The sequence below is a fragment of the Numida meleagris genome, chromosome 2 (assembly GCF_002078875.1).
Source record: "Numida meleagris isolate 19003 breed g44 Domestic line chromosome 2, NumMel1.0, whole genome shotgun sequence".
Taxonomy (NCBI): Eukaryota; Metazoa; Chordata; class Aves; order Galliformes; family Numididae; genus Numida; species Numida meleagris.
Window position 1 is genome coordinate 128016561 of NC_034410.1, and position 70603 is coordinate 128087163.

Sequence of the window (70603 nt, forward strand, 5' to 3'; positions counted from 1 at the left end):
GCAGAGATGAGTCAGGATCTAGACGCCTGCCTGACAGCACTGGGCTACAGAGAAGCTCATAAACGTGGTTTACCTAGCAAATAACCCCCACACCTTTTGTTTTCACATTATCACAATCAAGTAGTTAAAGCTGCAAATAAGTAATTCATACTAAAGGCTGCTTCTTAAACAGGAAGAATAATATTTACTGGAACATCTCCACCCTTCAATCAACTCTGGATATCTTCTGACAGATGTACAGTGACTCCAAGCAGTGCCGTTTTACCAATGTAAAGCGTTGGCACAGCTGCTGCCAGTGTCATTCCCTGCCTGCGTCTGCAGGGAGCTGAGTCTGAGGGTACTGGCAGCTCCTCAAAGTGTGCGTGCTCAATGCTCTCTTGCCTCTCTCCTTTCTCTTAATGGATCTGCAACAAATCACTTCAAATCGTGCATTACACCCTGTTTTCAGTCCCAAGGTAAATGTAATGTACTGAATCATGTTTGATTCGTGATGTGAACTGTGCCTGAAGTTACCAACATGGTAACTTTGCTAGGTTTTGTGCATCCTCTATTTTAGTGCCCTGTTTTGCTAATCTTTGTGAAAGCTGGGATAAAGCTTAGAGTACAAAATGAAGCAATAAGCAGACTTGTTTGTGAACAAAATGGTTGCAATGCATAAACCTGAGCTAGGGTATGGCCGTGGTGGTTGTTGCTGCACTTTTATTTGTAACATTAGAGCTGTGGTAACAAGAAACCTTCTGTAGTATTTCATCTCTCTTAAAATCCTTTTCACCTGCTAAACCTGAAAACCAAGAAACCCAGTTCATGTATGGAGCCCTAAGGAATTAATCCTGCTTTGACAATTGCTCAGCTGAGTTACAGAGAGTTTTTTCTTTATTGCATGCACTTGCTTTAAAGGCAGTCAGATGTAACTGAGTTTCAGAAGCGAAAAATGGAGTATATTTAATAAAAATAAGTCTCATGTTCTACAAAGCGCTGACCAAAACGCAGTGGCTGCGTGGGATAAGGAGCCGCGTTCCCCCTTGCAGTCCGAGCACCCAGCTCAGCGTGCGGTCCCGGGATGCTGCATGGAAGGAATCCCTGCTCTGGCAGTACCTGACCACAGAGGTCTCTGCCAATGTAACCTTGGTGTTTGCAGGAAGTCAGACAGCTGGCACCAGAGATATTTTAGAGTCTCATGGGTATAAACGTTATTTCCTGCATTTTGCCTTTTTTTTGTGCTTTTTTTTTTGGGGGGGGGGGGGAGTTGAGGAGGGCTTACGGTACTTACTCTTTTCTTTAACAGACAGAAGTTTAATTTTTAAAAAAGCCCTGAAGAGTTTGGGCAAGCTCTACCACACCTCTGTGAGCTGCCTGCTTTGTGCCTCTGCAAGCTGAGCTGGATCTGCCTCTCTGATGTACATCTGTCAAACCCGCTTCTGTGTAACAGCCGGATTTTGCTTCCTATTGAAAGTATTTGAAATGCAAAGTGTAATTAAAAGATTAAATACATGCCAAGACATTTATATTTGAATTCTTTATTAATGCTTATTCCTACATTTCAACTTTGTTCATCAAAAGGAAATATAAAACAAAAGTTTGCTTTGTGTCAGGTCTTGCTGGTTGAACTAATGGCAAATGTGAGCCATCGTGGCCCCCATGACGGTTCGCCTTCATCAGGTGGCTCAGAGATGGTTAGGAAATACTTCTCCAAGAGAGCGGTCAGGTGTTGGAACGGACTGCCAGGGAGGTGGTGGAGTCACTGTCCTTGGAGGTGTTCAAGAAACGTTTAGATGTGGTACTGAGGGACATGGTTTAGTGGGGAAATATTGGTGGTAGGTGCACAGTTGGACTGGATGATCCTAGAGGTCTTTCCCAGCCTTGGTGATTCTGTGACTCTTTGGTGTCTCAGCACAAGCCGGAGCTGGAAAGGAAGGGCTGGCTGAGGAGTTCCTGCCAGACGAGCTGTATGGAAGAGGGGCTCTGTGGAAGCACTCAGTGGGCACAGATGAGTCAGAGGGACAGGGCTCTCCAGCCCAGAGCAGGCTCTCACGTACAGCAGTGTTGTCAGGTCAGAACACTGGGGGGCAGTTTGTGTTACAGAGGAATAAAATGATATTTTAGGACTCTGTCTGGACATGTGAGGTAGAAAAAAAGAAAACAAAAACAAACAAAAAAAAAACAAGAAGAAATTAAACTTCTATTAAGCAAATGTATAAGTAACAGATGATGGCGATGATGGTGGGGTCATTAGCTATGGCCACCAACGGGATCTTAACAGGAGAAACTCGGTTCCAAGTTGGCCATGTATGCAGGGTGAGCAAAGTATTCTTGTCTTTATTAAGATGATGGGCATCCCGCTCTGCTTTGCCTGACCGTGGAAAACTGCCAGATGATGTCCCTGAGGCAATGAGTAGTGAGCTGTCTAAGTAGTTGGTACCTTAAGCTAGTCAGGAGGCCGCATTCTCCCTAGACATGGCCAATTGCATCGTACCTACTGTCAGAGTACCTGCAAGTCCTGAGTGGCCCAGCCAAAGGTGGAGGGTGTGGGGATGCTGAAGAGGGTGGAAAGGTTCCTTGGCACTGGTTTGGGTCACTGGGGTTGCCCCCAGGACACTGGCTCTCCTGCGGGCAGGGCTGTGACCCAGCCTTCAGCTGAGGAACTCTGGCTGCAGAGCAACCCAGACCAAAAGGGCATCGTTCCTGAAACATGAGGAGATGTCACAGATGGGCTCCTGCAATGTCGGGCAGTGGATATGATGTAAATGTGTTGGGCTAGGTCAAGTCAGGACTCAGCTCAGAAACTATTTTTCCTAAAATGTGACACAAGATCATCCTAAGAATGGGTATGGAGAGAAGCTGCTCATCAGGAAGAAGTTCCCCAGGGAGAGAAGGAACTTATACCCATGAGACTCTAAAATATCTTGCCGAACCAGTAGGAAAAAACAAGGACAGACAATAAAAAAATAAGGAAAGACTTCACCTTTCAAAACAGCATTAAATATATTGATGATGGGAAATTGTGAACTCATTTGTGAGATGTAGCTTTTTAATCAGCTGAGAGGTGCTGTAACTACAGCAAAATGACAAGGACAGAAGCACACAAACCACACTAGAAACCATTTTGTCACGGAAAAGCAGTTAGGTGGGCACACACTGTCAAAAAATATAAACCAAGGAAGGTCTCAAGAAGACTTTTTATTCATAGGAATGTGAACTGTTCTGGTCAGAACGCAATGTTATCTCCATGTGGGACAGTGCTGGATTTGACCATTTCCATTGCCACTGCATTAGTGACGTTAAGATGCAAGTCAAATATGTTTTGTAATTTAGCATATGTAATCATTTTAATGCCAGGGTTTATCTGTTGGCATATCCTTGGGCTAGCTTTATGCAGATGATCTATGTAACTGTTGTAGCTGCATTTCAAAGCTTTTTTAATGTTAGGACTATCACTGATTTGAGTTACCATTTTCCAGAACTGGAAGGGCAGACCTGTGGCTGTGCACAAGATGAACAGTGTAGAAAGAACAAGAGCATTCCCTTCATTGAAGAAGCCTTTCTGTCTGAATAGAGCACAGTATTTCACATTCTAGTAACTGTTTACCAGCGCAGGACCCGAGAAAAGTCAGCTTTTCCATTCCAGAAAAGGCTTTGCTATTCATTAACGATTCAGACAGCCAAATAATTTTCTTTCCATCGGTTAATTCACAACCACTCTAATGAACAAACACTTCTGCCAGGCCTCAGCTCCCACCTTACTCGTGCTGATTCCCTGGGGGCCCATCTGCACGTTTCTTCTGCTCTCTGCAATCCCCATCCTTGTCAAGAATTTGAGTGAGGACCTCTCACGAGGTCAGGGCATAAGTCCTGAGCAGCCCGACCCCGCTGGCTCTGCTTTGACAGAAAGGCTGCAGACATCCCTCAAAGGGCAGCCAGGATTCTGTCTGACAGAGCATGAGCTGTATGCAGTTTAACACATTCAAGGATTAAATGATTACTGCAAGCATAGTACCTAGAGGGAAATGGAACCATAGGTCAGCTGGCTACCGGACAGAAGATCTGCGAGCAGCTCCAGCAGCTTACAAAGGAGCTGTTTCTACAGGATGAGCTTGTTGGTGTCTGACCTGCATCCTGTTCTTGTTGGTAAAAACATTAAAGGCTTATTTTGATAGAAAACTTAATGAATACGAGTAGCAAAGAATGTGAATCCCTTCTGTAGCATTTCCATTGTGCAAAAATAGAGTGTCCTATAATAATGGTATGAGAAACTGCCAGGTGGTGGTTCAGCTGTCCTGAGGGATGGGCAGACACCCACCAACTGCATGACCTGCATCTCACGCACACAGAGCGCCGTCCCCTGTGCAGGGACACAGGGTTTCTGTCAGCACCGAGCTGAGGTGTCAGCGTGGGACAGCTGTGTACCCCCGGCCCTGAGCACGCTGTTGTTCCACTCCTAGCTCTCCCCAGCCCCACTGGCTGCCATTCAGACAATCAGCTCTTTTCCATAGCTCGCACAGTGGCCCGTCAGCATGCCCCAACCTTCATTTGGAGGTCAGGAGTCTCAGAAAGTAAAATACTGAAATAATTTACACTTCTATGCTTTTTTTGAAAGGCTGAGATAGGACATTACTGAGCGTTATAATCCCATAAACAAACCTTCCTCAAACGAGTTCTTCAGATTCCAATGTTAAGTCATGGTTCTGCTGTGGCTACACCACCATGGTGTTTATGTACAAGCTGGGGGAAGATTTTTTACAGAGGTACATCTGTGCTAGCAAAGCAACAAGCCAGACGGAGAGGAGTTTGGGATTAGGATAAAATATCAAACGTGTGAGGCAAATAAAATATGTAAGTTAAGGAGTGTTAAAAAGGCATCGGTCCCCTTGATTTCATGCAGCTCCTTTTGGTGGTGGAAGAAGCGAGGTCTCTGTTCCTGAAGGCGAGCTCCCACTGCCCCCTCTGCACACAGAGCCCCTTGTGCTCCGCCAGCCCTGAGTGAACAGGAGCTGAATTATGAGCTGCACCGCTGAAGGAAGGCACCAAGGGCGGCTCAGCGAGGAGGCCGAGCGCCGCAAGGCTGGGCCCACTACGTCAGCCTGTGACATGCTCGGGACTCCCAAGGGCCGCAGGGCAGTGCCGGGACCGCTGACAGCAGTGGAACAGGGGCTCGTGAGGAGTTACAGCAGACGGGAGGTGCGGGACTTGGGTCCTCCCCAAGCAGGCCTGCTGCAGCTCATGCTTCTGAACCGCTGCAGTATTCAGGCACCTAGGCCTGGCTTTGCTGGCTCTGGAAAGCCAGCAGTGATGCAGTCTCTATCTGAGGAGAAACTCTCACCAAGAGGTGCAGCCTCCCCTCCCACATAAAGAGGGGCAGGGAGCTGAGCCGTGCTGCCAGGCTCTGCTGCCGGCTGTGGGGCCATTCTAGCCGGGCCTGGGCTGAGGCCCCAGGCTTTGAGTCCTGGGCTGCACACCAACCACAGGCAATGGGCTTCCATTGGAGAAGGCTGCTCATCCTTCCTACTGCGGTTGTTTCAGAAGACCAACAATACCGATTATTTACTGGTCCGATTCAAAACACGACCCTAATGAACAGCACACTGTAGGAGGTTGCTGAAGAAAGGCAGAACCCATGTGACCCCATGGGCAGAGAACTGAATTTAAATTAAACTTTTAATACTTGAGCTGAATGGAAACACCGGGGTATGTGAGCACAGAATCCTCCGAGTTTACGGTCATCTGGTCCAACTTCCAAGCAATGAACAGGAACACTGGCAGCTTGATCAGGTTGCCCAAAGCCCCGTCCAGACTGACCTTGAATATCTCCAGGGACAGGGCATCCACCTCTTCCCTGGGCATCCTGTACCACATCTCCCCGCTGGGACTTTGCAGCTGGTTTTGGGGTGCAGGCAAGGCTCTGGAGCTGCTGGGAGCACTGCAACGAGCAGGCAGCTGCAGGGCTGCAGTGAGCAGGGCTGTGGTGGGAGGTTTGGTGACATATAAATGGTGGGCACATGGGCCTCATCATCTTCCTGGTAAGGGTGTAAAGCTGTGTTTAAGTTCTGGATCATATGGCTGCACAGGTAAGATGAAGGAACTGCTGGTTGACATGAGATGGACCATCATTTGAAGATATTCAGGCAAGTTTATTACAACAGCCCTTGGAAGTGTGAACTTCAATTAAAGGAGCTGGACGCACAGGGCATAGGTCTGGCTGATGGCAACGCTTGCTCAGGCTGGACCAAGCTGGAGAGAGTGCTGGTATTTCTGCTTACACAGAAGCACATATAACCACAAAATTGTAGTGGTTGGAAGGGACCTCTGGGGATCACCCAGCCCAACCCCCTGCTCCAGCAGCACCCTGCAGCAGGTGGCACAGGAAAGTGTCCAGATGGGCTGTGAGCATCTCCAGAGAAGGAGAGTCCACAGCCTCTGTGTGCAGCCTGTTCCAGTGCTCTGTCACCCTCACAGTAAAGAAGTTCTTCCTCATGATTGTATGGAACTTCTCGTGTTCCAGGCACATCACTGAAAAGAGCCTAGCCCCATCCACTCCACTCCCGCCCTTGTAAGTATTTAAAGCATTGATGGGATCCTCTCTCAGCCTTCCCTTCTGCATGCTGAACAGCCCCAGATCTCTCAGCCCTTCCTCATACAGGAGATGCTCCACATCCCTCATCATCTTTGTAGCCCCCTCACCCTCTTTGTTTCCAGGCGGTAACACCCCACAAGCTGAGGAACTCAGAGCAGACGTCCCGCCGCTCTTTGTAGGACCTTCCTTTAAAAGAAAAGTCGGGATCTGGGATTTGAAAGCGTCTAGTCCGGGCCCAAACTCTCACGGTTATCAAACCCAGGTGGGGAAATGTGTAGAGATGGGCGTCACAGCCGCCGTAACGGGGCATTTACCACCCCACGCTGGTCCCCATGGGCTCAGGGCAGCGCGGCCGCGTTACGGACAAGCTGTCGGAGAAACAGGGCGGACGTGGGGAGGAGAGGCTGTGCGAGCCGGGTACCCGCTCCCAGCGCCGGGGGGGCGGGAGCCCCCGGCCCGTGCCAATGGCTATCGGGGCCGGCACCGCCCCCGCTCGGCTGCGGGTGGAACGGGCCGGCCCCGGGGGAGGGAGCGGGGCTCGGGGCCGTGAAAGCCTCATTCATCGCCGGCGGCGGAGACGCACGGCCGGGCCCCGCTATGCGCCGCGCTCCGCTGCTGCTCCTGGCGCTGCTGCTGGGCTCGGGCCCCGCGCCGGGCCGCGCCGACAGCCCGCGGGGCAAACAGCGAGCGGCGCGGCCGCGGGAGGTGCTGGAGGCGGTGAGCGGAGCGGAGCGGAGCGGAGCGGGGCGGGGCGGGGGCGGCGGGCGCGGGGATCGGCGGTAACAACCCCAGACCCCGCGGGAGGCGGCCGCGGGGCTCCTCGCTCGGCCGGCGGCTGTTCGGGCAGAGCCGGGGCTCCGGGAGCCGGGGGGCGTAAGGGGTACCTCTGCCGCTCCGTTACTCGAGGGCTGGAGCGCTGAATCCGTAGCGAGCTGCAAACGGAGAAAGGAACGGCGGGCTGCCCGGCATTGCCGCATCCCCCCGGCTCCGCCGTCTGCTTCCGACCGCACCGCAGCTCCACTGCAACCGGACACCTGAGCGCCGGGCCCGCCCCGCCTCGGGGGCAGAAGGGAGGAGGGGGATTTTCCGGCCCTCGGAATGTGGAAAGCAGACGTGGGGCCGCAGCCGGGAGCCGCGGAGCTGTCGCCGACGTCCCGCAGGAACCGCGATCCGCGCGGACCCCTGGGGCGGTGCTGGGCAGCGCGGGGAGCACCGCCGTCCTACCCCCCGCACAGCGCTTCGTTTTCTCTGCGGGAGCGGAAGGGCGCGAGGAGCGGGGCCGCCGCAGAGCGCTGAGCGCTGCGCCGAGCGGCGGCAGGGTCCCGCAGGCGGAGCGGCGCGGCTCCGGCAGGGGAGCGAGGCACCGCGCTGACAGCTCCTGCCGCGGCCCGCGCCCGGCCCGGCCCTGACCCCTGGCGGCCTCACGGCGCAGCTCGGCCCGGCGCTGCGGCGCGTTGGCGGCTCTCCGTGCCTCGTGCTCTACACGAGCCCCCCCGTGGGGCTGCGGGCAGATGCGCGTACGGAAACTGCAGCAACGCAGCCAGGCCGTGCTGTGAGATGAGGGAATGCCTTCGCGGCGTTTTGATCCGCAAGTAATGCCTCCACAACGTCAGAGGTGGATGTTGTGGTATGGCAGTAGAGGCTGAGCCTTCCTGCCAATGTTCAGTTACATGTTGTTAGTGTGAGACAGATGGCAGCAGAGGGGCAGCTGGACAAATGGGGTCTGACGTGGAAGTGTGTTTGAAGCAAAGGTGCAGCGCTGAGCTCCTCCGTGCAGAAAAATGGCATCCACTGGCATTCATCAGCACTTGCTGAATGTTTCTGGGCAACAAACAGTGGATGTGAGCACTGTGAGGCCGTGGCAATGTGTTTCAGCACTGGTGAAAGTGACGGGGTCACCTCCACTGGTGCAAATGTTCATGAGCACAGCATGCAGGCTCTTCTTTATCGCTGGTGAAAATGCACAGGGAATGATAGCAACTGTGTTGAAAAGTAGCTGAGAATTTGCTTTGTCAAATAGTGATGTTATGCTCTTTGTATCTGTTATAGTTTCCATGGAAATAAATAAGAGGCATTACTTTTGCAGGAACCCACATAAGATATTCTATTATATATTCATACATATTCCAAGGCTCATCTTACTCCAGCCTCCCAGTAGCTACTGACTGTATTTACAGAGGGGCTGCAGCCAGGCCCTCAGTGGCCGTGCTGGGTTTTGCACCAGAGCACGGGACAAAATCAACAGCCCCTAAACAAAGAGGTTTCCAGAGAGCCATGGGGACAGCTGGGAGTCATCAGCGCAGGGCTGGGTGGTGACACGAGCACTGCTTTTGGAACAGGTGGGGCCAGGGGTTGCAAAGGGATGGACTGGAATCAGTGACAGCACAGCACCATTTCGTGCAGGTCTGTTTCCTTTACTGGAACCATTTTCTTGATCATCCAGGAATAACTCATTAGCTGTTCCCACGCTGCTCTGCGTGGCCTCACCTTGAGCACTGTGTGCAGGTTTGGGCACCAACTGCACTAAAAAGCTATCAGAGAGCGTCCAAAGGTGGGCTACAGAGATGGGGATGGGTCTGGGGGGCGAAGTGTATGAGGAGCGCTGAGGCCCAGAGCAGAGGAGCTGAGGGGAGGCCTCATGGCAGCTGCAGCTCCTCACAGGGAGCAGAGGGGCAGCGCTGAGCTCTGCTCTCTGTGACAGCGACAGGGCCCGAGGGAACGGCATGGAGCTGTGTCAGGGGAGGGGCGGGTGGGGGTTAGGGACAGGTTCTCCTCCAGAGGGCGGTGGGCATGGAACAGGCTGCCCAGGGCAGTGGGCACGGTCCCAAGTGCCAGAGTTCAGGGAGTGTATGGTCAGCGCTCTCAGACATTGGGTTTGAATTTTGGGTGGTCCTGTGCGGAGCCAGGAGTTGGACTCAGTGATCCCTCTGTGTCCCTGCCTGCTTGGGATACTCTGTGATTCTATCACAGCAGGTTTCCTTTGTACTTTTGTTGTTTGTTTAGCTTAGCTGCTCGGCAAGCTCTGCTCTCTCTTTCAGTACAACGGTGTCTGCCTGCAAGGCCCCAGCGGCGTCCCTGGACGGGACGGGAACCCCGGAACCAACGGGATCCCGGGGACGCCGGGAATCCCAGGACGGGACGGGCCCAAGGGGGAAAAGGGCGAGTGCTTACGGGAGAGCATTGAGGAGTCCTGGACACCCAACTTCAAGCAGTGCTCATGGAGCGCACTGAACTACGGCATAGACCTGGGGAAAATAGCAGTAAGTCAGCAGTACCGCGGTGCCGCCAGTTCCAGCAGTGCCACAACGGCTTTAAGATCTAACATTAGGGGCAGAGTAGCACAAATGCTATACAGCTCCTGCTGCATTTCCTGTCGCAGCCTTTTTTGAAATGTGAGGGTGGACTCCTCAGGGGTTCTTTGCGTCAGGTCCGTCTCAGACATGTTTATCAGTGATGTGCCCACCTGTCAGTTTCTGTAATTGCATTCCAATAGAACAGTGGGGCTGTGGTGTCTGAGTACAGTTAGGTCTGTGACCACAGTGCTGAGAGGCACCCTGTCAGGCACCTCTGTCTGCCCAAAGGAGGGCAAGGTTTTCACCTCTTCAGTCATAAAGGAGATTCAGCATTTTGAAGACAGACTAGCACCCTCTTAAAAACCTGAAAATATTTCTTTGAGTTTTAATCAGGCTTTAAGTAATTCCTGTAGTCCTTTTTCATTTTTTTTGACCAAGACAAATCTTGCAAGCATTATGAAATCCAGGAGTTGTGGTATCAGAGACAGAAACTGTACTGTCCACTCATACAAGAACTTGAGCGTAGCTTTCAGACAGCTCATATCCCCTTACCTAAGCCCCCAGAAAGTGACATGGTCACTGCAGGTATTATCGCAATAAAATTAAGAATTCTCATAATCCCTCTTCTCCATTATCAGCTCTGGGGTACGGTTTCTGACTTGCATCGTTGCATCATAGAGTATTTTTCAGACTCTTTATATTTTTCCCCCAGAGGGAATAAAAATATTGACCAAAACATTCTGAAAGCAATTCTAGGAAGTAGGTTCAAAATCAGAGTTTGCTACCAAAATGTTTTTGTCCCTCCTAGGAATGTACCTTCACAAAGATGCGCTCCAACAGTGCTCTCAGAGTCCTTTTCAGTGGATCACTCCGGCTGAAGTGCAGAAGTGCCTGTTGTCAGCGCTGGTACTTCACTTTCAATGGAGCAGAATGTGCCGGGCCACTTCCCATCGAAGCCATAATATATTTAGATCAAGGCAGTCCGGAACTGAATTCTACTATCAACATACACCGAACCTCCTCAGGTATGTGTGCCGATGCTGCATGAACAGAACGGGTTAGAGGCCAGCAGCAGATCCAGGTACTGAATGCACAGAGCATGTCTGCTGTTGGAAGCCGAACGATGCCAAGAAGGGCAGAAGGGTGGCCAGATAACACCAGCTTCTCTTACTCTGCTTTTCACAACTATCAAGAGTTGATACTGGTTGATACTTACACTCCGAGAAGTATTTGTAAAACTAAGTGTTGTATTACTTTAGCAGGCTTACGGTTATGAATACTTTCCACCATCACATCAGTGGTTTAAGCTGTACTTTGCTCTCAGAACATAGCTAAGGTATTGTGAAGCCAGCGCACAGCTGCAAAAAGCCATTTTCCTCCCTGTAATATATCATGACTGCACGAAATCTAATTTTCTAGAACTTTTTTCTTCAAAAAATATTATTTAGATCTAACTAAATAGCATGAGCTTGCAGTGAACTTTTGGGAAGGACTTGTGTCCAAAATACCAAATGTTTGTGTCTGCTGTGATGACGTGGCTTCTGTCTCTCACCAGTGGAAGGTCTGTGTGAAGGGATCAACGCCGGCTTGGTGGACATCGCCATCTGGGTCGGGACTTGCTCTGACTACCCCAGGGGAGATGCTTCTACTGGATGGAATTCAGTTTCCCGTATCATCATTGAAGAACTGCCAAAATAAGTCTCCCTCCCTTTTTATAATCCCAATCTTTATTTTGTACAATTTTCTATAAAAGTTATTTAGAGTTGGATGCAAGTTTTTGTCTAAAAGGCACCGAACTCCGCATCTGTAGTGTTCATCTAACCTTTTTTTTGCACATTGCAGAGGCTTTTTATAATAATCATTTTAGAATATAAATATAAAAAACAACTTACATTTACTTTTCATATCCCTTTTTGATATATGAAAATATACCACCACCATTTTTAGGAGTTAAGTGTAATTTTTTGTATCAAATAAAGAAGACTTTTTCCAAAAAAATAACATTCAGGATATTTTATTGGTCAGCAAACTTTAAGGTATTTGACATGGCATCCTGGTACACACTTGTTTTAGAAGACTTCAGACTTGTAAGTAAGTACAGACCTCGGCATTAGTTTTTGAAATGTATACCTGTAACATCTGCTTCTTTGAAAGAATGTGGAATTGCATACTCTGCTGTTAGAAGTCTTATGTCTCCCAGCGACCTCCTGTGATTTAACTGGCACCTTGATGATGACTGGTAAGCGTTAAATATGTTCTGAACAACTAAGTAAAAGCAGACTATCCAACCTTTCCTTCCCTCCTCCACTTGAGAGACCAGATTTCAGTGCAAACATCTATTATTCATCTATGCAAAAACTGAGTATTTTTACAGTTCCAAAACTTAGGTTTCATTTCTCCAACAAATAGTTCTCCTGAATTTAGCCTGTCAGATATATACAATCACTTTGGTATTAAAGCTGGATATGTGAAGTGGTTTGGAAGATACAAAAGTAAGGCAGGCTGAAATGCCTTGGCTTTCCTAAAGTGGACTGCTCAGCTGAAAGAATGATGTTGCAGATATTTGACTGCAGCCTCCAGAGTGGAGAAGAAATAACGAGGAGTGACAGCACTGACCATGGCGTGTCTTGTAGCTAGTGCAGCATTAGCAGCAGTGCTTTAAGGATTCTCTTCCCAATACAATAAGCGATAAATCATAAAGAAGCGCAGATTCTAAAGGGAAAATCTAATCATGTTTACATTCCAAAATCAATTTTACATGAACGAAATAATAAAAAAACAAAAAAGCATGTATAACATGCAGAAATACACCCTGTCCAGAAACTGAAAGGAAAAGCAATAAATCTGAGATGATGAATTTATTTTAGCTATCCGATACTAAATCCTAGCTTTTCTTCTGAACAGGTTATAAAATTTTCCCCAGGCATCTCTTAAATTGCTAGCTCATCTGCACCTTTAAAATGCTAGAGGAACGCACCTGCAGGTAAGAGAGCATTCAGGCTTTCCTCTCTGCGAGCTTGTATGTGATGCTGCTGCAAGCCAGCACCTTGCATAGCTGCTCCTTGACTCTGGAGAACTGTCACTGTTTCAATGGCTGGGAAGATAGTTTTCAAGGTATCTATCTAAACACAGACACTATGAGCTAAGCCATGGTGTGAATTTACAGCACGTTAGTCAGCAGACAGTAGCCAATTGTGTATGTGCTTGTGGCCTGTCTTTACATTTATCCTGGATCTCAAGTCCCGTTTAGGTCTGGAACACACAGATCCAGGGAAGTAAGTACAGGACTTTTATTACTTTTTAATGGTTTATTCAAATCTTCACTATAAATTTTGGACCCTGCGTACTAGAAAGCAGAGAAACCCAGGTAAAAACTTCCAGAAAGTAGTAGCTATTAAGACTCTGTATGTTAATTTGCACAGTAAACTTCTGATAAATTTCATTTTCATCTAAATGTCAATAGAAGCTTTTATAATAATAATTTAAAAAAAAAGCCAGTCACATGCCTTTTCAGACAAGATAACAATGTATTATCAACTGTAACAGCAGAGAGGATGGAACTGGGGAGGAGGAGGTGTAGGTTATTAAAAAAAGTCAAGCCCACACAAAGCGTGGCAATAGCATCAACAGAAACAAGCAACCAGGTTGCTGAATTGAGATTCAAAATACTGAGCAGTTTTGGAGACTTTCAAATTTATCTTAAGTAAAACCAACTCTTCTTAATTAGAAACAAAAGTTAAAAATAAATAGCCTCATTTCTGCTCTTGGTTAGTCTTCTGTTAAACAAACAGGAACTTCTCTAAGTGGTTATTCGGATGTTTTGCTAGATGACAGCGTTCTCTGCGCCTTATAAAACTCATTATTTCCCCACACCTGTTGAAAATCTTTATTAGCTTCTTTCCTCCTCAGCTGATAATTTCTGATTCTCCTTCATACTAACAGTAGAAGGCAGATGTTATGCTCAGTAAATTATTTCCTTATTGAAGAACTACAACAATTAAACCCAAGTCTCTAAAAAGCACCTATCTTTGTCAGCAATTACTGGCATAAAAATAAACATTATTATTCAAATGTACTGAAATGCACTGTAATTCAGCTTACTGTTGTGTCAGCAATAGTCTTAGGCACTTCCTGAGACTAAATCAGAAGTCACTGCTTTTTAAGAAAGCCCTATGCACACAGTTTTTAGAAAACCTATGGGTTTTTTGTTCTAAGACCAGTCTCTGTTAAAGCTGCTTTAATACTGCATCGCTAATGGATTATTTGGATTATTTTTTTAAAGTAAGCCTTCTTTCAAATAAGCAGTATTTAGTCAGATGTACCAGTAATGGAGCTGTGGCCGGGGAGGGTGGGGTGGTGAGAAATCAAATGAAGTAAGCTGCCAACAATGTGCACAACAGACTTTGGTCTGGTGTTAAAAACAAGCCAAAAACCACACTGCAAGTCTGTCTTGGTATGAGACAAGAAGTGGATTTCAATTTGCAATTACTCAAAATCAAGAATGGACAGCTGACTGGTTTACAAAACAATCTGAGTTTCCAAATTGCACCCCACTGAGGCTGCATGGACCAACGGAATATGGAGCATTCCATAACCTAAAATCTGACAAATAACAGAAATGGATTCCAAAGACATTGCTGTAAGCAACTACATACATATTTTCTTCATGAGACTCAGATAAAGACTTAAGAAAGTTCAGACACTTCAGACACCGGAATTGCTTTTCTATGAAGTTTTCTGTACAACAATCTGAACAATTGTTATCTTGAGACCTATCAAACAGATTAGTCCATTATTCCAGGCAGGCCAGGATGAGCTGAAATGCTGCACAGCTGCCTTCACCCAGTCACAATGCTGCTTCACAGTCGCAGACATCTGTTTTGAGCAGACACTGCTGATTCAGAGGGAGAGGAACGCAGCAACACAAGCACCCTCAGCACAAGAGATGTAGGCAGGGTTTCGCTATCTCAGAGTTCTTTCCTCAAAATACCAGATCAATTCACAGCGTCAAAATAGGCTGCTGAAGTAACTACCTTCCAGATCATAAATATTAAAAAAATAAAGGATATATTTTTTATCAATACAAACTTTTACCTTTAATTATTTTCTTTTCTAAAACTAAGTAGAAAACCCGACACATTTTCATAAACTACAAAGGTAATGCAGCACGCAGGAGTCACTCTGATCACATTGGGGACAATTCCTTTGTAAAATCCATGAATTCCTTCTTTCCTTTAAAGACAGAGAAAAACATTTACTTTAATAGATTTTAAATGAAAATCAGACATAAAACAAAGCCTGGTATTTTTCTCTCGCTCTTTCACTCAGGATACTTGATGTACTTCGGGTTAAGAATAATAATTTCAGAACAATTTTTTACTGAAGTGTTTAAAGGTTCATGATATATCAAATCACACTTTCTCTTCTGAACATACAATAGTATTCTGTAAATGAGTTGTTCAGCTTGGGGTTAAGGCGGTGGTTTTGTTGTTGTCTTTTTTTTTTTAATTAATTCTTTATAATAGGAGGCTATACTATCTTTCTTCATACCACAAGAAGTGGTTAAAATAACTTTAAATTTCTGCAGCCCATTCCAAAAAACTTTTACAGATTTAAGCTCACTGAAGCCAACAAGGCTGAATGGCTTTATGGTTTTGAGTCATGTAACAGCAAGGGAGCTGAGGGAGAACACAACTAAGTTAAGTCGGCTGCTGAAGTCAGCACTTATTTTTAGAGAACTGAAGCACCTCATCTAGAATTTTGAATCCACTGGCCAATACATGAGAATCCAACTTCTCCCAGTTTGAACCACAGTATTCATTGTTAGGGCTGTTAGAATATTTCAAAGACTTCTCATTTCAGCTCACTGCTTTCCAGTATCACAGGGCTCTGTGAATTCAGAATGAGGAGCATCAAAGGAGATCCTGGAAAATGCTCGGGTATGCATTATACTACCCTTCTTGGTGCCCTAGACTGCATTTGTTAATTTCATAACGAGTACAGTAGGGGGCATAAAATGCTTGCATACAGCCATGCTTTATGAGAATTAATAAGCTTTCCTATAGACTGCAACACTGAAGGGCACAGCACTGAGACCTAAGAGCTATTTTTACTTAGAATTGCCTTCAGACAAAATGGCTGCACTGCATCTGAGCCAGAGACGGTTCTGGAACCACACGGCCTCACTCAAGTGGCACCACGACACCCCAGGAGTTAGCTGACCCCATTAGCATCGCTCTAGCAGTACACTGCAACCCAGGAATACCATCCAGAGCAAAATGAACACCGGCTGCATACTGTGAAGGTGACCGCTCCTAGTAACTACAGAGCTGTGTTAAATCTCTTAACATGCCTTGTGGAGCTGAGTTTGTTAGAAGATATACACAGGTGTGAGGTACAGTTCTCTAATGATCTCTCGGGAAGTCAGGCCCATAGGTAACCCAGGGACATAGTACAGAAAGCCCTGGCTAGCTCATTTCCTCCTTCTAGGGATCAGCCACACCCCCTAACAGCACACCTCTCTTGCTGTATATTATAATCTTAAGCAGTTGAAGTGAGACTTACTAGTTCACAAGCCCCAAAGCAGCCAACTCAATGTTGGTTTTTTAACCTTGCTACTCTCTAAGCAAACTTTGTTGGGAAACATGGTGATTCTGTAAGGCTCATTGTTCCAGATGCAAACATACAATTCTGTATGCCTACCTCCATGTCCTGCAGATCACATCTAACACACCAGAATATCTATTATGCTGATCTTGAAGACGAGCTCGTACAACCTGATAGGGATACGTTGCTGACACAGCAAATATTTTGGATACAGCTGCCATCATTATGTATTCTGCAGTGTTCTAAAAACAACAAAAATGAACAAGCTTACCTTAACCATGGCTTAAAATAGACAATTTCCCAACTGATTTTTAAATATTGTAACTAAACAATATTTTTTCCCCTTTACAATAAACTCATTTAAGAACTTGACAATGTTTACTATATAGAGTGCTTCAGGTAAACAACTGTAAAATACATGTTTTGCCCTCTCACTCCTATCAAGCAAAACGCTTCTAGAGAAGAGTGTCAGGTGTTCCAAAGCAGCAATATCTCTGCCCAATTTGCTCTTGACAAGCCCTATGGGCAAGTGTTTAAGAAGACTACCTACAATTCCACTGTTTTCCAAAACCATTCTTCTTCCCAAAATTCTCAAGATACTTGCCAAAATAAGGTGATTTCACTACAAAAAAGCAGAACTAACCAGTTGCTTGTTCCCAAAGTGACAAATTATTATTTCCTTATATATTCGATATTTCAATTAATCTATTAATACTTTGTAAACTTGGTTCTATGACCTAAATGAATGGAATAAATCTCTACCTGTTCCCATGCCACAACATATTTTTATTATTAATAATTTTACCAATTTTGTATCTGACATTCTGTTTCTGTACTTGTTGTATCTCAATTTCAAATCCTCATATGCCATGAACTGAAGCGCTCCATGTGAAGTTCCAAACAGACCAGGAACAAATCCCTAAAAAAACCAAAACAAAACCAAGGTTGAATAGCAATCCAAAAGAAGTATACAACATGACAGACAGAGTTCAATTTATGCACACACAAATGTCTGCCATTCCATTAAAAATGGGCCGCACAACTGTTGCTATACTCAGTTGGTATTCCTGAAGGCAGTCATCATAAGGACAATAAATGTCACTTTTCTCCTGGTGACATGCAAGGTAAGTTACTTAATGAGCGAGCAAGAGAAAATAACTGGGCTAGGAACTCTACCTAACATAGCACGAGCACAAGTCTTAAAAGAAAGCTGGTAATGTGGACTAGGAAAGCAAAAATACAACCAAGCTGTCTTTTAGCTAATGTGCTGCAGAGTTCCTGCTTCCCCTTTCAGGAGTGGCAGTAAGCTGTTTACTTCCCACTTGAGATTTATCAGGCAATTACAGAAGCTGGTGTCTCAGTGAGGAAGGCTATCAGGAGCAGAGGTACAAAAACACTTGTGATCAAGTCCTGGAGATAGATATGTACTTGTGTTGATAATATATATACATTGACATTTATATATATATAAATCTATAATATACGTAACGCAGCAGAAAGCTGAAGGGCACAGATGGAAAGTTAACTCATACAAGGTTTTATGGATGATTTACATTAAAAAATAAACCTATGATTCAAGTCATCAGTTTGAATGCATCCCTCACCCTGCTCAGAGCATATCCCGAGGCAATCCAGCAGAACAAAGTGCAAGAACAAATCACAGAACCACAGAATATCCAGTGTTGGCAGAGACCCACAAAGATCATCAAATCCAACTCCCAGCTCCACAAAGGACCACCCAAAATCCAAACCCAATGTTTGAGAGCACTGTCCAAACACTCGCTGAACTCCGGCACTTGGGGCCATGCCCACTGCCCTGGGCAGCCTGTTCCATGCCCACCGCCCTCTGGAGCAGAACCTGTCCCTAACCCCCACCCGCCCCTCCCCTGACACAGCTCCATGCTGTTCCCTCGGGCCCTGTCGCTATCACAGAGAGCAGAGCTCAGCACAGCCTCCCTGCTCCCTGTGAGGAGCTGCAGCCACCATGAGGCCTCCCCTCAGCTCCTTCTCCCTTGGCCCACTTCTAAGGGGCAGTAATGGACGGTAAGAGTATAGCATGGAAATTTACAGAAACCTTTGCCTTCAAAAAAGTTGAAGTGAAAGTGCAAAACAGGTATTGTTGGAAGTTTCTCTACAAGTAGAAGGCATGAGTTTCTTCAGGAGCAGGCGGAGCTCAGTTGAAAATGAGCTGACAGCTGCATGGCTTCTCAGAAGAATTCTCTTTTTGGAAAGTTGGTCCTTACACTAGAAAAATGCAAATAAATAGGGAATTAATAATCTTGACTGGAAATGATTTATACAAGCCAAAAGCTTGCTGATAACTGTTGCAAAGAGAAAATTTATAATGGGATGAATGATCAAAACGTGGGTAAAAAGACTAAAAGAACCAAAACTTCTCAAAAAAAGCTTGTGTTGAGCAGTTTTATTTTCCATGATCCATTTAGAAAAGATAGAGGAATACAAAAGATATGTCCAGAGACAAAACTCTGTATTAGATTAAACTGGAAGCACAGAATGCTGAATGCAGACGGATGTATTACGTATTACTAAGAACTTGGAGGAAGAGAAGGGAAGTGGTCCTGGTAGGAGTCCACTGTGGACTCCTGGAATGTCCACTGTGTATCAGGACAAAAAGATAAATTCATCGTAAGCCCCTAACTTAAAAAATAAAACAAAACCCACCAAAAAAAACAGCAGGCATAAAAATCATACAGAGCCTCTATCACTTCAGATATTAGCTCTCTGGAAGCTAGAGATTTCTTCAAGATATTGTAGACCTTCAGGTACTGATGTTTAGGGCTTTCATTTAATAGATGAGGAGTAATTTCTTCTCACAGTAGAAAACAGTGGTCATAAATTGTCACTAAGCGCAAACCACTGAAGTGAATTAAGGGCTAATGAAAGTCTCATACCACAATCTAAAGAAATTGGAAAAAAAAATAGTTCCCCAAATGTGAACATGTGGAATTGAACCAAAAATCTATATTTTGTCAATTGTGAGCATAATCATAGAATTTTGTGAAGCTTATTGCTAAAAGGCCACAACAGATGAGAAAGGACAATTTCGGTTTTCAGAAAACCTGGATCAAAAACAAAATTCACTTTTAATAAATAAAAGAAAAAGGTAATTGGAGGAACAGACAAAGAACAAAATTATTGGAAGTACCAGAGAAAAATTTATCTGGGTCAGCAGAACCACGAACAGTATGAAACGCTGTAGTGATAGCAGAGAAAATCTTCATAACCATATGCCCATGATTAGACAGTAAAAATGTTGTAAGACAGAGGAAATAATTGCTTTGTACTTGGAAAGAATGAGAATGATGTATTTATATCATAGGAGAATTAGGTAAAGTTTTCCCCACTAACAAGAGAAAAATGTTAAACAACACTTAAGAGTGCTCAACTCTTAAATTTAAGCCAGCAAATCTGAACAACTTGCTCCCAAGAGTCCTAGAGTATCTACTGATGACATTTGCTAAATGAATACCAGCACGCTCCAAGTCTTGTGATGGGGAAAACTTTCAAACACTGAAGGACCTTTAATGGTGAGCCGGTATTGAAAGAGGCAGGAAGGACAAGAGAGACAAATGCCTCGGCAAAATAAGAACGGACAGATGGTTCTACTGATCATAAAGAAGGAGGAATTTCAGTCAATGTGTTCCTAAGGAAAGACATTTCAAGGCAAAACTGATTTCTTCTCTGAAATTAAATATCTGTCTAAGGAAGTTTTGGAATGATAATCCTACTCAATTTTCTTACTCTTGGAATTTCACACAAATACCTTCTTTTTCCACAAACGTTTGCCATTTATTTTTTATCTACAGTATGACTGCAAAGTGAAGGCAATTTTCTTAAAAATCATATTTCTTAATATATTTATTATTTGTAATAGTCAAAACATATATTTAAAAGAGTTTTTCCATGAGAGCTTGACAGGATCAATCTCTGCTCAAAGAAGTCCTGCTCGAATTCCGTTTTGGAGGATTAGATCAATGGACAGAATTAAACATGTTATTAGACATGGAAATGGTAAAGCATTTGATTCTGAACAATAAACAACATGGATTAAAAAAAATATGTCTTTAAACAAATATAAGTGTGGAAGATCCAGGACAAGAGAAAAGCATCCAGTTGGTTTGCATTTCAAGTGTCACCACCGAAATGAAAAAGAACCTAGACAAAGGTACAGAGGAAAGCCTGTGCTTCTTGATAAAAGCAGGGAACAAGGTGATGAGATACTCAGAACACTGCCCATAGTGTTTGTGAGAGCTCATGCCAGAGCAGCCTCTGCTATATGTTTAGAGGGAACGCAGCAGATTCCCCTCACAATCTGTGTAGCACCATCTTCAGCTGAGTTCTCAGTATACCAAAGACCAGCAGTACTACAGTGCTCTGCTCTGACAACTTGTGCAGAAAGATACTGGAAGAATGCCATTATGTCCTTACACCATCTTGATTCTTTCAAGGCGAAGAACGATACCATCTTTTATGGAAAGCTCTCTCTCAACTACATTTAAATGCAAGATGACCAGATCCCAGTGGACTTTGCTATGTGCAAAAAACAAAGAAATAGAAAGTCACTTAGCTTACAAACTTCACATTTACAAGGAGGAAAACAGCACAAGAAAGAAACAGCAAAATAAAGACAGGTAAGTGTTTTAGGCATTAATGGACTGAAAAAATACTGTATCCCCAGAGTATATAATCTTGTCTAGCAAAGGTTAAACTGTTCAGCAGAAGTGTCCAATATATCTATTTTCACTCGGTAATAAGCATATAGCACTGCTGGATTTCTTTGGCTGTTCTTAGCATACTGCATTATTACTCTCAGTCCTGATGACGCTACATTTTTTCAGTCTCCTTAAACTTTCTGCATTTTCCATTTTTGTTAGTCTTTTCTATAAGCATTGTTCTAGTTGCTGCCTCGACATCATCAGTGAAAGAGAACGAAACTGAAAATACAAATAAAGAAGCATGGAGGCCAAGGATAATATTACTGTCTGACATTTTAGTAGTTGAGCCACACTAGACAGCTAACAATTTCTCAAGAGCTCAAAGATATTTTATGTTTTTCCTAAGGCGCAAACTCCTACAGTCCTAAGACTGTTTTACAATGTTTGATCTCTCCTGCCATAGACTTGAAGAGAAAAACGTGGTGATGGTTGCATAACATTCAACTTTGTGAGGCAAAATAATTTTCAGAGCTCAGATCTCCAACAGATCTATTAGGCATCTTCAAATTGCATAACCCCAAGGTGGATTTTTTTTTTCCAGCTTGGAAGCAGCAGAGCAGCTCAGACCCCACTTGTCTCAGGGATGGAGGCCAAAGGACAAAGCCTACGGATGGAAAGTGTGGAAGATCGCTGACTAGAGTACTGGGATGAACAGTGAAAGAAAGGCTTCTTCCTCTCTTTTCAAATCCAGGCCAAGTTCAAGAAGCAAAATTATCACGGAACTCTACTTCATATGAACTACAGTTTAGTAAACTAACAATACCTAACAGAGCTAACAGACCGCACTGATCCCTACGAAAAAGACTGGTGCAGCTTTACATTACTAGGCTTGTGCCACAAAGGACTAACAACAAGTGCTCAGGCCAGAAACAGTACAACAGAGAGCAAGATATGGAATAGCTTGGAGGATGACACCATTCTTTGGAAATCTAATCTCAAATGCATCATGAAGTAACTACTTCCGAATTTTATTTCCAATTTGCAGTGGCATTTTCCTCATCTGCTATAACAAACTCTTTCTGAAATTAAAGTCACGAGGAAAAAGAAGACATTCATCTGCATTACATCTCCTGCAACTCACGGTGATTGAAAACTTCAGCCTATATTTCTCACTGCAAATAGAAGAAGTTGATGCTGAGTAATCAGGACAATTCCTAAAAGATAGTGTTCTTGTTCTATAGCACTACTTGCAAGAGAAGAGCCAGACTGAAGTAAAATAGGTTTCTTCACACCTTCCAGGGACTGATGAATGCATCTTGATGTAATGGCCTGAAGGAAGAAAGAGGCAAGAACTCCAAATCCAGTTGCCATCTGTTTCCCTAAATTAAAGGGAACAAAAAACCCACACATATGCAGAACATATTTAGAAGTCTGCAAATTTTATGGATCTCAAGATGACAGATTACAGACCTAAATAACTAGGGGGTAAATGAGCAGTTGTGAAACTGTCCACTGTAGACAAAGAAATTAGCAAGTACTTAAGTCATATGTTATGTTGCACAAGATGGCAGAAGGACAGACATAAGGGATGAAATGAAAGAAAGCACTAGCAGCAATATAGATTTGACTACGGCTGCCCTCTATCCAAATCCTAGTTATGGGAAGACTCTAAAAAATTAAAAAGCAGCTTGAGTTTACCCTCATTTCAGCATTTTCAGAAGATGGCTTAGACATAAAACTTACACTCTATTCTTCAATTATTTCCTACCTTTCAACATTGTAATTGCTTTTCTTAAGATTAAGCCTTTTTGCGTAATCTTTGCTTTGACTAACAGAATAAAAACAAACTAGTACAAAAATGACTTGCAGGTTTTTTTGAGGCAAGTATGTGCAAGCTTCACAGCTCTACTGACTGGTGCCAGTCAGTCCTTGAGTTTTTCTTAAATGTTATTACCTTATACAAGCCACGTATGCCCTCTGCCTTGTATATCTTTATAAGAGCATCAGACATTCCTGTGTACTGCCGCTTTGATGGATCAACACCAGCGTCGTACTGTAATACAAGTCGTGTCTTCGTTACCCATATGGGGTTCGTAATGCAGAGAGTCATGGCTCCTGAGAACAGATGGAAGTTAGACTGATTGTTCTGTCCATGCCAAGGCTTGTCCCAGTTTGTTCAGTTCAATGTAACACAGGCTTCTACAATGACAAAACTACTTATCCTACAAGACTGCTCATATTACTCATAAAAGGCAAAGTTTAGGCACATTGTTGTTTTCTCTCTCTGCCTTCAAAGCTCAAAACCAAGTGTGAACTACTCATGCAGAGAGTACTTCTATAAAGCATACAGCTTTTTGTGCATTCTCAGCATACCCTCTTCTTTGCCTCACTGTTCCATAGTCAGTAACGCAATCTGTACTAGATAGGAAACCTCAGTATTTTCATAATGCCCTCTTATTTGAATTAGTCTTCACATATACAATTATTCAAAATTCAATGGACAGCTCAGTCATGAGACGTTTACTTAATTGTATTGACAGGTTAACACAAGCAACTTGTTGTAGCGATAAAGGCTATTGAAATACAATATACATTGTACTTCAACAATAAACGAGTGCTACAACATCCTAATAAAAAGTCTTCTCAACTGCCTACACAGAAGCATGCACAATACAGTACGTTAGAAACAACGTACTAAAAGTCATGATGAGTAAAATTGTACTTTTACTTTGGATCTATAGTTTCTAAGAAAACCTAGAACTTTAGGTAAAGATTTTCAAAAGATCTATGGCAAATTCACTTATAATTTCAATTAGACTTCTCTTTTGCAGATCTAAGCATTTAACATTTAATGAGTTAACAATCTAATAACAGCTGATTTATATAGTTACATTTAGGGACTCAGCATTGTACTAAACATGGAAAAAAGCTCACCCTTTATATAAAATGCAAACAAGATCAGAAAGTATCTTAACAGCTGCTACTTCTAAGCAAAACTGAAAGGACGACAGTTAACTATCCATTCATTCTAGACATCATTAATTTACTTACAGACAATAAGTGATCGCATTTGGACTCAAACACACACACTTGCCACCTGTAAGAAAAGCAGCACTGACACACAAAGAGGAAGAGCAGCATATGGACAGGCCAGGAGAATTAACTCACCCGCCTCCGCAGCTGACACCAGGTGTTCAGTTGCAGTGAGACTTTCCAGCTTCCCCTCCTTCTTGTAAGCTTTGATGGCATTATAACTGTTCACAGATAGAAACATAAAATACATCTAGGTAAAAGTAAAAACAAACTAAAAAACAAAGCCAAACCAACCAAAAAAAACCCCAAACCCACCAAACAAAACTTACCATCAGGAAAAACATTAGATACATACCCTTGGAAAAGATTTCTAAGCTAACTGCCATTGTTTGCTTGATGAACTGATCTCTCAACAGTTAACTCTTGGAACTATGGTAATATGTATTTAAATTGATCAAGAACTACTGTAAGAATCAGTGCGACTACATTTTGAAACAGCTACCTGATTTCAAGAATTAACTTCTAAAAAACCTCGGCTAGACAGTCTACTTTTTATTAAAAGCAACAGTGGTAGTTATTTATTTTCTACTTTCACTGAGCTTTCATCTCTTTTGATCTGTGTGGTTTGAAAAGTGCCACTAGGCACCGAAGGAACTGAACTGTCGATAGGAGCTCACAGTGAAGCTTGAGGACTGAAGACCAATAATAGCTGAGTCTACACAACTGACATCTGAACTTTGCATAAGCACGCCAAATAATCATTCTCCAAAATGTTTCAGTTAATAGCGACCAGCAGTAACTCAGGCCAGTTAGCTTCTAATGTAGAAAATACTGAATATTTGAGAATAGTCTGTATAAGCAAAGCACATCAACAAAAACAATGGAAGAACCATCCAAATTATTAAAAAGAAAAAACAGCTGAATATTTGGCTTTAGTAAAAAACATTATCATGTTCTTTAATTCTTAACATGCCAGTTTAGGTTTGTTTTTTTTTTTTTTGGTGAGCTTTTAAGCACAGTTTATTTGAACTTCCAGAAGACTCTCCACAAATGCTGTCACAATTTCTCAAGTTCTTAGTGTTTTCACAGCATCAGGGGGAATGCACTGTACTTGATAAAGTAACAGGTCTCTGACTCAAACTGCTCACATTCTGAAGCAGCAAATCATAATGATGGGTAAGGGACCTGGACATACTAAGAGAATTGCAAGTTTATAAGCCATCTAGCCCATTTTTATACCTGCTGAGAAAGGTGCAGTTTATATCTGAACATGACATTGCACAGGATCTGACACAGTTCTACTTACAAGAAAAAATAAAGTCCCCAGGAAGCCCCTGCTCCCACCATGTTGGGAGTTACCCCTTGGTACAAGCCTCGTAGTCCTTCATGCTTCCAGACTGTGGTCATACAGTGGAGAATCCCATTGTATTTTGGCCTCAGCTCCAATCCATCACTCACTATTAAAGAAAGAAATTACACTGAAAAAACATTGCAGCAAGCAAGTTGTAATTCAACTGGGTAAAAGCCACCCCACAAGTGCACGGCCTCCAGACAAAGCTGCAAGCGAACGTAAACACTTCATTCATCAGCTGGATTTTAGAAGTATTCACAAGCTGGGGTTTACAGCTTCAATAATTCTAGACTTAAAGAATTTGAAAGAAGGAACAACAACAACAAAAAGAACGTTTAAGTTCTGCATGAGGAAAGGTCTCATCAGTCTGACAAGACTAACCGCACTGATGGGTATTTTTGGTGAGCAGCCGCTTTGACCTGTAGTTTTCTATCCTCTTTTTTTTTTTTTAGCACCCCAAGAATTTCACAACATAGTTCAAGTGATATGCATGGGCTCTTTGACAACAAGTTTCTATTACGAGTGTGGGAAACCCCTAGATAGGAATTTTTGAAGTTAAATCTTCTTGTGAACGTCCTATCAAGTCCTGAGTATTTTCAATAGGTCATGTCTTATTGATTCCAAAGTCAGTTTCTGCCAAAACACACAAAGGTTGAAGTAACCTCATCATTATAAATTCTTATGTTCTTCTTTTCTCATTGCATCGATTCGCAGGAAAATATCAAATAAATACACTTCTACCAGTAACCAAGCTGTTTGCTCAAATATTCATAAAATGTCACTGCCAATAAGACAAAGACCATGCAAGCCTTTGTTTGACAGATTTTGTTTAGAGCACAGATGTTCACACAACTTACAGCAGTAAGTACCATTGCTGCTGTCACAATAGCAAGGCAATTCGTTGATTACCGATGACAGCGTAAATTGCAGGCACTTTTACTCCTCATACAGACAGAAGGTTAGATTGAAATTTTACTTGAGATTGATCTCGAAGTTTTACAGTCAGCACTGTTTCTGCACCCCATCAAGACATTAATCATCAATTTCAGATATCTTCTGTTCAGTGCTGCATTCATTACTCATTCTCCTTTGAACTTTGTGTACAGTCCTGTACAGTTTGACAGACTTCAGCACTAAGCACAAAATGCTCTTCTTGTGAGCATATTGTGACAAGGCCTCTGTATCTTGACAGTCACTGAAAACTAGAACACAAACTGAGGGCTCCAAAAGTAATGCCTCCTATTTGATTATGTTGCTCCATAAGATCGGAGGCAGATGTTGGTGGTATGGCAGTAGAGGTTGAACTTTCCTGACAGTGTTCCTCTACATGCTGCTGTGTGACAGATGGCAGCAGAGGGGCAGTCTGGCAGAATAGTGTCCAATATGAAGTGTGTTTGAAGCAAAGGTGCAGCACTGCATTCCTCCAGGTGGAAAAAAATTGCACCTGCTGATGTTCATCAATGCTTGCTGAATGTTTATGGAAACCAAACAGTGGATGTGAGCACAGTGAGGTGGTGGTGGGTGACGTGTTTAAGCAGTGACAGTGGTCACGTGCAGTGGTGCAGATTTTTATGAGTGTGGCATGCAAGTTCATCACTGGTGAAAATGCACAGCTAATGGTGGTGATTATGTTGAAAAAATGTGTTTTGTACCTGAGAATTTCCCTCTATCAAATAATGTCATTGTGCTCTTTGAATCTATTGTAGTTTCCATGGAAATAAATAGGAAGTATTACTTTCAGAGTCGCCTTGAGTAAAAGCCTTTTTCCCCCTACTCAGTGAGCACTGGAGCTGGATCTTTCTGAAAGACCTTTACAATTATTTATTTATTTATTTTTAACTATGCTGCCATTAAATCAGGCTTATAAGCACATTAAACAAGGTAGGAAATCAGGGACACGGATGCAAGTCTGTCCGTCAATCACTTATTTTGCCAAGGATCAACAACCAATGCAGGAGCTATTCTATTAAGGCACAGACTTAGGATCTCATAGTCTTTGTGAGTCCAACCAAAACCTAACAGGCAGACCTCAGGTACAAAACCCAAACCATCATATAAAAGCATGAGGTAATTTTGGTTAGAAGGGACCTCCAGATGTCATCTAATCCAACTCCCTCTTCAAAACAGATCTGCTTACATCAGGGAAACGAAGGGCATGCCTAGTTAGTTCCTGAACATTTCCATAGCTGAAAAGACTGCAGCCTCTCTGGGCAACGTCTTCCATTATTTGACCACTTCTACGGTTAAAAATCATTTTTCTTAACAACAAACTGGAATTTTCCATGCTCCAGCTCGTGTCTGTTCCCTCACCAGTCACCTCTAGGAAGATCTGGCTTCACCCTCTCTCTACCCTCCAGGTCTCCGGAGGGTGAGCTGCTGTTGCCCATCAGCATGGCCTCAGCTGGCACGTGCTGGGCACCGCGCTCAGCACTGCTGCCTCCACGGGAGCTGCTCCAACACAACGCTTCGTGCTGGAGGGCCCAGGCTGGGCCCAGTACTTCAGGGCTGGACAGGGAAAGGAGACCGCTTCAGAAATCCGTTCAAGAATGTACTGCATCAGCGTTTGTAAGTTCAGTAGTTCAGTATTTCTTTTTGACAACCACATACGAATGTAAGATACCAACCCAAAAAAACCCAGCAAAATCTCTATAAAAGAGACTAATAAGAGAGCAAAGTCACCGTGCGGGTGCAGAGCTGTTTCCATAAGGAACGGCCAACAAAGCAGAGTTCTCTGCCCAACGACACCAGCACCGCTACCCCGCAGGACTCCAACTACCTACTGTGCTCTCTGCCTGAGGGCGAACCTTGGACAAGCCGCCCGCCACGAAAAGACCACCCTGCTGCGCCTGCGGCCCTGCTAACCGTGAAAACGAGAAGCCCGGGCGGCTCCGATCCGGCTGCATGCCCCGCCTGCGGGAACGCAGCATCTCACAGCCCCCAGAAGTGACGGCTCCCGGCCCGACCTCACCTGCGAAGCGGATCTTGACCAGGTCCAGCGGGTGCAGCACCAGCGTGGACACGACGCCGCCGCTCAGCCCGGCGGCCAGGTTCTCCAGCTGCACGTGCCGCAGCACGGACCGCACGGGCGGCGCCGGCGCCTCCGCAACGCACGCGTGGCCCCGGGCGCCCGGCAGCGCGCCCATCCCCAGCGGCGGCGATCTCGGCGCCGCGCCGCTCTGCGTCTCGCGAGACTGAGCCGGGAGCGGCGGGCCCGACACTTCCGGTCACGTGCGGAAAGGAGAAGGCCGTCGGGCGTTGGAGCGGAAGCGGGTGTGCGTGCGCGAGCTCGGAGGGGAGAATGCGGGTGAAGGTGTTGAGCCGTAATCCCGATGACTACGTCCGGGAGACGAAGCTGGATCTGCAGCGCGGTGAGAGAGAAGGGAGGGCAGCACCCGAGGGCGGCTCCCGGCTGGGCCGCCGCGCGCTGCTCGGGAGCTCTCGCGCTCCTCCTATGGCCGCGGGGCTGGGAGCACTTCACGGAGCTTTCTCGTCCCGGTTCTGGTTCTCGGGGATCGCCCTCAGTACTGCGTGGTTACTCGTAGGAACTTTTTGTACTTGCTGCTGTTTCTTTGCTGGTGCCTCATCCTGTAGCACATCCCGTACTAAGATTGGCATAATCTTGCTGGTTTTACTGGCACTCTTTAGACGACTCCGGCCTGGCCGGTGAGCATGATCTGCTGTGCTCTGCTTTGCTGATATCCGTTGGAATTGTTGCTTAATCTCACAGATTCATCTCTAACGTCTTGAAAATGAGACGTAGCTTCTCCTTAGTGTCAGAAGTCAAGTGTGTAAAACCAGCAGTCCTTGTCAGAAGCAGGAGCGTATCTTGCAGTATTTAAAAGGGCTTTATAATCAGGAGGAGAATCAACTTTTTACTTGGGTAGATAGTGATAGGACGAGGGAGAATGATTTTAAGCTCAAGAGGGGAAGGTTTAGATTAGATGTCAGGGGCAAGTTCTTCACAGAGAGAGTGGTGAGGTGCTGGAGCAGGCTGCCCAGAGAGGCTGTGGATGCCTCATCCCTGGAGGTGTTCAAGGCCAGGCTGAATGGGGCCGTGGGCAGTTTCAAGTGTGTGTACTTTGTTATTTGGTTGATTCAGAGGTAGGCGGCTGTGCTGTCATAGCAGCTCTTTGTAATTATTTAATTGTGGCATGTACTTAACACATTGAAAAAGATAATTAAAGTTACCAGCTGGGATAGCAACTTAACACAGGTGTGCTCTGTATGTAAGTTGTTAAAACAAGTTGTCTGTCACAGGACAGGGTGGTACCCAACTCAATTTCATGAGAGATTTTAGAGGCTTTAGTATGCGTCAGATATCCTTTGGAAGTCAGCAGGCTGAACTGAGCTTCCAACCTTATTGCACAAACCAGAATGGAGCAGGTAGCACCAGAAGCACCCTGTCAGTACCCATTGTCTTTCCTGATTTCTTGCCAGATGTATCTGCGTAGGCAGATGCAGGGAAGCCCTTAAGTGTTGGAAGTAAAAATCTCAGGTCCCAAAAAGCTCCCCCCCCCCAGCAGGAAAGTCAACAGGAAAAGCTTTCTGATTCAGTTCACGTTGACCTACAGTTCTTATTATATTTCTAATGTCAGTGTTACTCTTTTTGCAGTTCCAAGAAATTATGACCCTGCACTGCATCCATTTGAGGTTGCACGCGAGTACACCAGAGCCCTAAATGCAACAAAGCTGGAGCGGGTGTTTGCAAAACCTTTTCTAAGCTCACTCGATGGCCACAGAGATGGAGTTAATTGCATGGCCAAGCATCCAAAGAGTTTGTCTACAGTGCTGTCTGGAGCATGCGATGGAGAGGTAAGCAGCAGTTAGAAACTGCAACAGAAAGGTCTGTTTCTTCCATCTTTTTCATTTTTAAATGCTCCTACTTACCTTTCTTTCTTATTTTTGTTTAGCTGTGGTATTACCTTTTGTTCAGATGTGACCTTCTCTCAGAAGGTGCAGCTTACCCAGTTTGGGACAGTGTTCCTCAAGCTGCAGGTTGTGACCTCCAGTACATGCAGAGTTTCAAACAACTTTAGGCAGCAGATCTCAGCTGTGGGCAGGGGCTGTGACGATTCTTCAGACTGCAGCAGTGAATGTGGGTATTTGCAGTCTGTGATTGCTTTTTGCTGTTCTGCACCCACATCCCCTCCAAAGAAGGTGAGCTGCTGCAGTCAGAAGATTACACTGAAGTCAGATGAGATGTGGGAAGGGGTGCATGATCAAAAACCTTGTGGAATAGTATAGCATATTGTATTAAAAAAAAAAAAAAAGGAAAAAAGCTAACTCTTTATTTGCTTGGTATTTAAAATAAATGTTAGAAATAGCAATAAAGGGTACTTTAAGAGTCAATTGCAGAAAAAAAAAAATGCCTGTCTTCTCTATACTCTCTCACCCTTCTTCATTTTATAGTATTTGTCTTCTTTAAAGGGATATTCTGGGTAGCTGGTTGCTTTCTGCCTCTCATAATTTGTACACACATCACGCAGTGGTGTAAGGGAGATTAGCTTTTTCAAAGAGGTGAGGAATATATTTATGTGAAACCAGATTTCTTATCTGCTGGTAGAGCAACTACAGTACTGAGCGCTGACAATACATAGAAATGTAGAAATTGAGCTCCCCCCATTTCTTTTTTTCTAAATGGGCCCAAATATTCTGAAACTGAAACATTTGTGAAAGCTGGACATATCTATAAAATGAAGTGCAGCAACTGGACCGAGAACTTTTTGTTTGTTACAAAGGTTATTTCCTTGTATTTTTTTACTTTAAAGGGGTGATGTTTGCTAAAATTATCATTGCTGTTGTCTCTTGGCAAGAATTCTAGTTCAAGAATAGGAGAATGTAAAAATAAGGTAAGTGTTCAGTCTAGGTGGGGTAAGAAGCAAAGAGCTGCACTTCTGAAAAACATATTTTCAAGAGGGAAATAAATAGTTTCAACATTATAAAATCTGGCCAGTGTTCAAGCCAGCCATGCCATTTTATTACAGTATGTGTGAGCTCTTGTACTTGGCCTACAGGCTGCCATTGTGGGCTGTAGGAAAAAACTTAAGTGCCTACAGAATACTTTTGCCTTTTTAACAGGTTAGAATTTGGAACTTGACCAAACGACAGTGTATTCGTACTTTACAAGCCCATGAAGGCTTTGTTCGAGGCATGTGTGCTCGTTTCTGTGGTACATCGTTCTTTACTGTAAGTATATTGTCTCTCCTTTATGCAGTCTAATGCCTGTTCACCATTTGTTTTCCAGTAGGCAACTTCTTCCCTGCCATACAATACTTAAGTATAAATTACTTTGGAATTTGAACTCGCTTCTTCAATTTGTCTGTGAACCTGACCATTGTGTTTGTGATGAAAATACTTTTGGTGCTGTGATATGGGTATAATTTCAATTTCTACAGCCTGTCGTTAAAGATAAGCAGATTAATTCAAGATAGTTTCTGTTGAGTAATAATATTCCATAAGGTTGTGTTAGTAAGGTTTTATTCACTTGTATCAGCTGCAACTAATTGAGTTGCATGTAAGCGATGTGCAAGTAGTGTGTACTGCTGTTTTCATTAGAACAATTCTGTGATGATAAAATACAAAACCTCAGTACCTCAGTGTTAAAAAAAATTGTATCTTTTGAGGCTGACAAAAATTACTCATCTCCTCCCACAAGAGCTATTTTAACGACGATATATTTATCTTTTCTGAAGTAGATACCAGGTCATGAGGACACTAGTTACAATATTAGAATTTTCTGCTGAGATATTCCTAAAGACTCAAAATTAGAATCTCTTTTTGACAGTCAGTCTCTCTGAAAATTGAGAGGGGAGGAAGAAACAGAAGCAGTGCTGTTGGGAGAGGAAGTTAAACTTGTATAGCTAACTTACTTTTATGGTCTGCTTCCCAGGCCCAGGTCACTGCACAGTGGTGCAAGAGGTAGTGAGGCTGGAGCAGCTGAACTGGAGTGCCTTTAACAGTTTATATGCTTATCAAATGATTCCCAAAAGATAGTGTGGAGTTTAAGGTGCCATCTGATTAAGAATCACAAAATGCAGTCTGAAATAAATAGTCCTCTTTACATCTTAATTTTTCTCCTATTTAACTGTGGAATGATCTCCTTTAATAACTGGAAAATATCCGTAGTGACAACTAGATCAGAGAGTTTTTTTGGGCAATGTTTAGATGGTTTAAATAAAACTTAGCATGAAAATCTGCATGTGAAGTTCCCGTTCAAGCAAAATTTGTTTTAATGTAGCCAGATGTAATGATGCTGGAGCAAAGCGTGCAGATATGGCTGTCTTTGGCTCTGAAAATAAATCAGCAGGGTGTGCTGTTATCCTAGCCAGCAGTCATGCACCCATACAGCCACTTGCTTGGTAAAATAAACAGAGTATATTTTTTGTAAAATCATGCATCCTTTTTTCACTCTTTCCAGGTTGGTGATGACAAAACTGTGAAGCAATGGAAAATGGAGAGCCCCGGATACGGAGAAGAAGAAGAACCAATTCATACAATTCTTGGAAAGGTAATATATCTAAGCATTGATTTCCCACCTTTCTTTTGAATTAAATTTGAGCCAATTCTTACCTTGCTTTTGGAGAAAAGAAAGATAGGTTGATATCACCTGTTATCGTAGTGTGTTGCAAGGTGATGGCATGAAATTTTGTAATGGCACTTTTAAAGTACCTTCAAATCTTTATTGTATTTATTTTATATATAACTAGAGAGGAGTATCTCAAATGTCTGCTTAGATCTGTCTGTACTAGTCATCACTCTCCTGGGAACTGGTCAGATCTTTCTGTAGTTGGTTTCTCTTCAGCTATGTGTTGTCAAAGCTTAATCTTCATTAAATAATTTTCTTTTAATGTTGTACCTCACAGCCATTTGGTACAAAATTAATTTATTTCTGACAAAAGCAGATGAAAAATGTATACTTTAACAGCTTCAGTTGTTGGTAAGCTTATTTTAAGAACATATTGAGAACACATTGAATGCTTTTTATAAACAGACAACTTGAAACTCTTTTAGTTAACTTCTATGTCTAGCGGTAATGTCTCACTTTCTAATGGAAAATTTGTACTCTTAAAATTCTCATTTGCTTTGAAGTTGGCCGTGCTTTGTAAATAGGCTTCTAATGCCCCCACTCCATTGGAAGCTAGCAATAAATGCATGCATTTCTGTCTTGTAGACAGAAAAATCCCAGAATGCCAGCCTTTTATATAGTGGTACACCTAATAAGACTCAGTTTCCAGCAGCAACGGTAACTTGGTTTTCAGTTATATAAATGAATACAAGCATGGCAGATGTAACATGGAATGATTAGAAAACACTTACGTACTTACACATTTGGTTTTGTAAGCTTTTTTTGAAATCTTTTTCTTACTCTTTAAAGACAGTGTATACAGGAATTGATCACCACTGGAAGGATGCTGTTTTTGCCACCTGTGGCCAGCAAGTAGACATTTGGGATGAACAAAGGACCAGTCCCATGTGTTCTCTGACATGGGGTTTTGATAGCATAAGCAGCGTAAAATTTAACCCAATTGAGGTAATTCTTTTTATTATGTATTGGAAGTCAGTATTTTTCTTGATAAGTGTAAGATCTAAACTGTCTTAACACTACCTTTAAATGCTTTTTCCAAATGTAAATCTTGTTAATGTTTTTTGACATAGCATGCAGAGGGCTGCATATATATGTTTTTGTGGGCATATTCACTTAGAAGATAGTGCCATATATTTATCTCTATCTTTTATTCCTGTTGATGGGGGAGAGGACTAAGAAAAGCAGGGAGGACTCTGTTCTGCCCGCAGCAATATACATCTGTATCTCAGTTACATAGCTTAACATTTGTGAGGCTGTGGAGCTCTCATCTGTGGCAGTTCCTTGTGGCAGAACAGCTACATCTGGTCTGATCTTCTGCAGCAGGTCCTGGAGAGCTGAGGTTGGCTCTATTCGTAGTTGAAGTAAAGACTGTGAGAAGGTGTGTGTTACTTATGGAGAGGGCTGGGTGCATTCTTAATTTTACTGGAAAAGCTATTTAAGTGTTCATGCTGAATAATTAGCTGCACACAAAGAATGGTAATCTGTTTACTTGATTGAGAAAGGATCTGCTATTTGACTCCCAGCTCAATGAAATAGATATCTATTTTAAGCTGTTGCTTACACTCTAGAAATTTTTAGGAGATAATATATACTGATTATTTATTTGTTTATTTAGACATACCTTTTGGGCAGCTGTGCTTCCGACAGAAATATTGTGCTGTACGATATGAGACAATCAACTCCATTAAAGAAGGTATTTGTTCTTAATTTTAACAGAAGTTTATGGCAGTAATAATCATACAGGATATGAAATGGTCTAAGTATTGATGAAGATGGGACGATTGGTGGATGTGAAGATTGGTGGACAAGGAGCTGGACATGAGCCAGCAGTGTACGCTTGCAGCCCGGAAGGCCAACTATATCTTGGGCTACATTAAAAAAGGGCTGGCCAGCAGGAAGAGGGCGGTGATTGTCCCCCTCTACTCAGCTCTTATGAGGCCCCATCTGGAGTACTGCGCCCAGGCCCAGTACAAGAAAGACAGAGCTCTTGGAACGGGTCCAGAGGAGGGCCACCAAGATGATCAGAGGGCTGGAGCACCTCTCCTATGAGGAAAGGTTGAGGGAACTGGGCTTGTTTAGCTTGGACAAGAGTAGGCTCCAGGGAGACCTCATTGTGGCCTTCCAATACTTGAAGGAAGCATATAAACAGGAGGGGGAAGGATTGTTTATGAGGGTGGATAACAATAGGACAAGGGGGAATGGTTTTAAACTGAGACAGGGGACATGTAGGTTAGATATTAGGAGGAAGTTTTTCTCTCTGAGGGTGGTGATGCACTGGAACAGGTTGCCCAAGGAAGTTGTGGATGCCCCATCCTTGGAGGCATTCAAGGCCAGACTGGATGTGGCTCTGGGCAGCCTGGTCTAGTGGTTGGCGACACTGCACTCAGCAGGGGGGTTGAAACTCGATGATCTTTGAGGTCCTTTTCAACCCAGGCCATTCTATGATAAGGTAGAGAAAGCGAAGCTCTGAACTGTGATCTCGCTGAGTTTTCATCATCTTTAATGTTGAGTCTTTTAGCTGGGTTTGAGTTAATTTTGAAATTTAAACCATGCAGACTTAGAAGGGCCTTTTTCTGCATTCGGACAGGCTGTCATGCTCACTCCATTATAATTCTTGATAAAGTGCCTGACCTGACAGCAATTTCACAGTAAGAACTTTATGTTCTTGTATTGCATTGTGACTCTGTATGTGTGATTTTTATTTTTTTCTCCTTGCTAGAAATAAACAAGGTAATTTCTAAGGCATTTTCTTTCCACCATTAGAGAGCCTTGCTCTGCGTTTAAAAGAATCTTTTTCTTTTGTCTGGAGATAAATCCTTCTCTATGTATGTAGTGTAAACATCTCACAGCCAAGTTCTTGGGAACTTCACAACGTTGTCTTAATAAGGACTTTTTTTCTTATGAAATGACTAAGCATATCTACAGTTGATTAAAAATAGAAGGTGACTTCTGCAGGTCTAGATGGTTCTGAAATGCTATTATTAATGTCTTCACAGTGACTTAAATTACTTCCAGCCCAGGTTTCCATGCACAATGCCAGAACTGTGCAGAGGGTCCTCTTCTTAGGCTCTGTTTTAGTTCCAAATGTTTAGTTCCAGTGCTGTAATAAACTGAATACTGTAAGTTGGGGTGAATAAATTATGAAGTGTGATATGGAGCAAAGGTTTTGACCAAACCTGACCCCTTCTGAAAAGAAGCTGGATTTCCCAGCAATGTTAGAGCTGCTTCATGCTATGATGTAAAATACCTATTTTACTTGTAGTGTGTTTCAGTTAGTTTTGTAATCATTTTGCAGCACCTAGAAAACTTGGGTAGAGAGGATTAAAGAGCCTTCTTAGATTGTTTGCTTCCGTAATAAATATATAAGGTTTATAATTGTAAGAACAATAGTGGAATCTGAGCAAATTCTAGTGCACAGACTATAAACACAAGGCTTTTCAGTGGCCTATGCTTTCAGTAAAGTCAGTTTTTAAAATAGAGATCAATTCAGACAGCTGATGATTGCATTCTGTTCTAGATGCCTGTAATTTCTGAAAATTAGCAGTATTTTGCAGTACAGACTTCATATTGGTCGGAATAACGTCACCTAGAAAATGAGGATTTATGGAAAATGTGAGTCACGAGGATATGAACCCACTCAAAGGTTACAATCCTTGTTTTTTGTGGAGGTTCAGTAGAGGCCGTCACTATTGTACTGTGTTCATTATTTAAAAAGTTATAATTAGTAAAACTGTATTTTGCTATATGTATGTATGTATATTTTGATTTTTGATATAGTAAGGTGAGAGCAGAAATGAGTTGGGAGCACCACGGCATGAAATACCCAAACGTCAGGAATTTCAAGTAGGATTATGGCTGGCCTGCAGTGTTGTAGAAAACGTTCTGTTTCTTAATAAGATGTCCTGTAATTATACATCAGAATGCTATAATCACTTTGCACATCGTGGTTCATAGCATTAATTAATGACAATGTCCTCTGAAATAACCGTTTGTAAGTATATTTGCTTGTGCAATACTTGACTGTATACATTAACATAATTGTAAATATGATGAAGTGAGACTTTTAAGATGATCTGGGTTTACATGTTAGTTTCTGGATAAATGACTGACAAGAAGTATTTGCTTCCAAGATGACTTACAAAGGAAAATTTAATTGCAGTGAAGCAGTGATCATGTGATGAGGGACAGGAAGTCTTGAGTTCCAATTGTAACACTGCTAAATATGCATCCTCCCAAGTATGTCACTACTGGTCTACCATGATTCCGTATCTAGAAAGTGTTTGCTCGTCTCTCCTGGTATAAGAAGCTTTAAAGTATATCCAGTATTTTACTGCCTGCAACAAGGTACCAATGTGTAAATATCTTTCAGGTTATCTTGAGCATGAGGACAAATACACTGTGTTGGAACCCCATGGAAGCTTTCATTTTTACTGCAGCAAATGAAGATTACAAGTAAGTGTTATTCTACTTTGTCGATAATCCTGATCATGGTATGTTTTTCAGTCTGTGTTTGTAGTTTAATGTGATGTTAAATCACTTAGAGGTTATGTAGATTTTTTTTTTAAGTTTGAACCACATAAGTAGTAACCTAGCAAATGATAATCTCAGTGACTTAAAAAACAACCATAAAACAGCAAAACAGAACAGGCCCCACAGTTGGTAGCAGACTGCATCTGCCTCTTCCAGGCTGCCTGTGCAATTTACAAAAATGCGGTTTGACCTATGCAAGCATAATTTACAGTAGGACCTGGAAGCTAAATAGTATTGGTCCAGTCTGAGGCAATCAATATAAGTGTTTATTTTCTTACCAGCTTTTGTGAAGCTTGATATATTGTACCAATCAGCTATTTTGATGAGAGCATTTCTTAAAATTAATCTTTTGTGAAATGGTTCCAAAGACTGCAGTACTTACCCCTTCAGTTTCTCAGAGCTGTTTTTTACTTCTGGGCGATACAATTCATGTGAATAGCTAATCTGGTATTGAAAAAGCTGTCTCTTCAAAACTAGGCCACTGCAAAATGTGCTCTGTATCCTTTTTTTCCAGGAAGTCACTGATCTAACAATAGATCACTGCTTTCTTTTAGAACATAGGAATTTTATCGCTTACCTTAAGGCTGTTTTTCCAAGGAGATAGAATCTGGCCCAGACCTTGAAATTTGCCGTTGTATTGAATGTATTGCTTTTCACCTGTTTTGGCTATGGTATGGTAAGGCTGTCTAATCTGTTTATACGTCATTGTTTTCCCCACACTAAGCTAAATTTGGTAGCTGTTAGTGTTAGGGGAAATTCTCTTCTTGCAAACTGTGCAACGGCAAATGTGCGTATCAACAACATGCGTGAAGTGTTAGCTGGTCACATGGAGTAGCAGTTTCGAATGTGATGCTACAATACTTTTTCTTGGAGAATTCAGAAGGAGAAGGAGAATTTGCCAATAAGTAATTGAGTGAAAGACATTGAATTAATTCCAGCTATGCGTTCATCTGCTGGAAGGAGGGTGAAAAGCTTAATGCTAAATTAAAAATTTTTAATATAGTAGTTCTACCAAATAGTGTACTTAAAACTAATTTCATTAAATGCTCTGTCTGTAAAGCACCTTTATTTATTGGTACCGGGCAAATAAATGATTTATGCAGTTATTACACCTTAGTGTGTATCAGCGAGTTTGTTGATTCAAAGGAGTATAGATAAACCTCAGCTGGTCTGCCTGAGCTCTGAGGTGCTAAACAGCAAACCAGCTGTGGTCCAGCAGCTACGTTTATTTTCATTTTTACAGGTAATGTACATGGTGCAGGTCTTCAGCTCTGCTGAAGTAGCATCTCTTTGTGCTGAAGGACCAAGCTTTACTCGGATTCCTACAGTCAGTGGTTGTCTGATACAAAGAGAATTAGGCTATAGGAAAAGGTGCCAACCAAATGGGAATTTCACAGTAGACATTGAATTACTAGGAGATTCAAATATGGGGAAATCTAGAAACCTTGTGGAGTTGATAGGCCTGCCATAATGAGGATAACTGATGGAGAAGTGCTTGTCTAAGTTCACGTGATGTATCTGAGGAGAGAGCTAAGAAGGGACAGTGTGCTAGTTGGAAAAATAGGCTGTCAGTGGCCCAAGAACAGATGCTGTAGGGAGTCTCTGTTACTTGAGAGTGAGCAAAAAAGCAAGGTCTGGTTCAGTAACTGAAGCCTCTGGTTAGTAAGCTGTTTTCCAGGCTCTAAGCGCCGCATCATTCTTTCCTTTCATGTGTTACTTGCAGTTTTAAAGAGTTCTCTTTCTTTTCCTCTTCAGGTTTGCTTTGTGTATGATTAAAGCAGCTGTTTAGCAGAAATGAACTATTCACTTTGGAGTTGTTTGGATATTAAGCTGTTGATGTGTTTATTTTACAGCTTATATACTTTTGATATGCGCTTCCTTACATCACCTGTGATGGTGCATATGGATCATGTGTCTGCTGTTCTTGATGTGGATTATTCACCCACTGGGAAAGAATTTGTTTCTGCCAGCTTCGATAAGTCTGTCCGCATCTTTCCCGTAGACAAAGGTCACAGCAGGTGAGTGATTTTACAACTCTCTCTCTTGCTCTCCTGCATCTCAGTGACCTCCCTCCCTGGTCCTCAGAAGTTGTTAATAATTCCCATCTTCACTGAAGAATTCACTTGATGTAGATGTTAAACCTTATTCTGTATGCAGCTTGAGACTAACAGGTAATGGAACCAATTCTAGAGTGTGTCTTAGAGTAGAACTTCTATTTAACAAGTAACATTACTTTAGCTATTTTGTATTAAAATTCCAGTGGAGTCCTATGGGTACAATTTCTGAATTGTTATATTTGGCTTTTTTCTTCTATTTTTTGTTTGTTTTCTGATGCAAAAGTATTCAGAGTGGAGGCTATATTTCTAACAAAGCATTAGTTATTTATATAGAAGACTTTCTTCCATTGGTATGGTGTGGTACCACTAATTGTGTACTAAGTTTAACATTTCCCCTGTGCATACTCTTCAAATTCATACTTTTTTCCCATGGCAGCTTTCCATCGAGGTTGACTATCAGTTCTGAATTACTGTTCATACGTATACTCATTTGTGTTTTACCAAGATCAGTCTCCTTTCCCTATCTATCTACGATGCTTTTAGGTCACTTTGTACTGTGTGTGTCACCACTGAAGTTCACAGTACCTTACAGTGTTGTAGCATTTGGTTTTTTGGCACTGTCTTCATCCTGTACAGATGATTAGTAAAGACATGATGTGAAAAGCAGTGTCGTGTGAATCCCCAAGGATCAGTATGGGACATTTTTGTGATGTAATTCCATGCACTTTATTACATTGTGTTCATACTTTGTTAACCAGGTTTTGAGTCTTATGACAACGCTTTGAATACAGTTCAGTTTGAATTAGATTTTCATGTAATATTTCATAAAGCAATATTTTAAATATTTTGCTGATGTTCACACTGAATCTGTTTCCGTTTTTTTATTTTGTTTTTCAATTTGATGAAAATCAAAGCAAGTTATCACGTTGGTCTGGTATCATTTGTTCTTCATAAACTTACCTTCATTATTCTCTGTCAGCCTTTTTTTTTTTTCTCCTCTTTTATTCTTAATTTTACTTTTTTTCTTTTACTTGCCTTGCTCTGTTCCCCCTTCACCTTGTCCAGGACAGTTTAGGTTTCAGGTGGTTTAGAGGGGATGGGGAGTGCTGAATACTAATTGGGGGAGGACTGTATTTTTTTACTGTGGGTTGATGTAGTTGTGTATGTGTTTATTTAATGTGTCTGTAAGCTCCTGTACCTCATTAGAGATTGAGAAGGGCTCTTTTGGTTTTCCTTTATAACTAATCTACAAGTAGTTTTAATTATTTTTCCTGTCTTGAAATACTAATATAAATATAATTAGGCATTGCGGTTCCTTTGTTGGTTTTTTGTTCTTTTTTTTTTTACTTATTTCTCTTACTCTTGTATTATTAAACAGCATGGCTAAAATCTGTGCTTCCCAGGTTTTCCTTTCTGCGGAATGTTCACAAAAGGGGCGATAGGCAAAGTTAAATCATATCATTGAAAGTAGTGAGCAGATCCCATAATGCGGCAGTAAAAGAGTGAAAGGCTTTATTCCACGTTACGGCAGGTTGTTAATGAGGAAGGATTTTTTCCACTTTTTCTTCTCATTCTTTTTCCCCCTTTCATTTTCTTTCTTTCTCTCCATTTCTCTCTTTGTCTTTTCCTTTGTGGCTGCTGTAAATCCTAGTGGGGAAGAGCCTTGCAAATGAGGAACTTAGCCTCATAAGCTGTCTGGGGCATTCCGGGGCACTTAAAATTTGTTAAAAGCTGTACTTCTTGGGAATTGCATAGTTGAAATTAATCCTAATTAATATGGAGTGGTGAAAGATCTCCAAACAGAATGTCTGATCCATCATGGAAAACAGAGGTGGCACTTAAGGGTATCTGTGAACAAGGACCCTGACTAGGCTCCTGTTAACTCCCAACTTTTGATCACCCAGTCTGAAATTGAATCTCCTACCTTCCATTGCTTTATATTTTTTTAAAAAAGAAAAGAAGTTGAATAGACATGAGAAATAATATATATTAGGAAGTTGATTTAAATTCAGTAAGTGCTTGGTAAATGGAACCTGTTGTCTGTGTGCGTTTAAATGACATATCCAGGTTATTTGGCCATCTTCTTTTGTGTTTTTCCTTTTTTAAAAAAATGCAATTTAATAAGTTGTGATGACAGCAAGAGAAGAGACAAAGGCTGAAAATTCAGGGAAAAATACTTAATTCCTCAAAGGTAAATGAAGGAAAGTGCGTTACTGAGCCACATAGTAAAATGCATTCCTGTATTTACTTTTTAAAAAAAGCCTATGTGCTTACACAGTATTAATCTTTAACATCAGTAAAACTTGATGTAAGCATCAGTGTTTTCTGAAGGCACTTGTGCTCAATCCTTCCCAGTGTTCCTGTAGTGCAGAGCATCTAGAGCTTCACTTGAGTGTGAATTAAAGTAGTGGTTAAGGTTATTAAAGCTTCTTTAAGGTGGCATATTGATGATATTTTTCTCACACTCCCTGCCCAGATCAAGCTCAGTCTAGTTTTTTCATGGCTCCTGGATATTGTTTTTATATTTCTCTTCCATTATAACTTGGATTTTACTTTCAAAAATAATTGGGTAGAAGAAAGGATGGTCTCAGCTGCAGTGTGTGACTGATCAGCCAAAGGGATGGGTGGTAGTGGGTGATACCGTGTTTTGAAAAATATTTAAAAACAAACAAAAGAGAGTTAAAAATACGTATTCTGCCTTGAACAGAAAACTTTCTGCTATTTGAAAGGTAACACTGATAGGAAAAGAAATGTTTTATTGTTTCTTTTCCTGTGTTTCTCTTTACTCTAGAGAGGTATATCATACAAAGCGAATGCAGCACGTCATCACTGTAAAATGGACTTCAGATAACAAATACATTCTGTGTGGCTCAGATGAGATGAATATTCGTCTGTGGAAGGCCAGTGCTTCTGAAAAACTGGGAGTGGTAAGAGACTTGTTTCTCACTTTTTGATACCACAGAGCGGGATGTTCGAGGGTGGGTTTTTTTGTTATTACAACAGGTTAGCCTGTTCAACTTCTAACAGTTTATTTCTAAAGGGAAAATGTAAAATTGTAGTATGACACTTGTATTTAGTTTGAAAACTGATATGTGCAGTACAGCTCTTTGCATTTACCATGTCTTTTAGTAAGATTACATGCATTTTTATTATTGCTACACAAGGTGATTTTTCATCTTGTTTAGTTTAACAGTAATAATGAGTTCTAACTAAAGTTTTTTTTCTTGATGCTACATGTGAGTATTCAGAACTTTGCCCTAAAAGCAATACATCCAGGTTTGCCATGCATAAGTGATTCTACTGAAGCTTAAGGTTACTACTTATAAAAATTTTGACTTGAGTGATTAATGTCCAGGCCATATCATAATAAGTTTGTGCATTGTAGAATCGTTTACTTGCAGCAATATGTTTACTGCAGCATAACTGAGGTAGTCGGTAGCCTATTTAGCTGTCAAATATAAAGTGGGTGAGCTAGACTGAAGTCTGTTCAGTTTGATGTAGTCAGTTTGGTTGAAGCCTTCCTAGTAAGAGCAGACTTCAGTGTAATTAGTTGCATGTCTTTTCAGTTACTCTTGTTCAAGTGGTTATAAGTAGACAAAGCCAAAATGTTCTGTAACAGTTACCACTTGCTAATATTCATCCGCACAGCTGTATTAAAGTATTGAGCATTGTCTTTGAGGAATGAAATGCTTTGATGCTTTATCCACTGGGAGTAATGCCTTCACATAGCTTTGTATTGTTAGGGTACCTTGGAGGTGCTTACACTGCATTTTCTGAACACATCAGAAAAAGCAAAACTGTCAAGTAATTCTTGGAGGAATTCCTACTTGATCTTGTAAGAGGCTGAGCGGGGAGCAGAGGGAAGCTGGAATTCAGGAAAGAATATTGTACTTTTAAAGGGACAGATCTGTTCCGTAGTTGGGACTAGGGCTGCTTGTGTGGAAGGTGTGTTCAAGTGATAATGTCTGCAGGGAGGGAATTGGATCTGGGAGGGGTGGTGGGTCGGTGGGAGTGCTGAGAATGCTGGAGCTGCAGTGCGGAATGGGAAAGGCCATGAGCTGCTGTGCACTGGGAAAGGCTGCATATGGAGCAGCACAGCTGAAACAATGTGAATGTCTTTAGCCACAGAATAGGCATTCAGAAGGCTTGTTATTTTTCTCATGCTTGCTATGAAGCAGTGGGGAAAAAGTCTCTGTACCCTATACAGTATTACAGGCTGTTACATTTAAGTTGGATTTCTTTAATGGACTAACTCTGTGTTTAGGTTGCTATTTTTTTTTCCTGTTCTGAGCTGATTCTTGGGATTTTTCCAAGTAGTGCTTTAGTAAAACATTTAACATGTAAATATCAGCCCCGTACTAGCAAATCTCAAGGATTCTCGGAGCTTGTTCTGGACTTTACTTTTTGATTTAAATTTTGTGTTGAATTTGCTTAGACGGTGCAGTATTGGGCAGAAATGTTACCTGTTTTCCTGTTGCTGTATGTGTAGGCTAACAGGAACACCCTTTTCACCTCTTTTAACAGCGTTAACTGAAATTTTCTCTCCTTAATCACAGTCTTCATAGTTAATACAGAAGGACCATTCTGTCTCTCTAACATGCTGTTCCAGAACAGAATAATCTGTGGTATTTTTAATACACGTGTTTATTCTGTAACCTTTTTGTGATGGACAAGTGGGTAGAAGGAATGTCAAAATAGCATTTTTGTATGGAACAATTGCTAATATTTTAAAACATAAACCAAAAAAATTCAGTCTGTTGATACTAGATAACATTGGTTCCTTCTTATGGAGGAATAAGGATACTTCGCTCTTAGAAGTATGTGAAAACCTGACTACTTAAAATCATAGAAAAACCAAGGTTGGAAAAGACCTCTAAGGTCCTCCAGTCCAACCATTCATGTATCACCAGTATTTCCCACTAAACCATGTCCCTCAGTACAACATCTAAACATTTCTTGAACACTTCCAGGGGCTTCTGCATCTCAGGAATATTATGTACCAAAATGACTACGTAGCTATTGTTCAAGTACTCAAGTAAATGACATTCTGCCCTCTTCTGTAGTATTTGCATCGGTGAGAACTGGCTATGGATGGGTCTACAAGAGGCACTGCTGGTTTTGACTATCAGGTGTTGGGTGTATTCTGCACATTAATGCTCTTGTGTTCTCATTTTACATGGATGGCACTAATGAATTTGCAGAAAATTATGTTGTAATAAGAAGTGATAATGTTTCACAGCCCCATATCTTGTGTGGAAGTGTGCTCAATCATTAGGTTGTTGAAGCCTTGAATTTAACGAGATATAGAATTTGAATATTAAAGTAGTTACTGTCTGGAGCTGCTATAGTTGCTGTAAAAATGCGTGGAAGTGCTATGAAACTTTATTTTTCACATGTTGAAAGATTATTTATTGGTATGAAGACTTAGGATGGAATATTCATGGCTTATCACATTCTTGGATGTAACTTTGGACTGTCGGTTGGATGCAGGCAACAGTATTAATCCTTGTCCATCTAGCTTGGTAGTTCTTGACTTTTAATGTTGCAGGTGGCTATTTATCAGATTCCACTGGTTTTCTTCAGCGCCTGCTTTTTCTTTGTTGGAGGACTGGTGTTCTTATCTTCACAGACATGTGCTTGCTCAGATTATAAATGTCCAGTCCTTCCATAGTCTGTGGCTATTTTTTGAACATTTCGAATATTCAAGCTGAACATTCAGTAATTCTGTCGGAAGTGTCAGAATGTGTCTTAAACGCTTAGTTGCTTGGTCTGCTATTTTTCTTAGCTGAGAAGATTTGATTGAATGACTCATCCAAAGGTCACTGTATTTCTGATATAATGCCAGCATCTTGAAAACATTGTATTTTGAGATGGATTTTTTGTGGGTGTGGGGGGATGGCAACCAACATCCTGCAAGCAGTAATCATCAAACGTTGTGTTCTTTGTTGGGTGCTTATTCTTGGAACTTTGCAGTGCTGAAAACAAGGGAGTTAGGCTGAATACAGTATTTGGGTTGTGACAGATGAACATTAATCCAGTTGGAGAGTTGTACATTCTGAACAGTGGCTACCCTAGCAGTCATCACTTCTGACATGCATGTTTCTTTTGGTTTTTAATGTATTTGGCACTGCGCTCATTATTTAAAATCAGTGGGACACTGAAGTAAGAATCCAAGTCTGTTGAGGAGCCAGAGGCATGCTGACTCCAGTCCACTGACAGTGAAGTCTGCATGGGTTTTTATGTAGGGGTAGCAAAACCCAACTCTTCCTGTTGGAAGAACTGCAGAAGTTGCTTTAAAATAATCTGCAGTGCTTTTTATTATTATTTTTTAAAAATTGCTTTTGTTTTTTGGTTTCCCAGTAACAGTCTGAAGGCAAATAGGACTTCACAGGCTTTTTTTTTTTAAGCAGTAAGCATCTAGCTCTGCGTGTCCTGGAATGAAAGACCCAATTTAACAAGAGTTTTAGGATACTGCATACTGTTCCAATATTGTACATAAAATACGATAAGTATATGTGAGGCTTTTGTGCCTGAAGTCTTGGAGAGGCTTGGGATTACTGAAAAGGGGTATGCCTTTGGATTGGAGGAGGAGAGTTATAAAGACCCTAGCAAAAAGACTGGAAAAGCAGTGGTAGAGTAAGTTTCAATTAATAAAATAGAATTTATATAATTAATACGGATACTGTTCTTTTTTTGAATCGTGGTGAAAGCAATGAACCATCAGCAAAAGATGAAGTTGCGTTGTTCTTCAGTGCACTGTCACATTAGAAAAATCCTGTCCTTGCAGGTTTTTTTTGTTAATGTGTGTAAATGTCAGTAGCATTCCTTCTGTGGCTGATAGCTGCAATATTTGGCTCAGTTACGTTTGCACAGTAGCTGAGGATTAGACAGAGCGCTGGACCATTGGAGAAGAAAACTTGGTGCTTGGGAATGAGTTGTATTTCACTAAGTGTAAAACTAGTATGAGAAATGAATGTAACAGAAGTGGAACAGAGGTTTTATGCATTCTTACAGGATGCAGAAATAACAGCTTTTGAGTAAGGACTGAATAAGATTGGAGAAAGTACAATTACAAGTCTTGGTTTTGGTCTAGCAATGAGCATAAGCTGGAGAGCAACAAAACCGTCCAAGTAATTGTATATCCTTTCATTCTCCTTCTGGTATACGGTTCTGTGAGATGAGGCTGATAACTAGCAGCACCAGATATTGTGTGACAAGGCGTTCTCTTCAGAGTGATGTTCCTTTGTGATTCAGTGCGCGTGTAGCTCCATCCCTCTAGCTATGATTCCGTGCTCTTCACTTCTACATTACCTTTCCTTTTTGTTGTCCATTTAGATGTGAAGAAGCTCTAAGGTTTTGATTCAAGGAAATAATGAGTAATAAACTTCATAGCAATAAATTTAAAAAAGTATTTTCAGCAGAGCAGTGGAAAAATTATAAATAACAACAAACTACAGTGTGGAAAATTGCTGGGATATGTTTGCGTTCTAAAAATATGTTTCATCTGTGCTCTATCTGCCCTACCTTAGAAGGGCAACCTGGACGGGATAGATAAACAGCAATTTCCTATTCCTTTGCTGAATTAGAGGAGACTAATAGTGCAGAGTTTTTAGATACTGTTTGGTACAAATGCAGGGGCTTTAGAGAGAGTATGATTTACTAAAGGTGATTTTAGCTCTGCAGTCAGGGCTCTGGAAAAATGCTTACGTTCCTTCTGCATAGAGGGGTCAGGAAATAACCAGCCTCTGTCATCTGGAGGGAGAAAAGAGGGCATAGACGATTTACTGAAGCACGTATTTTCCTGTTGCTGGCAACTTGCACTTCAGGGTTCTTCCTCCCCTCTCTTCACTCGAGGTATTTGCTGCGCAGTAGTGCTCTTGTAGCAGCACAAATGAGTTGCCTTGCGTACACGTGATTTCTGATTTCTTCATACCGGAGGGGAGTTGGATGTTCACTTTAGGATGTATGGAAAAAGGGTCATAAATCATCTGAGTGTGTGTCTTTCACTCGTGATGTCATAGAAATCCTGATATTTATGTACTTTTTTACACTCTACAGGGTGTTCTAGTCCCTGTAAACACAATCTCGAATCCCACTACCTTGTGCAGCTGCTTTCATGGCATCTTCCTCAGCTCAAAGCAGTCTGGGAAGTAATGTTCTCTTCAGCTGTCCAGGATGGCCTTTGCAAGAGAGAAATTGGCATTCAGTACCTTACTGCAGTCTGCTTTCTGGGCTGGTTAGTATTTTTGGTAAATAGAAAGTTGTCAATATCACTGATGCTTTGCCTTTATGTTTTCTTTTGGCCATCGTGTAGATGCATAGCCTGGCATATTAGGCATTGGCATTCAGTAGTTGAATGGGAAGATGCCAGCTAGGTGCATTTCTGTAAGCTGTGCTTCATGTAAAAATGGGAAGAGACTCAAGCATAACCACTGCTTAATCTATATTAATTTTTTAAATAAGATATCCTGAATGTATCTTTAATTTACAGATTCACCTCTTGTCTGCAGAATCACCAGAGTTACACTAAATCAGCAGCAATTTGCTCTTCTTAAATTAAAGAAAAATAATTGAATTTAATTAAAATAAAAGCTGTTTGATTTAGATTATGTTGGCAGTTTTCAGCAGAGTGGAAACACCTGGGACTTATAGAGAGAGAACCAACTCTTGAGGCTGGCTCACTGGAATGAATTTCACTATAGAGAGTGGTTTTATTATGTTAGAACTGTAGAATTTACTCACTTGCAGTTAGAGAGATTATGATCAATGTAGGTAAAACAGAAGGATTTCATTCTGTGAATAAGATGGTGTGTGCAAACGGAGGTTAACAGTTAATGCTGTGATACTTGAATAAGAATTTTGAGTGATGAGCAACTCTACATCTGGTACCTGCTTCTTTTGTTGTCCCCAAAGAGAAACTGCCTTGCTGTATTTTTGAGTACTTGCTATCAGACTGTTCGTGGTATTTTTGAACTAAATTGCATGAATATAATATATATTTTCAGAATGTATTAAATAATATAACAGAAGTCACTTCTAAGGGTGACCTCTAGAGTAGAGAAGAAATAGCCAGTTGCGGATTTCAGAAGGAAAGAAAGTATGCTCCATAATGTATGCGGAATTCCCAAATATTTTTGTGTAGTAAACTGGGGGAGGGTTTGTTGTTGTTTCCATTTTTTGTGTGTGCGTGCCTTTGTCTGAAACTCAGGTTCTGTTTTCTCTTCAGAAAGTAAGGAATTAAGTGAAACTGAGTCCATTGCAAAGATGAATTAACAGAACTCTGAACTACTGCTTTGTCTGTAAGACTTTGGGTGCAGTTAGTAGTGGATTCACTGGGTGAGGAAGGGTAAAAGACTTGTGCCACTGCTTGTTCGAGAATATGAAGGGACTTTAGGTGTCTGAAACAGCGGAGCTCTATAGTGTATTTTGGGAGGGCAGGTAGGAAGGAGAAGATAGGTTGTAGGTGTGTTGCTGTAACAAACCCTAAGTGACTTGTGGGGTGCAGGGCTTTTATTCCATACGTTTTCACTTGGTGCTTTGGTTAAAGTCTGAAAGCATACTAGACTGAAATTCACAGAGATCCATACAAATCCAAAATACTTAGAAACTGCTGTTCCTCATGAAGCAGTGCATGCTTTAAACAAAAGCACCACACACAGAATTGTTCCTTTCAGTAAACAAGGACTAGGACCAGAGGAAACATGCCTAGTTTAAAAAAAAAAAAAAAAGCGTCCTCTGGAGATTAGCTGCAAGAAAGACATCTCTCACTTTCAGTGTTGTTAATGGTGGCTTAGACGTAATTTTAAACATGGATACAATTTATGCCTTTTTGGGGTAATACTAGCATTCCTGTATTTGTTTGTGATACTAAGACACTTTTCGTTGTGTGATGGAAGCTGGAATGTCTTGTGTGCCCTATAGGCAAGCTAATACTTGAAATCTCATATATACAATGTGCTTCCTAATGGATCAAGGCACTGCGTGAGGTTTGAGCCTCTTAAAGATCTGTCTGTAAAGCAGTTCGTGGAGACAATTCATTTACAGCATTTGTACGTACACTGGCTAGTGATTAAAACCTGCAAATCTTAGTTTCACAGCAGAAGTTACGCTGGTTAGGAGAACAGCAGACTGAGCAAAGAAGTTTTATTATATCAGCCTTTTTCTATTCTTCCTTCCTTGTCTACAGCACATTAAAATCTTTTTAGGGAGAGTTCAGTTACTAATCTGAACTTTGAAACTGTGATGAGGTTTTATGTTTGAACAATGAGTCATCATTGAAGTTGTAGGTTTTAATGTTTATCTACTGTAATTCTTAAGTTTTTGTTCTTATAGCCATTTGCTAGCAAGAAGCCATTTGAATTAAAAGTTCAAGCTGCACTTTGCAGAGAAAACTTGGAGTTGAATCCCTGTTCTTTTATGTGTTTGTCTGTTGTTTTCCTTGTAGCTTGCACCACGAGAGAAGGCAGCTATGAATTACAGTCAGAAGTTGAAGGAGAAGTTCCAGCATCACCCACAGATCAAACGCATCGCTCGACACCGCCACTTGCCTAAGAGTATATATTGCCAAGTCAAGGAACAGCGAATCATGAGAGAAGCTCGTCGGCGGAAGTATGTCTTCCTTTTCCACCTTCGTTTTATCTTTGTTTTAAGAAAATGCATCACTGCAGAGCTGTGGCAGCAATGTGTGGGAGTGTGAGAGGGACGAGCTATGAGCTACTTCTAGCATCTGAAAAGGGATCATGAGCCAATGGATTGATAAACCTTTGATTATAAGAAAAATTACAGGCAAGTGCTAGTATTAACAAGGACTGGCTGCTTCCCAAAAGTTTGCTGAAGAACCAGGAGTGAATGTCATGTTGGAAAGAGCCACAGTGCTCTGTTACTGTGACATAATGCAACACTGCAGTAGAAACAGAACGGCCTGTCTAGGGGGAGTGTTTTGGGGGTTTTCTGTTTTTTGTTGGTTTTTTTTTTTTAAAGTCAGACTCTAGGACAAGTGTTTTCAGTCACCTGGATCATTGTCATGTTGGAGTACTAGAGCTGAATATGGCCTACTTTACTGTTAATTTCATAGCTAAAGTAAAAACAAAAAGTGTTGGGCTTCAGTCATCATTCTCAGCTGCCTTACGAACTTGAGCAGCAAATCCTGCTAACATGAAAACCAAGCAAGCTGTGCTCCCAAGAAAAGAGTCAATTTGAAGTTATTATAAATTAGCTAATGTCAAGGGTGCTTTTCAGAGAAACAGTCCTCCTTTTCAAATGGGGACATATGTTAGTTTTGGTTAATAAAAGCAAAACTGTTATTATTTTATTTGAATTTTAAGATGTCTCAGCTGTTTGCTTAAGGAAGAAGCTGGTGTTTGATAAAACTTTGTGCTGCCTACTGAACTGCATTTTTCTGCTTTCTGTTTCTAGGGAATTGAACCGTCGCAAGCACAGCAAACCAGGATCTGTGCCAGTGGTGTCAGAGAAGAAGAAACATATTGTAGCAGTAGTGCAGTAATTGTTTTCACATGTACAAAATATCACTGTGAATGAAATGAAAGAAAATGTCACTATTGAATGGATCCACTATACAAAATGTTATGGGCATTGGTAAGACAAGCGTATGGTTCCAGAGATGTTGCTTTTATTCCAGGCGTAAACTTGTTCCAATTTGTCAAGTCATTGCCTGCTTTGGCCAGTCGTAAGAATTGGCCCTGTAGTCAGTTATTACCAGTCTGATGTAACATCAACATGCCCCAACTCTGTATGTCAGTGGAGCTTGACTCTTTTGATAGAAGCGGATAGCTTGATCAGTGGTGTAGGATATCAGTAGTTCAAATCCTACCCCCTGATACCATTACTGCAAAAGAAGAGTGAAATTGATTTAGATTTTTGAGAGACTAATAACTGTTCCTCATATGAGAATCATAAAACCAGTTGTCCTTAGTCAGATTTTTAACAGAAATCTAATAAAATCAGCAAGTGACCTTAAGGCAATGGAGTAGATCTTTATTATTCCAGCTGGCAAATATTCTGTATTGTATTTATTGCAGCACAATATATTGTTTTGCTTTTATCTAAAGGGACCTCTGTAAAAACATATGTATCATTTTGTTCTGCTCTTAACTATTGTTATGTGACTTGACAAAACTTCAAAGACTGTTAAAGTTACTAGTGTTAATAAGGGCATAGTTGAATAAATATCTTTTTATCTTATTTAAAATGAAAAGTGGCACAAATTTATAAAAGACAGAAACTTCTTTAGATGAGACTTACAATAAGCCTCATATTTGAAATTTACATTAAAAAAATAAAAGCTTTACATTCCCCAAGGTACCAGTAGCCCAAAGTTTTTGTTTGCTTGTTTGTTTTGTCTGGGAAATGCTTTGCCTCTCTTCCAGTGAGGTAGATTTGGGTTTTTGCTAGAGATACTAGAGTGCTCAGAAAACTTCTGGAATTCAGCTGGGTCTTCTAGTCTGAAACCCTCTTGCAGAAATGTGAGATATTTAGTAGCCACAAATGTTGCTTAGCATTTTCCATATAGAAGGAGGTTTTCCAGCCTTCATGCTACTATGTGCAGTCAGTAACTGTGTTTCTTCCTACCCTCTGAGTTTATGCACAAAAAGTGAGTTATGAATTCAATGAGAATAACTTAATAGTTTAATTTTTTTCTCTTTGAAATTACCATTTTTGAGTGCTTGTTTCTATACAGCAGTTTGTTTCATATGCCTGCTGATCGCAACATCCATAGGTGTTTGTAGTTTTTACTCTTTCACTTGTTTCTTCCAACACTGTTTGGGCAAGATAAAATGATGGCTGCTTGGTGATAAGAGACCATAATGTATCCTTTACTCTCTGGATCGCTTACCTTATGGGGCAATGCAGGAAGAGAAGCACATCTGAAGAGCTATAAGTAGGATGATGAGAAGCAGTGGAACAGATCAGGGAATAGACTGATGCTGGCTGAGTGCCTGCTGTACTAATACAGTGTGCTCTGTGCCAAAGAGTTTATTTCCTTCCTGAAACATTGAGAAAATTGAGGGAGAATGTGTGATCCACAGTATGGTTTGTGAAACAGCTGTAGTCAAGTCCTGAACAACTTGCATAATCAGACTGATTTTATGGAATTGAATTACAGTTTTCCAGCCTTGGCTGTTTAGGTTGAGTTGATGTAGTTGGTTTTTAATTTACTAATTCATGTTAACCTCTGGTGTGAACAAGCCCTGCCATGTGCAGCTCACTAGCTTCGGTGCAAAACTCTGAATGTAGCTGGAGAGGTTTCAGTTTGAAGTTAGGTTTGTCACAGGGTGTGACAGCATGAAGCTCTGTTGCATGGCTGAGCTGTATCCAAACTATCTCTTTATGCTCAAAGTCCTTTCTGCACTGTTGATTTCAGACAGACTCCCCAAATGGAGCAACTGGAAGGATCAGGGTCAGCTAAAATGGTTGCTGGAGAGATTGCATCAGCTTTGTAGTGGAAAAAAAGAAATTTTAAAGATAGTGAAGTACTCAGAGGATATTGCATTTAGATATGAATTCCTTTTCTTTTCCAAATTCAGTGAGTGTGGTATTGTGCAGAGATCTTAGTCTTGTCATCAGATATATTCAAGTGGGGCATCTTCTCTTAGCATTGCAAGAAAAAGTCTGTGTTCCAGAATCAAGTGTTCCAATGGCTTCTAGAAACATGTTACTTGTGAAAATGGGGTAGCCGTGGGCTGGGCCTTTTTGCCAGGAGGATGTTCTGAATTCTGCAGGTGGTGGTTGTGGTCTGTGTGCTCAAGGGAGCCCTGGCCATGGACTAGCATGCATTCTCACTTGGTCTCCCCATTTACTTCCCATTGGTACTTAACTTAAATGTCCCATAGCAAGTATTGCACATTACTGTAATGCACTTAAATCTCATAATAAATTTTTCATGGTCCCCACATTCTCTGTTCTGTCCCTGAATTCTCTTTCCCCTGTAAGAATCTTTTAGGCAGCAACCTCCTCAGTTTGCACAGCTTTCTGAGGGGTTTCTTTCCAGTGTTCTAGTGGGTTTTGTACCATTCTAATAATCTTAATCATTCTCCTTTTGTTTTGGGACTCGTGATTCAACTTGTTTGGTTTTCTCTAATGGTTCTTCTAATCTTTGCTGCATCTTTGTGTTAAATTTGCTTAATCTTAAACCAGGTAATTTAACGCACAGCTGTATGCAAGTATCTCTGTAGTGCCTTCTGATCCTATTTATTGGACCAATAATGGGACAGCTGGGGTAGAATTCACCTTGCTTAGTCCTGGAAGTCTACAGTACCAATGTGCTGAACAGCTTTGTATTCCTGAGCTCCTCTTATACTTGGTGGAGATAAAGATGTACTTTTAGGGAAGGTTTCTCCTTTTTAAAAAATATTTGTTAAGATTCGAGATAAAACTTCATTGTAATTTAAAAGTAGCACTGGAATACTACAGATAGCTAGCTAACGTGTGAACATGTATTGAGGTTGGGTCAGAATCACAGATTAGGTTTAAGATGAACAAAACCAATGGAAAGTGTTACGCACCTTCTGGAAGTTCTTGTCTGCTGTTCAGTATCCTGAAAGTCTGAAACCTTAGCAAGGAGATAAATGAGGTTCTGTAACTGAGGACAAAGAAATTTATGTGGATGACAGTTTGTGAGGAACTTGTAGAAGAGCTCAGTGCTATATGAGAGAAGATGGGCTTTAATTAGGAAGTAGAGACCTCTGTGCTCATGTAGGACTTTTAAGAAAATACGTGAAGAAAAATAGGACAAAATCAAAGATCGTTGTTCAATGCCACCAGTTAAACATGGTTGAAACTGGCATCCCTTATTATATTAAATTGAAAAAGTACACACTTCCTCTGACTTGAAGACCATGTTCTTTTGACATGCTGCAAGACAAAGTTAAGGAATTATTTTCAAAGGTGATGAGTATTTACTGTAATACTGCCTTTAAGCAGAGCTGCTGTTTTTCAGCCCCTTGAAAATTTGATGTAGAATCTCTGTGGATCGTGGGATATGAGGTGGAAGATCTTGATTTTTGAAGTTTTTCTTATATAAATAAATGTTGGCTTACTTAGTGTTTTCATTTTGTCCAGAACTGGAGCAATTTCAGCAGATGTAAATTATTGCCTTCCCAGAGGGCAGGTGGATATGATCAGGAGTTTGTAGCATGTTGCATCGTACTTGCTACTCCTAGGGCTTGTGTGGGCAAGAACAAAGATCTTGCAGCAGACAAAAGAGCTTTGCTGATTATTAAGAAGATAAGTGGATGGAGATGGTGTTTTGACCATCATTGTAAAAATGTCATTTAAAAAGCGTGGTGTGATAAAAACCCACAGATTTAATATAGATTTGCTAGACATGCTGCGCTCATATATTTATTAAAAACCTGCAATGTGTGTTAGAGAAGAATGGAATCATTTGAAAGTATGACTTTTTTTCTGAGAGCCCTGTTGCAGAAAACAGGTTTTGTTTGCTGGCTTGAAAATGCTATGAGTTTATGAAAGAGTGCATAAATGCTTGTTCATGTGCTAGCACAAGGTACAAGTGATGGCGGGAGGTGGCGAGGGGCACGAATGGGCTACTTCTGCCAAGAGGGGCTGTGACTTTGGACACTGGTGTGCCACAAGTCCCCTGGTCCCCCTTGGTCGATAAGGCCAAACAGCCAGCCTTACCTCCTCAACTGGAGTAAATATTCCCAGGTAGGTGGACAGCAGAAGTTCTGCCATTGTTCATTTCTCCTTTCTTTTACTTTGTCCTGAAAGAATCTAAGGTAGAGATTGAATAGTATTTGTGGATGAAATGTATTTGTATTCATAAAATTGGCTTTGTCAGAGAATTGCGGGTTTTCCACTGATGAGGTTTTCTTTCTCTACTGTTTTTTTTTTTGTCATCACATCCCTGTCTCCCTGAAGAGCAGCCCAGAAATCCTTTCTTTCTCTGTGGTCCTCACTGACCTTGTTTTGTCATTTAACTTTTGCAAGCCAGAAAACAAAAATACCTCTCTCATGAGGTTATTTCTACTGTATCTGGTGGAACGTTGCCCTGAATCCCTTCAAAATGATGATTGTTAAGCTCTGGAAGGCTGATGGATGCTTTAATCATTTTCAAATGCCTCCAAACCTACAGCACGGGGCTTCTGATGTGCACAACATTTGGAGCTACAGAGAGAAAGGAAAGCTGATATCGAAGGTGCCTGGAGGGTCAGAGGAAGGGAAAGCCAGGGAAGGGCTACAACCAGAACAAGGCAGGTCCTGCAAGGGGCTGACGGGATGGGAGCTGGTACGGCAGGAGCCTATTGAGCTTTGGGTCAGATGGATAAGAAAGGAGCGTGTCAGCAGCTTTCTCTCTGTGTGAGTGAAAGCAATAGGGAAAAATGGTACTCGCATGTCATAAAAGTATGTTAGGCAAAATAGCTAAAGTGCCAACTTTTTTTTTTTCCCACAAATGGGATAATCCAGTGTTTAAGTCTGAAGGCAGAAGATTCATTGGCTCAGCTGGATATCTAAAGGTATCATATTTATAGACCAGCTATTTCAGGAATGGAGCCTGTGTTCTTTTGCATCACTTAAGGCAAAATGTAACCTTGGCAAACAAAACCACTGGCAATATTTGCCGTTGCGTCATTCTCAAGTGAGTACTTAAAATCAGAAAATGTTAGGACATTTGTGATAAGCCACTGTTTTTACATAATCCTGTCAGTTACAGCTGTCCGGTGGCTTCAGTACAATATCTTGAACCAAAAATACTTGCTATCAGAAGTTAAAGCACCATGCAGTAGGTAACTGGATTATGATATTGATGTCAAACTGTGGAATGAACTCAATGCAGTAATTGCATGTCTAAATGTGATTTGAAACTGAGGCTTCATCAGAAGGGAAGTTTTTTTCCTTCCAAGAATAAAAAGAATAAAACCAGGAATCTGGCTCAGTGACAACTCTTTAAATTGTGAACAATGTGTAGTAATTTGTATCAAAAGACAAATACCTTTGTGGCTTTTGTGCCTTATTCTGTGGAGAGTCTGTCATGTGAAGTGCCCCAGATGCAGTTTGTCACGGCTCTGTATGCTAAAGAGAGATCACCGTGAGTTTTGGGCTGAGTCAAGGCTCAGCTGGGCTGTTGCGCTAAGGGAAGCGCTTATGGGGGCAGACAGTATCAAAATGAGGCAGGTTGGATCTAAATGTTAAAAAAAAAATATATATATTAAACTATTAAAAGTTTTCATTCGCAAGATGGGAAAAGCTGAAATAGTGTGCAGAGACATATCTGAAAGAATGTGTTCACTGAGACATATCTGAAAGAAGAAGTTGCAGGTAACCAGGTTCTTGGTTGACCGGGCTGTCTCCATTCAACCCCCTTCTCATGGCACCAGCAGCGGCAGGGGCCAGCTGCCTTTAAGCTGTGCTAGCTCAAGCCAACACCTCCATGGTTTTCTGAGTTTTGTTGCAGAACTGCTGCTTCAGTTAACAGTGTGCTGAGGACATCCCTGTGGTTCTCCTGCCTTCAGCTGCCACAGCTCATGTCCCACGGCATGGCCACGTCGTGCTGCATCATTTCTTGTCTGGGAAACGCCCCTGTGGGAAGCAGTTTTCCATCTGTTCCTTCCTGAGCACAGGTGTATGTTTAATGCATAGCTACAAAAGACTCCTTGCTTGCCGAGGGCGTTAGATTTCCCTGCTGGAGGCAAGCCATGGAAAAGCAAGGCTTTCCACTTGAGTCATTTCACACAGGTGCCGTCATGCAAAAGTTTGTGAAGGGAGGTAATACCCAGCACTTCTCCCTTACAGAGCAGCGCGACCGTCTGAGGTGATGCTGTTTGTCACCACCTTTGTTTTCTGGCTTTCTGACTTCAGGGTGTTCTGCTCCATTCTGGCCGTTCAGTAGCCACGTGGCCTTCAGGGATGTCTCTGGGAGGCAGAGGCCATCAGCCACGTCCAGGTCTACACACGTGTGATTGACTACAGAAATGTGCTGTCTTGAAAAAATCTCTTATCTCCAAAAAATAAAGGCTGTAAAATTGAATATGGTAAATTAATTATTGACTCCAAACTCAGTGGTTGAAGATCTTGGCCCATTTTAATGGAAAAAAACTACAAAATTTTCTGGATATTGCTCGAGGACACTGAAAAGTTTTGGAGATCCTTTTGAAAGCTTTCCAAATCACCAGAATCTGGGCTGCTTGGTGTGTGACATTTGTTGCTGTTGTGCTTTTTTTGCTCAGTGCCCGTACAATCAGGCAGACAAAAGGAGCCTGTTGTTGGTAAAGGTACCCGAAGATGCAGTGTTGTTGCAAATCCAGTTCAGGGTAAGTATGTAAAATTTCCTTGAGAAGACTGTGATAAGTGTCAGTTTTACAGCCACTAAAATAGTCCTCTTGGTACTTTTTCTGAAGGTTTTCCTTCCATGTTCTTCCACAGTGCAGTCATTCTGTTGCGCTCCATTCAAGATTTAGAGCACCGTTTTCTGTTCCTTTTTGCTGCCTTCTCTGAGCAGATCTGATCTGTTCTATCCAGCACTGAGACGTACAGTTCTTCATTTTGTAAGCTACTTTCAGCTTAACACAAGATGATTTTCTCACAGTTACTGTCGTATTTGAATTATCCAAATGGATTTTTTTTCTCCAGATGACGGGGCAGTTTCACTGTGCAGTGGAAGACTCTCTCTTATTTGTTGGCATTTTTCTTATTAAATTAATGTTTTCTCATTTGTTTTATTAATTCACTCTAGCTATGATTAAAATCACCTGCAAGCTTTTTGGAGTTGGAAGAAAATTCTCGGAAGCCACTTTTTGCTGCCTGCCAATGTAATCGTCTTTTCTTTACAACTAGATATTCCCTTTTGCTGCTTCCAATGCCATTTTGCTACTGGTATTTGGGAGGTCTCGCTCTCCTGTCCCTCTGAATACGACACTCAGTCCCACTGCAGGGACTCGCCTCTCCTTTTCCTAGCCTAACAAAAAAAGACTAGAAAATTCTCAGTTCTATTCACACATATTTTACTTAAGATTCTCGTAATTAGATCATGTCAAAGATTAAAATTATGCCTGTCAGTGTGGAAAACTTGTTTTTTTAGGAATTAATATTTAAATTCCATTAATTTCAGTGAGTTCTAATTTTCTTCTTCTGCAAGTATTTGACATTTATTTTCACAATGGCAACGCATCTGCAATATTCACTGTCTGCACGTGCAGTTTACGTACCCAAACATTCAGAGGACCACAACCCTCTGCAGATTAAAAACCAGCGTTCCGATAGTTAAAGAGAGTATATAAACAGGAGGGAAATCTACTTTTTGCATGGGTAGATAGTGATAGGACAAGGGGAAACGGTTTTACACTAAGAGAGAGGAGACTTAGCTTAAATGTCAGGGAAATTCTTCATGAGATGGTGGTGAGGCCCTGGCACAGGCTGCCCAGAGAAGCTGTGGATGCCCCATCCATGGAAGTGTTCATGGCTAGGTTGGTTGGGGCCCTGGGTGACCTGGTCTCATGGGTGGGGGTTGGAACTTGGTCTTGAGAACCCTTCCAACCCAAGTCTTGGTATGAACTTGTTTCTTCTTAAAAACTGGTCTGATGTACTATGTGGGGAGAAGAGCAGATAGTTGCCATCAGCGAGTGACTGCCTTGTCAAAGTTCGGTGAGCCATTTATCTGCACTGCTGTGTGAGCAAATCCCAGGTTTGGCCCACAGTTCACTGACCTTGCTGTGCCATTCACACACTTTGGGATGTGCTGCTGTGGGCGAGGTTCCACAGGCTGCTTTGGGGGGTGGTTTTGTGGTGCAGTAGCACTGGGAAGTTCTCACCATCACCCGGTGCTGTGCCCCACATCCCTGCGCTGTTCCTCGGTACTGTGTCCACCTGCCGGGCTCACTACGCGGTGTCACTTGGTTGGCGCACCTCACTCGCTCCCTCCAGCTGGGGAACCTGAGTAGTTCATGATTTCGTTATTGTTCTTCAATTTGATACAATCTGTTCCTGACCATCTGTACCCACTCGCGCTGAGAATATCAATACTGTAATTTTCCATCTCCCTCGTAACTTGAGCTGATTTCTCCAGCTTGCAGCACTGTATGTCCACGCCAGAAGCTTGTATGTAGTGTGGTGTGGCTTGGGAGCAGCAGCTACCTCAGGGCTTGAGCCTCTTGCAGGACTGGAGTGGTGCTTGGTGCACAGATTTGTTTGGGACTATCCACCGATCCAAGGATTTGAGATGGAAATTGTCATGGAGACAAAGCGAAGACTTCACCAGTCATATTTTTAACAGGAGGTGGTCAGCCTTGCCTCCAGCTCCCACGCATGAAGAATTGGGAGAGAAATTTCTGTCTGGCCTCTGCCACTGATGCTCCTAGCCCTGGCGGAGCTGTCAGGAGCACACATCATCCTGCTGATGTAACTCTGGATCCTGAGCAACCCCACCACAGCCAGGTACTGCTCCCAGAAATGGGGGAAACGTGGTTTTGCTTCTGTGTGGGGTGTGTGTGTGTGTGTGTGTGTGTGTGTGTGTTCTCAGCATAGTGCTGGCAATTTATATTATAGTGTACTCCGAATGAAGTGGGTTAAATTAGCTTTTCCTCCATTTGTTCATAGCTGGTGCTCAGGGGGTTTTGAAAATCCTATTCTCAGCAATCAGCTGATTTCATTTACAATGAAAATACCGCAACTGTTATGTGTTGCCTAGTAGACTGCTTTGTCATTGTTTTTTTAATAATACTTATTTCTTCACATAACATTATGAAGTAAAACACTTCTAAATGGTATGTGATAAGAAATCTGATAAATCGGGTACCTTCAGTATTTAGTTAATCCTTCGGATCCTGTGCGTTCCTACATTTGTATGTGTATGAGAGAGAGAACATGAGGGAGAATAAAGATGCATAATGGACCACAACAAGAGGTTGCAGTGATGTTATGAACCGCAGGAGTGACGTTCAGATAGTTCATGGTCCAGCTAACAGAAACTCTCAATAGAATTACATCTCTATAAATCAAAATTTGTCTGTTGCTTATTTTCTATATGTGGTTCTGACTCATGAGTCTATGCCCTGTAGAAATTTCTATTCCTTCTTGAGTCATGCAAATGTTGCTTCCTATCACGCCAGATCTTGCTTTCTCCAATGATTAGCCCTGTTGCACCCAACTCCGTTGTCATGTAGTTTTTACTTCATGTAGCATCACCATTTGAGGGGGAAAGTGAGTTTGTTTGTTTCTTTTAAATATCAAAAACAGTGTAAAATTCATTGCTTCCAAGATGGAGAAGTGCAAGAGGCATTCAGTATAAATTAAATGGAAAAAAAAAATAGGCAAAAGAAATTTGATATAAATAAAACCAGACTATTTTATGCTACTCCAAGGATGAAGATCTGAATGCAGCAAAACGTTGATGAGCACAATGTAGCCGTCATATAGAGGGACAATGCATTTCTCCATAGGAAATGGTCTAGTCAGGTAGTGAACAGGTCAGCTTCTTCCTCTATAAGCTATTTTGTGAAAGTGTCAAGTAAAGCTGAGACATCTTTACCTGTGCTTCTCAGCTTGTGTACCAATACAAGAAAAAAAGAGAACCTATGGCAATATAGCTAAATAGTTGCTAGAGGCTAAATTGTCGCAGTATAGGTTCCAGGGACACCTCAGATGAATACATGAAAGCCTAAGGTGCAATACTACCTGGACAAGAAGTCACAGGAGGCAATGCTCTAACCAGGAATGAGATGCAGTTCCTTCTGAGAGCAGCAAGAAACTATGTACCCAAGTGTCCTCCTGGCTCTCAGATGTGAGTCACCAGCGCTGTCCCTGGCTGTCCTGCAGTGACCTGCTACTGAGGGTCAGAGGCAGTGCTTCTGTTCTTATATCTCATGCTCCATCTGCTGAAGGAAATAATGGTTTTAAGTTTTTTCTTCTGTAAGAGAAACGTTGAGGTGTTGGCCAAGGGAAGTGCTGGCAAACTCTGGCTGCCCACTTTGAAAGGGAGTTGCTTGATGCTTTGCTGCTGACAGTGTCCTAAATTTTGTGTTCAAGAGGGTTGGCTTTGAAGCCAGATGGAATGCCTTGTCTGTTGGTCAGTACCTGTGTTGCTAGGTAGGTTCACCAAAGACATCATTGGTAAAGGAAAGAAGGGGACAGACTCTTAAGCAGGGTCTGTGGTGATAGAAAAAGGAGAAATGGTTTCAAGCTCAAGGAGGGTAGATTTAGGTTAAATATAAGGAAAAAATCTTTTACAGTGAGTGTTGTGAGGCACTGGAACAGGTTGCCCAGTGATGTGGTTGATGACCCGTCCCTGGAGACTTTCCAGGCCAGGCTTGGATAAGGCCCTGGGCAGTCTGATGTAGCTGTGGATGTCCCTGTTCATTGCAGGGGAGTTGGACTAGATGGCCTTCAGAGGTCCCTTCCAACTCTAAGGATTCCATGATTCTATTCTATGAAAGCCTGTGACCTAGCAGCTGGATGCATGGTCTGTATGAACAGCAAGGAGGAAGACCACTGTGTCACTGGTGTAAGTCCTTATTTTCTTGGAGAAGGCGGGTGGCCTGTTTCAGTAAGATCAGGTGGCAAGAAGAGGAACCAGTTTTTGGAATCAGTAGGAATACCTTATTTCCATGTACATTTTTCTATGCCTTCTACAACTGAGGTTTGCATATAGGTGTTTTACAGGCTTTGTGGTTTTTGAACTGCTGGCAGCCATTAATGCATATTACATTGATGGTGTATGGGGGATGAATACTTGAGAAATCCATAGCATCACCAACAAAATGCCAACAATTGTTATTGATGGTTTCTTCATTGCTCTCCTGTGAAGTAGCTGGCACAAGGACATACACTCATGGAAAAGCAACTAATTGCCAGAGCAGCTCTTGCACCAGACAAACATAGGAAAGAATTCAGAACTAAGGAACAATAACTAGAAGAACGTATTTGTATTTTTACTGCCAATATATCAGTGGGCAATAACGATATTTATTTCTCTAGCCTCTGCTGAGAGAAGTACAACAGTAATGAGACCATCGCTGTAAGGACAGGACTGCATTTCTGAAGTGATTGTATATATTTAGACTGGCTGCCTCCTTGCTGTTCCACATACAACATGTTTATGGCCTCCCAAAATTCATATTTTAGACAAATCAGTCCGCTAGTATGGTTGATGCTAGAAAGCTTCCATGCTTGCTCATTTTGCTCTGTGGGAGAGCACAGGAATTTGCTGTGGGTTCCTCCATGTGCAGAAGCAGACTTGAGGCTGGGAAGTCTTTCTGTGTGATGTGGTTTGTTTTAGCTTTTTTGGTACATTAAGTCTGTAGCATTAGCGTGAATTGTAGTACTTTGCTTACAAAAATATAGGCTTTATGGCAGCTTTAAGTCAGTGTTGTGTACTTACTTGGTGTTACTGGTTCTGACCTTTTCCTTTCCAAGCCAAACAAACCCTGCTTTTGAAACAATCATCCACTAATTTTATAGCAGATGTAGTTCCTTCTAAAAAAGACAAGCCAGGCTTCAACATCTGATAGTCTGACATGCTGCCTCATTCATTCAGCACTAAGACTGAAATAAGTCGCTTTGCATTCAAAGAAGGAAATTCACTACATTTTATATCAATGTGCCTCTTTGAAATGCAAGACAAAATGACAGAAATTTGTTCATTTTTTATTACCTCCTCTCCTCCATCTTTTCCTTCTCAAGACAGTTCTTCATACATGGTGTTTTTCTTTTCCTGTCTACTGCAAAACCTTTTTCCACCCTGCTCTCATCACGAAAAGCTGGAAATAAAAGTAAGAACATGAAGTGAGCATCTGTTAATGCTTTAACTATCTTTGCTGCCTGTCAGCAAACCCAGAACATACTTTTCACTTTAACTGTACGCTGGGGCAGCTAATAGCTGTACTCAAAGGGCACATATTATCTTGGAGTAATATTGCTAGTAAAAATAGACAAGCTTTTGTGCAAATAAATCCCTTTTCAGAATGTTTTGGTTTCCTACTTATTAGGAAATTATTATGAATATAATATGAATGTAGCTAGCAAATGAACCCTATTTTAATTATACTTGTGCTTTTATGGATGGCAGGATCCTGTTCTGGAGGGCAGACCACAAAGCAGGCATTGTAGTGTTACCATGCATTTGCTGACTCTAATTTGGCTTAATGCATTTTTTCCTTAGCCTAGTAAAACGCCAGAGCTGATTAATGTTGATTAATATCGTTCTTCATAAACTTTTCATGCTGCACAGTCTGATTTTATCTGAGGTATGTCAACCAGTATCATGGGGAGCTTTTTCAGGAAAACAGCATTTGAAAGTATCAAATAAGTGCTGATGATCTCAATACACAAGAAATAAATTGTTGTTCAATTAGATGTTAGCTTTTGTCATTCCAGTGCCTTTTTGTCTCTGGAGTATACAGGGAACTTCCACAAAATACCTGCTCCTTTCTTCACGTACGGGAGCTAAAAATGGAATTAAAGACTGTTTGCTTGAATAACAAAAATGCTTTTAGAAGCAGTGTAGCAGTGCTACCACTTCTGCCTTTATCTATTTGTTCAATTAATTGAACTTCCTGATTAATTTTCCGGTCATTTGACAGATGTGAAGCCTAGATAGGTACATTTTTAGATAGAAATACCATATGCTAAGCTTTAATTGTCATTCCTCTCAGGAATGTTTTCATTATCAAAGCTGCTATATTCCACGTCTGCAAGAATTAACCTTAGTTGAAAACCCAAAGAACTAAAGCCCAGCTGGCTTTGGGTTTTGAGGAAAAGGAGCAAAGTCAAATCAGTTTTTCTATCTCTTGTCAATAGATTGACTGTGAAAAAAGGACCTCAGTAAAAAAACATAGAATCACAGAATGGTTTGGGTTGGAAAGCACCTTAAAGCTCACCCATTTCCAAGCCCCCACTGTGGGCAGGGACACCTCCCACCAGCTCAGGCTGCCCAGGGCCCATCCAGCCTGTCCTTAATGCTTCCAAGGATGAGGCACCCATGACTTCTCTGGGCAGCCTGTGCCAGTGCCTCATCACCCTCTCAGTAAAGAATTTCTTCCTAACATCTCATCTGAACCTACTCTCTTAGTTTAAAATCATTCTCCCTTGCCCTGTCGCCACATGCCCTTGTAAAAAGCCCCTCCTCACCTTTCCTCCAGGCCCCTTTAGGTACTGGAAAGCCTCAGTGAGGTCTCCTTGGAGCCTTCCTGTCTCCAGACTGAACATGCCAGCTCCCTCAGCCTTTCTTTGTAAGACACATGTCTCAACTCCCCGAGCATACTCAGGGCCCCGAGAGGTCCATGTCTCTCATGTGCTGGACACTGTAGAGCTGGATGAAGTAAAGGGCTCTTTTTGCATGGATGGATGATCCCTTCTCTGCTGAACAGATACTCTGCACCTTGAGACTTCTGGCTCTTGTGATACTGTGGAAAAATTTCAGCAGTTCTCCAGCAGTATCCTCCATCCTACAGAACCCTCTCTCCAAATTTTTCTTCAAGTCTCATTTTAGTTCCATCTTATGATAATGTCTGTGGGGGAAAAAAATAGCCATTTTTGATTTTTTTAGTGTTGCTAATTTATTTGACTGCTATCTTCTCATTTCACCCACTGTGTTTATGTGAGTTGCCCACTAGTTGTGTTTTGCCTACGGCTTTCTGACTCTGAGTTTTCAGTGACAACAGGCTGTACACTGTGCCATTTCTTTCTATAAATATTTAGGACACTACAGTCTCCGTATGTGACTAGATTTTCTAAGAATTACTGTAGTAACAGTAATAATAAGGCAGGATATTATTATGACTTTTAATAATGGACAGTGAATTTAGAGACAGAATGTCATGATGGACATTAAAAAACAAACCGCATGTTCATTTCTATCTTGTATAGAATCAGAAGGTTTGGGGTTTTCAAGCTGTAACTACAATAGGGATGAATAAATACCCAAGATCTGGCACAGGATAGTCTGTACCAACTCTGGAGGACAGTCTTATTACTCAATGAAAAAAAAAATCATTTGGAATTTAAGAATACCAGTGTTTCCTCTCAAGCAGTTTGAGATTTAGAAATTTAGCAGAGGGCAGGGGTTGGAAGGCAGCAAACAGGCAAGGCAATGTTGCGTGCCTGTTATAGGAACATGTGATCAAGTTCTGAGCCCCTCCTGTACCAGTGTGAGCACATGCTCTATGCATTGAAAAGTATTTAAATGGTCCATATTGCTGATTGTGGAAAGTATTTAGTATCTGAAAATCCCATGCCCAAGCTGGGAACAATTTTTCATACCACTGAAGGGCCCATGGGGGACCAATAAAAATAGATTTTTGTACAACTTTAGCATGATGTTTTAAAATTATCTGGACAAATGCTAGATTGTTAAAAACAAAATCCTTGACTTAGTACTATCATGGCCTTTTAGATCACCAGAATTCATGTACTGCCCAGTTATTTGGGAACATTGACAGTACAGCTCAAGAACTGAACAAGTTCTGACTGTCTGCATTTTGGCATTAAGCGGGATTTTTTACGTTCTTTCAAAAAATCCTCCTTTCAGCTGAGTAACTGAACAACAACGAAAACTGAAATGTCAAATTCAGGCAGCAAATATTGAGTAGGCTTAAGATTTATAGAGTCTCAGACATTCATCTATACCTTCAACATATTGCATAGCATACTTAGTTCAATATTTCAGGCTATCTATTTAATAGGAATTGCAGGCATGAGACATGAACAAGCTTTTAGAAGTGGTTTATTTAAGATTTTATGAATAGTTTGTATTTCCTCTGGACCAAACACTCCAAACCCTAGAAATCATGTTAGTCAAGCATCCCATTCAGAAAACAATCTGATCCACCCAACCTGTCCCTCAGTTTTTAGCTGCCTGTGCTGCCTGACCTCTGAGACAGCACCCACCCTACAGCCACGTGTGTTCTCAGATACAGCTTGGGCACTGGCTTTTTGCTCCACTGAGAGAAGGCAAACAATATCCCGTCACCCAAGCTGATTTGGGAATGAGGCTGAAATTCCTCTGTATGCCCAGGAACCACCATGATACCCATGGTGAGCCCACAACCCTCTAATCCAAAATATTCATCATACTTCAGGTTGCTAATGGGGAAGTATCCAACTGAGAGCAAACTGCATGGATCAGTAAAAAGTTGCGTATAAGCAAAATTGTCCTGGAGGAAATAAAACGGAAATGTAGGCGACATCATGCAATATCGTTAGCTTCCTCAGTTTAGACAGAGGAAAGCTGGGAAAGGTCCAAGATAGCACCAGCTAACCAGCCAGTGATGGTTTGATAGGGCTTTGTGATGGACCTGGGAATTGCAAATTGTTGCAGTGTAAAGTTCTGTCCTTTCAGAGCAGGAATTTGGGGAGTCCCTTGTAAAAAAATCTTCCAGGAAGAGTCCTGTAGGATGCATTTCTTGCTGAGTCTGATTTGATCTGCTGAGAGTTTGAGTGCTGGACATTTTCAAGCAAGAATGTTTTTCATTTTCTCCATTCCATGATCCATGACAGAACACTTAAAAGTCCCTTTTATGTCAGCTATATAAAGATGTTTTCCAAATGAGACTTTCAGCTTGGGACAAAAATAATGGAAAGAGTTAGTTCCACTGGAATGCTCCCTTTTACGAAATATTACAAAGTGGATGTTAGCTTTACCTCTTCGGGAAAGAAATACACGTAACATACTTGAACAAAGGATCTACCAACCCTTACTTTTGTAGCTGCTATGAGGAAGGAAATGGGAAGAAGTATAATGAGACCCTTGGTGAAAGACATTTTGTGGTCATACATAAAATCAGGTTAAAATACTGATGTTTCCTCAGGAAGACCTCATCTGCTAGAACTGGAAAAGAACAGAAAAAAAATGAGTATAAAAACACATCCATTAATAAACCTGCTGTCAGCACATTAAGAAAACTTACAGAAGCCACCAAAAGAAAGTACTTTCGAGATGTGATGTGAGTGCGTTTTCAGTTGCAGATTATACAATGGAAAAACAGTTCCAACAGAAGAACGTAAAAACGGAATGTGAGTCTTGTTCTTCTGAGTGAGCAGAGAATTCTGAATGAGATCTGAAATGAAGGAAGGGCAGGTACCTAGAGACAGCCCCTGAAAGTGAGGCCAGAGCTTGCAGGCATTTCACTACTAAGGGGATTGCAAATGGTCCTTAGAAATAAGTTTCAGAAATGATCATGCTAAAAATAATAATTTGTCTTGCTGGTTGATTGTAGATTATTATTGACACAATTACTCTGGAGTATGTAGAGAAGTGTGCTCTGAGTATAGTTTCATCAGTACATGTTATGTAAATACAAGTACAGTGTGAGACAATTCTCTGCAAGCTCACAGGAACATGAACAAGTAGTGTTTCTATTTAATGGCAGGAAAACACAAGGAATGATAGGTGGAGCTGATGAGAAAAAGGGAATGTAGCAGGAAAGAAGGGTCAAACAGAGCCATTTCTTCAGTGAGTCACAGGATGTCTTCTGCTAAGTCTACTCTATCCTTCCAAAGCAAATAACTAGATATTATGTGGGGATTACAGTTACTGTCCCTGGATTTGTTTATAGCTGTATGTTTAGTGGTGTGGGATTTAGTGGGAACTGAGCAAATTCTAAAGAGAAAAAAAAGTTACTGAAATTCTTTAGTCAAGCTGAGAGCACGTGTTTGTAATTGGTGGATGAAAAATCAGAGGCACATTGAAATGATTTTAGAAGCATACACTACAAATGCAGGAAGGTCAGAGGTTGGCTTTCCCATGGGAGAGAAATTCAGGTGAATGAAACAAAGCTTAGGGAGGGGTAGTGAAGTCTTGGAATAACAGCTATGATCACAATAGCATTGGTGTTTATGGTTGGGACATGGCACAGACTCTTTTTGAAAGAGCTGTGTAACCTAGCAGGGTGGAGAGGTTGCGTTAAAGCGGTCCTTTTACTACCTTTAATTATTCTTAGAAGTGATCAAGGGTTTCTCTCTTTCCTCACTTCTCCAGGATAAAACGAGGTTTTCCCAAAGGGATGAATCGAGTTAATTCTTCCATTCAACATTTATAGATTGACAAGGACTCTACTATCTTTGGTAATCTGATGACCCAGACTTCTATGTTTCTTCCTCTTTTTGACTTGGATGCCAGACTGATCTGGTGCCTGGAAGGAGCAGGGAACTGGGTGAGAGCCAGCTGGCTGGAATCCAGCTGGAAAAGTGAAGGTGATGGTGACTGGAAGAGCAGAATGCTTTGAGGACTTGATGAAAATCACAGTTCATTTTTAAGGGTAGCTGCTCAAATACAGCATGCTCAGTTTCTGTGCAATGGTTTGTGTAGAACAGCCCATTATACATAACGAGAGGCTACATCTAGAACTGGAACAGTCTCCTTTCATTTAAAGACGCCAATGACATTTCTTGGTCAAAATCAACATTTGGTGAATATCTGTGCACAGTGATAGGTATGGATTACTTTTGTTTTAGCACAGCCAACCTGTCATGCTTGTCTGGTGGTCTGTTCCTCCACAACCTGCTTTCCCAAAGAAATGATGTCTTCAGCACAGCATCACAGACAGAACTCTTCAGTTAATGAAACTTTCAGGAAGATTTTCATTTTCAGGCCTTCACACCTGGTTGTAAGTCCGTGGTATAGCCCAGTAAAAATAGTGCCAGCTCCAGAAATGTGTGTTCTGTGTTGGAGAGTTCAGACTGTCCAAATTAAACCTTACAAAACCACTTTATTGTTGCTATATACACTGATACCACATCTGCAGTTGATCTGCTTTTGATACAAGTTTTCTCATGATGTGAGGCAAGCACAGGTAGACCTCTATGGCCTGTAGATCATAGAACCATATAATCACTAAGGCTAGAAAAGACCACTAAAAGCATCTAGTCCAACCGCCAAGTCATCCCCACTATGCCTACTAACCTCTGTTCCTCAGTGCCGCATCTATGTGTTTCTTAGACACCTCCAGGGATGGTGACTTACCTATCTCCCTGGGCAGCCTGTACCAATGCCTTACCACTCTTTCTGAGAAGAATTTTTTCCCAATATCTAATCTGAACCCCCTCTGGTGCAACTTAAGGCCATTCCCTCTCATCCTATCACTGCCACCCAGGAGAAATGGCCAACACTCACCTCACCACAACCTCCTTTCAGGTCATTGTAGGAAGTGATAAGGTCTCCCCGAGCCTCCTCTTCTCCAGACTGAACAATCCCAGTTCTGTCAGCCACTCCCCATAAGACTTGTGCTCCACACCATTCACAGCTTCACTGCCCTTCTCTGAACATGTTCTTGGGCCTCAATGTCTTTCCTGTAGTGAGGGGCCCAAAACTGGATAGATTGAAAACCCACTGACATGGATTCACCTGGTCCCCTTTGTTCTTGGACAGGTTATTTCCCATTTATTGGGGCTGGATGGCATTTTTGGCAAACTATGATTCCTTCTCTAGAAATTACTTCTTGTCATCAAAATGACAGCTGAGGTACAGGATATACAGGTAGCACAGGCACACCGGGAGGTTTATTCTGGTTTCTAGGGTGGGAGGACGACTCTCTTCTTCAGCGTTCTACCGCCGCACCCCTGCCTTTCTGTGTGACAGGGCTGTCAGGCAATCATCGGGGCTCAGCCTACCGCCCCGCCAGGGCTCCCAGGGCTCGGGGCTGTGGGGGCCGGGCGGCTCCAGGCCCCACCTGTGGCGGGCGGTTCCTGAGGGCCCGGCCCTGCCGCTCCCCTCCGCGCCGGCTCTTTCGCCCCTGCTCGCCCCCCAGGTCCCGGCCCCACCGAGAGGTCTTCCCTCTCCGCCCGCGCCTCGTCCGGGCAGCATCGGTGGGGGCGGCGGCCGGGCACCGCCCGTCTGCCCTGTCTCTCCTTCCCCGGTGACCGCTGAGCTCGGTCCTCCCCGCGCGCCGGCTCCTCCTTGTTATTCCTCGCGTGATTTTTATCGCGTCCATTTTTTTTTTTT

The 70603-nt window shown here is 41.9% G+C and overlaps 3 protein-coding genes across 3 annotated transcripts; 2 read left to right on the plus strand and 1 right to left on the minus strand.

Annotated features, from left to right (window-relative positions):
• Positions 2342-11862, plus strand: CTHRC1 (collagen triple helix repeat containing 1). The gene is made up of 4 exons (XM_021385702.1): positions 2342-7285; positions 9607-9828; positions 10670-10886; positions 11417-11862. Exons 1-4 carry the CDS (start codon positions 6839-6841, stop codon positions 11557-11559), a joined length of 1029 nt encoding a protein of 342 aa, XP_021241377.1. The 5' UTR covers positions 2342-6838; the 3' UTR covers positions 11560-11862.
• SLC25A32 (solute carrier family 25 member 32) lies at positions 11860-28715 on the minus strand. Its single transcript, XM_021385703.1, has 7 exons — positions 28496-28715; positions 25483-25633; positions 24312-24397; positions 23098-23258; positions 17273-17386; positions 16564-16709; positions 11860-15093 (listed from the first exon to the last, which is right to left on the minus strand). Exons 1-7 carry the CDS (start codon positions 28668-28670, stop codon positions 14958-14960), a joined length of 969 nt encoding a protein of 322 aa, XP_021241378.1. The 5' UTR covers positions 28671-28715; the 3' UTR covers positions 11860-14957.
• DCAF13 (DDB1 and CUL4 associated factor 13) lies at positions 28738-52020 on the plus strand. Its single transcript, XM_021385701.1, has 11 exons — positions 28738-28895; positions 30140-30339; positions 31606-31713; positions 32945-33034; positions 33902-34057; positions 34728-34805; positions 37482-37564; positions 39496-39660; positions 42491-42626; positions 50144-50307; positions 51115-52020. The coding sequence occupies exons 1-11, from the start codon at positions 28826-28828 to the stop codon at positions 51200-51202; spliced, it is 1338 nt and encodes a 445-aa protein (XP_021241376.1). The 5' UTR covers positions 28738-28825; the 3' UTR covers positions 51203-52020.

What these genes read in the sequence shown, in the direction of transcription:
- CTHRC1 (XM_021385702.1), top strand. Translation starts at nt 6,839, where the DNA reads ATGTGTAGAGATGGGCGTCACAGCCGCCGTAACGGGGCATTTACCACC. An exon ending in CGCGGGAGGTGCTGGAGGCG is followed by an intron (nt 7,286 to 9,606) that starts GTGAGCGGAGCG and finishes TCTCTCTTTCAG; the next exon opens with TACAACGGTGTCTGCCTGCA. An exon ending in CATACACCGAACCTCCTCAG is followed by an intron (nt 10,887 to 11,416) that starts GTATGTGTGCCG and finishes GTCTCTCACCAG; the next exon opens with TGGAAGGTCTGTGTGAAGGG.
- SLC25A32 (XM_021385703.1), bottom strand. Translation starts at nt 28,670, where the DNA reads ATGGGCGCGCTGCCGGGCGCCCGGGGCCACGCGTGCGTTGCGGAGGCG. An exon ending in GGTCAAGATCCGCTTCGCAG is followed by an intron (nt 25,634 to 28,495) that starts GTGAGGTCGGGC and finishes TTTCTTTAATAG; the next exon opens with TGAGTGATGGATTGGAGCTG. An exon ending in GTGATCTGCAGGACATGGAG is followed by an intron (nt 15,094 to 16,563) that starts GTAGGCATACAG and finishes CTGTCTTTAAAG; the next exon opens with GAAAGAAGGAATTCATGGAT.
- DCAF13 (XM_021385701.1), top strand. Translation starts at nt 28,826, where the DNA reads ATGCGGGTGAAGGTGTTGAGCCGTAATCCCGATGACTACGTCCGGGAG. An exon ending in TTCATACAATTCTTGGAAAG is followed by an intron (nt 33,035 to 33,901) that starts GTAATATATCTA and finishes TACTCTTTAAAG; the next exon opens with ACAGTGTATACAGGAATTGA. An exon ending in GCAGCAAATGAAGATTACAA is followed by an intron (nt 37,565 to 39,495) that starts GTAAGTGTTATT and finishes TTTATTTTACAG; the next exon opens with CTTATATACTTTTGATATGC.